Source organism: Xyrauchen texanus, chromosome 7, assembly GCF_025860055.1.
Source record: "Xyrauchen texanus isolate HMW12.3.18 chromosome 7, RBS_HiC_50CHRs, whole genome shotgun sequence".
Classification (NCBI taxonomy): Eukaryota; Metazoa; Chordata; class Actinopteri; order Cypriniformes; family Catostomidae; genus Xyrauchen; species Xyrauchen texanus.
In genome coordinates, this window is record NC_068282.1 from 38,657,457 (window position 1) to 38,718,404 (window position 60,948).

The 60,948-nt window shown below is 39.8% G+C and overlaps 2 protein-coding genes across 9 annotated transcripts; one reads left to right on the plus strand and one right to left on the minus strand.

Annotated features, from left to right (window-relative positions):
• The first annotated feature begins 4,619 nt into the window (after nt 1–4,619).
• Nucleotides 4,620–30,676, plus strand: ical1 (islet cell autoantigen 1-like). Of its 8 annotated transcripts, XM_052130565.1 has the most exons (17): nt 4,630–4,678; nt 5,467–5,528; nt 5,613–5,650; nt 5,744–5,915; nt 6,966–7,038; nt 7,223–7,346; nt 8,641–8,839; nt 8,925–9,050; nt 9,478–9,576; nt 9,658–9,743; nt 14,756–14,802; nt 15,452–15,520; nt 15,612–15,854; nt 16,776–17,042; nt 17,175–17,276; nt 17,403–17,519; nt 28,181–30,676. In XM_052130565.1, exons 3-16 carry the CDS (start codon nt 5,637–5,639, stop codon nt 17,516–17,518), a joined length of 1,737 nt encoding a protein of 578 aa, XP_051986525.1. In that variant the 5' UTR covers nt 4,630–4,678; nt 5,467–5,528; nt 5,613–5,636; the 3' UTR covers nt 17,519; nt 28,181–30,676. The 8 variants fall into 8 exon arrangements, with proteins under 8 accessions (XP_051986522.1, XP_051986525.1, XP_051986521.1 ...); XM_052130562.1 differs by lacking the exon at nt 5,467–5,528 and having other exon boundaries at nt 4,620–4,678; nt 5,565–5,650; XM_052130561.1 differs by lacking the exon at nt 5,467–5,528 and having other exon boundaries at nt 4,645–4,678; nt 5,561–5,650.
• Nucleotides 30,677–30,698: 22 nt separating this feature from the next.
• fam117ba (family with sequence similarity 117 member Ba) lies at nt 30,699–56,540 on the minus strand. Its single transcript, XM_052130569.1, has 8 exons — nt 56,393–56,540; nt 41,600–41,750; nt 40,229–40,312; nt 39,941–40,051; nt 35,720–35,863; nt 33,490–33,721; nt 32,954–33,074; nt 30,699–30,987 (listed from the first exon to the last, which is right to left on the minus strand). Exons 2-8 carry the CDS (start codon nt 41,618–41,620, stop codon nt 30,699–30,701), a joined length of 1,002 nt encoding a protein of 333 aa, XP_051986529.1. The 5' UTR covers nt 41,621–41,750; nt 56,393–56,540.
• Between the last annotated feature and the right edge of the window lie 4,408 nt (nt 56,541–60,948).

The following is a 60,948-nucleotide window of genomic DNA, read 5'->3' on the forward strand; positions in this document are numbered from 1 at the left end:
GCTCGACCTGAGTCCACCTTGGCGATTTATATACGAAACTACCGTCATGTTGTCCGTTCGGACCAGGACGTGTTCGTTTTGCAGGTACGGAAGCAGGGCTCTGAGAGCCAAGGCGACCGCTTTCATTTCCAGACAGTTTATGTGTAGGCGCTTTTCCGGGTTTGACCAAAAGCCGGAAACAGGCCTGTCCTCGTAAAGGGCCCCCCATCCTATTCTGGAGGCATCTGTCGTGATCATTTTTCTCCGTGTATTCATGTCCAGACTCACGCCGGTTTGATACCAGTTTATGGCTTTCCAGGGCGTCAGGGCTTTTATACAGCCGTGATTCGCTCTGATCAAAAAGTGGCCCGAGCGCCACGCATGAGTGGGGACACGGCTCTTGAGCCAGCGCTGGAGAGGACGCATGTGCAACAATCCTAGCTGGAGTACAGCTGATGCCGAGGCCATGAGACCGAGCATTCTCTGAAATTGTTTGACGGGGGCGTGCGCGCCCGTTCTGAACGATGTTGCAAGGCGTCGAATAGAGAGCGCGCTCTGATGAGAGGCGCTGTCATCTGCACTGAGTCTAGCACTATTCCCAGAAAAGAAATATTCTGGCTGGGGGATAGCACGCTCTTTGCAAAATTTATTCTCAGACCCAGGCATTGTAAATGGCTGATAGTCCAAGATCTGTGTGTCATTAACTGAACCTCTGATTGTGCTATGATTAGCCAATCGTCGAGGTAATTCAGTATCCGCACTCCCGCTGTCTCAGGGGAAAGTGCCGCGTCCATACATTTCGTGAATGTACGGGGGCCAATGATAGGCCGAATGGTAGTACTGTGTACTGGTATGACTGTCCCTCGAAGCTGAATCTCAGAAAGGGCCTGTGGTGAGGCGCTATCGGGATGTGAAAGTAAGCGTCTTTCAAATCCACTGATAGAAACCAATCCCCGGGGCGAACTTGCGCGAGGATATGTTTGGTTGTTAACATTCTGAATGAGCGAATCATTAACGCTTTGTTCAGATGTCTGAGATCCAGGATGGGGCGAAGAAACGACGGGACGAGAAAATAGTGGCTGTAAAAACCTGCCTCGCTCAAAGAGGGAGGAACAGTTTCTATAGCGCCCTTCTCTATCAGTTTGAGCACCTCGGTGCGTAGAACATGTGACACATCTTTCCTCACTTTCGTCTCGACCACCGCTGAAAAGCGGGGTGGTCTGCGAGCGAATTGAAGTGAGTATCCGTGTTTTATTATGTTCAAACCCCATTTCGGCATGTCGGAGATTTTTTCCCAGGCTTCTGCTCGTACAGATATGGGCTGAATGCCGGCTGGGGGCGTGTCGCAGTGACGTATGGGCCCCGCCGGCAAATCACTTTGTGCTAACACAGAATCTACGGCTCTCAGAGGCGCAGGTGCGCGCTGAGCAGCCGTATTGAGTGCCGAGTGCAGAGGTGCGTGTGAGAGTACAGGCACATGCGCTATTTCCGAAATGCTCACAGCATGAGTCGGAGAGGTGCTTGAAACTGTATGAACAGTGTTTTGAAGTGGGGGTGCATTCATCATTATGGGCACGCGCGCCACATTCATAAAGCTTTCCGCATTTAGCGGGGAGTTTCTTAGCTCGCGCATTGCATCTGTGATGTTTGCGGCATAGCTGTTTGAAACTGTGTGGGTAGCTGTGTGTAGGGGTGCGTGCAATACGGCAGGCACACGCGCTACACTTATAGCACTTCCCGTTGTTACGGGTGAAGTGTTTATATCTGTGGGAACAGCGCTTGTGTGTAGTGGTGCATACATGACAATAGGCACACAATCTACATTTTTGAGACATCCAGCCTGAGCTGGGGAGGTGTTTGGCACTGTTTGGACAGTATTGATATTTGGGAATGCGCACTTTAGTGTGGACATGTGAACCCTTAGTGACACAGGCAGAAAATGACTCTTTTGGTGATTTCTGTGTGTTGCCGTGAAAACGGCGTTGGATTGCAGGTGAGCGAGTTTTATGACTGGCCCATTGACTGCTGTATAGACATTTCCAGCCGCCTGTAAGGGGACTGGGTAATGTTTTAAATGTTTGCGAGGGAGCGGTCCGGCATTTGCGAGACGCGTACTCCCTCTCTTTCTTCCTGCTGCTAGGAAGACTTACGAGGCTCTGTGTTCAGGGTGATTCTGGGTCGAGGGCCTCGTTGCTCCTGCGGCTTTCTTTGGCCAGCGGAACGCGAGCGGCGTCGAGCGTCCTTTTCAGGTCTGCTCTTCGGCTGGGAGACGGGCGGCTCTGCCCTGACTCGCTGCTGCTGCTGGGGCGGTTTTTGAGATGAGCTGGAGCGCTTAGGCAGGAAGTGATGCATAGCTTGCGAATCCTTCCGCGCCTCAGTGAAGCGCTCCGTGAAATCTCTCACCGTAAGGTCCGAACAGGCCGCTCGGAGTGACATGTGCGTCAAGGAAGGGTGCCTTATCCGTGTCCTTCATCTCCGTTAGCGTTAGCCACAGATGGCGCTCAAGGACGATCAAATTAGCCATGGCCCGGCCAATGGATTGGGCGGTGGCTTTTGTGGCTCGCAGAGCTACGTCCGTAGCACTGCGCATGTCCTTAAAAGCGTCGGGTTCAGGTCCAGACTCGTCCATAGAGCGGAGAAGTTTGGCCTGAAACACTTGTAGAACCGCCATCGAATGCAGCGCTGACGCAGCTTGACCGGCAGCGGCGTATGCGTGACCGGTGAGAGCTGATGTGGTTCTGCACGGCTTCGATGGGTGAGAAGCTCTGGCCTTCCATCCAGCGGTGGAGGGTGGGCATAGATGGTTGGCCACAGTCTCCTCTAGGGGCGGAGTTGCCTCGTAGCCTCTTTCTCTCGCGCCGTCCACTGAGGAGAGCGAAGAAGAGAAAGAAGGCTTTAGGCGAGCCGAGTGCGGGGCTTTCCGCGACTTTGTGAGCTCGTCGTGCACCTCAGGGAAGAAAGGAGAGGGTCTCTGTCGGGGGGCCTGCCGGCGCCCCTGCAGGAACCACTCATCCAGCCGGCTGCGGGCGGGTTCTTCCGGAGAAGACCAGTCGAGCCCGAGGTCTTCCACGGCCTTAGACAGGATACGGACGATCTCCGAGTCCATGCTGGTGCCCACGCTCGTGTCCGCTGATTCCGATGGCGCGGGGTCGAATGAGCCCGGCCAGTCGTCGGATGCAGCATCAAGAGAGAGGCTGTCATCCTTTCCGTCGACGTCCCCTGATGTGCCGAACGAGACGAGACCCACCGCTTTGTTGGAGGGGTGCAGGTCCGGTCTCGCGAAATGGACCGGCGGTGGGGAGACATCTGGTAGCGGTGATGCCCGCGGGGACTGAGCCGGCGTGACATCACCGGAGTCTGGGTGCTCTGGCAGCCTCTGTGAGCGGCGCTTTTTCTTGCGCGGCTCGAACAGAGGTGGCAGCACGGGGGCAGCCGGCTCGCTTGCAGTGAAAACGGCAAAGCGAGTGCGCAGCTCGGCGAGGCCCAAGGAGTCACATTCAGGGCATCCGCCCTGAATGAGTGCAGCTTCTGCGTGGTCCAGACCCAGGCAGCGAGCCCAGACGGTGTGCCGATCTCCGTCAGAAAGAGGGCCTCTGCACGAGGCGCAGGCTGAAGGCATTTGAAACAACGCCTGGAAAATAACTCTTACTCTTAAAAGCGTCGCGGGGGCGAACGCTTGTTCAGTAAAGGATATGCGATGCGAGCCGGATGGCGTAGCAGAAGGCTTTGAAGGCGGCTGAAGATGCCGGCGTCCTCTCAGCAGTCCCGCTGTAAGCTTGTCCACGGCAGCGAAAGACTCCAAAAATCCGGAGGATCCAGCGAAGAGAAGGTCTTCGCTGAAGGAGATTAAATCTAAAGAACTGGCATGACGGGACGTTCATTATATAGCCCTCATATGCTAATTTCAGCAGGCTCTGAGCGTGCGAATGCGGGACGCGCCCCCATTGGTCGCGCGTTCTAAGTCGCCCCGTCACTGGTTCGAGCAGTTGCCGCAGCACAGCCAATGACCGAGCTGCCTCGCTCATCACTGTCTGCTGTGCAGCTGCAATGCGTTTTACATAAAGACTTCAATATTTCTCGAGAAACTGAGTTTTCCCATAGCGTAAGCTACTTACGCAATAGGAGAGACCTCTCGATAGGGAACACGTATATTTCGACCCATTTGGCTTTCAATAGCAGAGAATAGTGTGGGCCTCCACACTTGCTAGGTCTCCGCGGTAAAGCGCTCAACATACCACGTGAAAAGATACAAGGATTGATGAGGCAAAGGTTGTCCTCCGCTACCCTGATTGAGGCAGGTCACTACGCCACCATGAGGATTTAGAGCGCATTGCTAAATGGGCATTCCAAATTGGGGAGAAAAGGGGAGGGGAAAAAAAATTGGTTATGGATTTTAAATTTTGTGTAAGGATATGCTGTTTGGTTTTATAGCATTTGTGAAACAAAAGAGAATGAGTATGTGATAATCCATCACATGTGAATATAACTTTTTTTTAATTGATTTATTTTTACTTTCCTTCACTGGTATGTCTGTGTTTTTTTGTTTTAGTACCCTGGCAGTTAATTAAATAAATAAGCAAATAAATAAATCAGGTCTGGTTGGTCTGTGTTAGCGCATGCGCTCTCGCTCTCTCAGCTCACGGTAATGACGTACGTGAACGTTCCCAGCGCTGCTCACGGGCCACGGCAACGTCAGCGGGTAAGGAAATGCGATGCCCTCAAAACACTTTACTAAAATATACTCTGTCATTTAATCAGTCTAATTAGGGAAAATATCAACACCGGCCACACATTGTCCTAGGGAGCTGCAGACTGAAATCGTCATGTAAATATTCGCGGCGTAAGTTTGTGTTTTTAATAGATGAACAGCGCGAGCTCGGTGACTCATTATCTTGTTTGTTTGGGATCCGGTAAGTCTGCCTTTTGGATTCACATGTCTTTGTAAGGAGTCCTCTGTTCGGTATGAGTACATAATGCATTGCGTTCACTGTGGTATTCTATAAACAGAAATGCATGACAAATGCAAATAAAAAAAAGCGAGCAGATTGCTTGCAACCTTGTAACCAGAGACTGTTTATGTTGCGTTTTATGGGAGGAAGGTGCGATTAGAGCAGCGTCAGCTCTAAAAGAACATTGGGTTCTGTATAACAGTGTCTTCTTTTTGTGCTAATAATATCGTTTTCGGAGTTATGTTGTTTAGTGGTCAGAACAACATCACTTAAGATCGCCTGAAACACTAGTCATCATGTGAATGGTCACGACAGGTGCATGGTTTGTATTATAATTACCATATTTTAATAGTTTACTTGCACGAAACGTTTACATTTGCTTCATTTGTACCGATGTGTCACTGGTGACTGTAGGAAATGACAAAGTCTCTCATGACAATAAGAGTCATGAGAGCCATTGTAAGGCTAACAGCTGTTACCTTAAAAAGGACAAAAAGACATGGCAGTTTTTGCAAATTGATTTTTTCCCCCATTTTAGAACTTGAAATAGATGTCCAGTTATTTCAGTGTCTGTTGAATGCAACCACTGAATTTCACAGAGTAAGTATTGATGTTTCTGTATTTTTCACAAGGTAGATTTTGTGACTGGAGGCAGAATGATACACTGATATCTCCCATTTGCAGATCTAAGCAAGGCACACAAAGAAGATGGACAGCTATGGGTTTGTATCTTGAATTTGTACCTCTCTTTCTTTGGATAAAATCTTTCAAAATATAGATCTCTAAAGATCACTGTATGCTCCGTGTTCTCTCAGGTTCTCCAGTGATATGTTCAGCGGGAGAGCAGTTTTGGGGGAAGACAGCTCGGTCATGGCCCGAATGCAGAAGAAGTTCTGGAAGACCAAGCAGGTTTTGATCAAGGTCACTGGGAAAAAGGAAGATGAGCATGTGGTTGCATCTGATGCAGACCTGGATGCTAAACTTGAGGTATAAGTACCTTTCCATATCTCAAGCACATTAACTTACAGTGGCTGTGGATGACTCATGCTGTATTTTAATAATTGAAAGCAATAATTTTTTTTACCAACCCTCCTTTTATATGTGTGTGAGCGAAAGACAGAGTGAGGGAGGATAATGGAGCACTGACATAGGATGACAGGGAAGAGAGAGGAGATTAATTGAGCTCTGTAGCATCTGTAGGTGTGACCTGAAGCTCCACCAACTATATTTTTAAAATTTTTCAATCAGTATTCAAGATGAACACAACTACAATCCTCCATACGATTATCTAATTGGCGAATCGTGTGGCAGCAGTGCATAAAATCATGCATATACAGGTCAGGAGCTTCAGTTAATGTTCACATCAACCATCAGAATGGGGGATTTTTTTGATATCCTTTGGTGCCATATGGGCTGGTTTGAGTATTTCTGTAACTGCTGATCTCCTAGGATTTCCACACACAACAGTCTCTAGAATTTACAACGAATGGTGCCAAAAACAAAAAACATCCAGTGAGCGGCAGTTCTGTGGATGGAAATGCCTTGTTGATGAGAGAGGTCAACCGAGAATTGCCAGACTATTTTGAACTGGCAAAGTATACGGTAACAGCTCTGTACAATTGTGGTGAGCAGAACAGCATCTCGGAATGCTATTCCGAGATGCAGGTTGGCGCCGTTTTGTCGGCACGAGGGGGACCTACACAATAACAGGCAGGTGGTTTTAATGCTGTTGGCTGATCAGTGTATACCTGATCAAGATATCAGGTCAAGTTTGTTTGAGATCAAGGGTGCTGTAATCTCAGTGAAGGAGAAGCTTCTGTTTGCTTATATAGAGAATAATTTGGAAAAGCACTGCTGCAAAAATGCTTTATTTTGACTTGAGATTTGAAATCTCATGCATGGTGAGCTGAAGGTGTGAATGTGTTTGTGAAATGTAATAAAATCTAACAAAGTGTGTTTGAAGGGCTTTTAAGTGCATTTGTTACGAACGTATGAAAAATTAAAGTTATCTCATATATGTCTGTCTGTTCTCTCCAGTTTTTCCATTCAGTCCAGAGCACTTGCACAGAACTTCTGAAAGTGATTGAGAAATACCAGCGAAGAATCACACGTGAGTTAGGAACATGATCTCCTCAATCTTTGTGGACACAAACACAAAGAGTCTTGTTTAGATTGTTTTGAAAGCAGTGGCACACATTTTCTATTTTTCTGGGTATTGTTTCTGTAAAGTCAATCCACATATTGTTTCTAAAACTATGGCACTGTTTTTCCCCTTTCTGTTCATTTCTTTTTAGACCTCTCTCAGGATGAGAATGAGCTTGGGCTGTTTCTGCGCTTCCAAGCAGAGCATGATAAAACAAAGGCAGGCAGTATGATGGATGCCACTAGTAAGGCACTCTGCTGCTCTGCTAAGCAAAGGTAGACAGACATACACTTACAAATTTGCAAGAATTTACAGCCAATAAATAAAAATGTATTGTGATTAATCCAAACATGTGTTAACTACATTAGTTAACATAAACTTAAAATTAACAATACTTCTACAGCATTTATTAATCTTGGTTTATATTAATTTCAACAAACTAATACATCTTAAAATTAAAAGTTGTATATGGTAACATTAGTTAATGCATTATAACAGGAACTGAAAATGAACAATTGCATTTTCATCGATTTAAGTTGCTGTAAATGCTGTAAAAAATATAGTATATTCTTAGTTCATAATACCTAATGCATTATTGCATGATTCCTTATGCTATAAAAAAAATCAGTGTGAAATTTTGTTCGCAACCAATTTTACTTCCATAATCTGAGATATTTCTGAGTGAAATATATTTTTCAAACAATTATACCATGTATCAAGATGTTTCTTTGATGTAGGCTTCTTATTAAAATTAAAACCATTGATGGAGTGTTTCCCTTACCCAGAGGGCCCGCGTGCATTTAAACATCAGTCTGATCAAATAGTCATGTGTCATATGTTGTTGTGAAGCTCTAAAAGAGTAGAATGCAACCAGCCTATTTGTTCTACAGAAAAAAAATATAGCGAGTAATGGCTAAGCATATGCCTTTGACAAATATGTTGCTGTTCTTCACCAAATATAGTAAACAGAGTAACAGTGTAAAATGTCACATACCATTTTTAGAGGATGTGATTTTATTTCAAATGAGCCCACAAACAAGGTAATTGAATGCATAGATCATTAGATAATCCACACGAAGCACAATGTTAAATGACTACCAGGAGAGGGCGCTAAGTAAATAACGATGCAGACTCATTGAGGCAAATGGCACTCATTCTGTGAAGTCTCATTACTAAAATAATATCTCCATACCATGCAAACCTTTAGTCATTGTTGTGTTTGCATGTGTAATTAGTTATGTTTTATTTGTTTGGAGAAGTTTTTGCACATCTCAGATACAGTTGATATGACAAAAGGAATTTTCCAGAGCCACCTTATTTACACCCAGAGATTTTCATCAGTTTCTTAGGCTGAGAGTCTCAGAATGTATCTCATTCTATATAATTAAAACAATTGAAAAGTCTTCTTTACTTTGATACCAAACACTCAACCCTCCTTGTTATAAGCCTTTAATTTTGGGTATGCCCATGAAACAAAAAATCTTAAAAAAAAAACATTCAGACCTTAAAGGGTTAAGCAAACAACATCAGTCAATCCTGTCCTCTTTTCTGTCTTTATGTCATATCCAGGCTGGCTCTGTGTCCCCCTCTCCATCGAATGGAACAGGAAGTGGAGACGTTCCGGAGGAGAGCCATTGTTGACACTCTGCTGACAGTGAGCCGAATGGAAAAGGCCCGGACTGAGTACCGTGGAGCTCTGCTCTGGATGAAGGATGTCTCGCAAGAACTGGACCCAGACACCTACAAACAGCTGGAAAAATTTCGCAAGGTCAGATGACACAAGGCGAGTGAGGGAGGGACTTCTAAATACGTATATGTGTGTAAAGCTGTCTGTGTTGGGTGTATATGAACAGGTTCAGGCCCAGGTAAGAGGGACAAAAGTGCAGTTTGATAAGCTGAAGAATGACGTTTGTCAAAAAGTGGACATGCTGAGAGCCAGCCGCTGCAACATGCTGTCACATTCCTTATGCACATACCAGGTACTATTGTTGACATTTTCTTTTCCTAATTCACCTGTTTCGCTGTCAACATTAAATCAAAATGCCTTTATTACTGCGCATTTATGGTCTTATTGTGCTTGATTCAGTGTATGTTATTGTATCAAAGTGCATGATATTCCAGATAAAAACATGTCTTCATAATCTTTCATCTTAATGTAATAACTTGCTCTGCCTCTAAAATTACTTTCTTTTCGGCTGACATCGCCAATCAATCATATTTTTCAAATATAGAGATAACTTTTCATTATCCAATCGTCATGATGAATAAAACCAATTCCCATCCTAAATTTTTTGGTTGAATATCTTGGTTCCCTTAGAAATATGTCACATTATGGAAGTGAAATGGGTTGCTAATGTTTTTTCTTGTTGACTTCTACCTTTTTTGGTATGCATGGTATTTCTGTAGACAATGCACCTACAGTACTGGGAGAAGACTGCACACATGATGTCTGGCATCCATGATGCCTTCAAAGGATATGTACCATACCAGTTCACTACCCTTAAAGTATGTGTTTGTATGTGCACAATTGTCAAAAAATAAACCGCTGTGATATTAGATGTCATGTAACGGTATGGCTCATTACAGGAACTGAGAGATCCACTGGACCAGATTGCTTCCGAACAGCCAGCAGAGGACAGCAAAGACAAGGACAAGAAGACCCATCCAGACAAGTGAGGACACTATTTGACATGCCAATTTGTGACATCACATCATACCAATGTTTCTTGCACTGCTATTCAGGAGCAGGAAAAAAATATACAGTGGCCCCAAATGGATTTTTGGACACTTAATATATAAATTACTGTTATCTATTTCAGTGAAATTCATACATTCATAATTATGGCACAGGCATCCAAATGCTTTTTTGGAGCCACTGTCAGGGACACCTTCAGCTGTACGCACTGTGCGTACAATGAGCCCTTCGACTGACCTGAGAAATATTTACTCTCAGAATATTCATCAATCATGAAATGTGTCCCGTATTTCTGTTGGCTTTTTAAAAGAACTAGCGATGGCCAATTTGCAAATGAATTATTCTTTTGAGTTGGTTCTTTTCAGTGAAATGTCCAAACGTCTGGCAAAACTGTCTGAATAGATTCGTGATTCAGTTCGTTCAGAGCGCTCTCTCTCACTGAATCATTGGGAGCGGTTTCTCGCGCAGTAAAACAGTATCGGGATATTTACGAATACAGAGCTGGATACAGTGTAAATTGACCTATATGCAACTGAAACAAAAGGCTGTCTTTTTGTGAGGTAACTTTGAGACAGCTAGTGCTGTTCAAACTGAATGTGTTTTTGCGTCCGCTCGTGCTGTCTTCCATGTAAACATTCACTAGATGGGTGGCTTTTGACAACTGAATCACCTTTCACTGTGTTTTTAGTATCTATCACGGGAGTGCAACATTTTTAGACAGTGTATCATGTAACTTCTTCAACTGATTAAAACGTGTCTCGAGACTGCGTTCTGCTCTTTTCGTTGTGGTGAGTTTGAAAAAATGCTTTAGCCAATAGTTACATGAATGCTACTCATACTCGAGAAAATAAAAAAATGCTTATCTCAAAGTCACCAGAATAGATTTTTTTGGTGTTGTTTTTACACACAAAAAGGAGCATGCCCCTGGACCCCCATAGATATAAGGTTTATTAGGCAGATTTCTGTGCTTGCCCTCAGATTAAATCCTGCAGGTGCCCCTGGGCACTGTATTTATTTTATTGTTGTGAGCTTGTGAATTGTATGTGCTGAAAGTAAGTCAAGGCGGCATGAAATGTATTATATCGTAATATAAGTGAATATAATTCACTTACACTAATGTTATCAGGTGTGTAAATGACACTTCACCTTTTAAGTCTCCAAAGTTTTCAATCGGATTATTGTGTCATTTAACAATTTCCTTTCAAAAAACATCAAATAAATATGTCTTACTATGTCACTCTTCATTTTAGCCCATGCAAGAATATTATCAATTTAATTAATGAGAAAATGTATCCAAAAACCGCGCCGTACACGGCACTCTCCCATTCATTCCTATGGGTACGTGTTAAAAGCTTTTCAGAGCGAGCAACGTTAGCCAAGGGGGACGGAGCTTAGGAAAGGGTCAATAAGTCAAATCCAGGGGTGTAAATTAATTGAATAAAAATATGTATAAAAATAAAAAGTATTATTTTTTTGGGGGGCCTGGGTTGCTCAGCGAGTATTGACGCTGACTACCACCCCCCTGGAGTCGCGAGTTCGAATCCAGGGTGTACTGAGTGAATCCAGCCAGGTCTCTTAAGCAACCAAATTGGCCTAGTTGCTTGGGAGGGAAGAGTCACATGGGGTAACCTCCTTGTGAATTCTGATTCACAGTCTCCAAATTTTCAATCGGATTACTGTGTCATTTAACAATTTCCTTTCAAAAAACATCAAATAAATATGTCTTACTATGTCACTCTTCATTTTAGCCCACGTAAGAATATTATCAATTTAATTAATGAGAAAATGTATCCAAAAACCGCGGCGTACACGGCACTCTCCCATTCATTCCTATGGGAAGTGTTAAAAGCTTTTCAGAGCGAGCAACGTTAGCCAAGGGGGGCGGAGCTTAGGAAAGGGTCAATCCAGGGGTGTAAATTAATTGAATAAAAATACTCGTATAAAAATAAAAAGTATTATTTTTTGGGGGGCTTGGGTTGCTCAGCGAGTATTGACGCTGACTACCACCCCCTGGAGTCGCGAGTTCGAATCCAGGGTGTACTGAGTGAATCCAGCCAGGTCTCCTAAGCAACCAAATTGGCCTAGTTGCTTGGGAGGGTAGAGTCACATGGGGCAACCACCTCGTGGTTGCGATTTTAGGGGTTCTCACTCTCAATGGGGTGCATGGTAAGTTGTGCGTGTATTGCCTCCACATGCTGTGAGACTCCGCGATGTAAAACGAGCCACGTGATAAGATGCACGGAATGACAGTCTCAGAAGCGGAGGCAACTGGGACTTGTCCTCCACCACCCGGACTGAGGTGAGTAACCCTGCCACCACGAGGACCTACTAAGTAGTGGGAATTGGGCATTCCAAATTGGGGAGAAAAGGGAATGAAAAAAAGTTATGTTGTTAAGGTAAGTTATAATTGTTTTGGATTTGTACTTTATGGTAAATGGTCTGCACTTATATAGTGCCTTTTTTAACCTTGGAGGTTACCAAAGCTCTTTACACTGTGTCCCATTCACACACACACACACACACACACACACACACACACACACACACACACACACACACACACACACACACACACACACTCATACACCAATGGCGGCAGAGCTGTCATGCAAGGCTCTAGCCTGCCATTGGGGTCAACTTGGGGTTCAGTGTCTTGCACAAGGACACTTCGGCATGTGGGCCGGGAATCGAACTGCCAACACTGCGATTAGTGGCCGACCTGCTCTACCACCTGAGCCACAGCTGCAATGTTACTTGAGTACAATTTAAATAGAATACTTTTACTTAATTTAATTTCCAAAGCCTTACCATTTTATTTAAACTTGAAAAGTACTCATTACAATTTTGCAGATCATTTTTTATTTTGTCTTACTGTACTGAAGCCGCCTTTTCACTGCATCCGGAGTGTCGCACGGCGGCTGAGTGGAGTTCCGACCATCTGCAGAGGCAGAATTTCAGATCTGATTTGAGCTTTGCATACGTTTAAATATTTGTGCGACTTGATCGTATGTGACCGCCTGACTGAATGTGATGTATTCAATCAAAACTATGAGCATGTAGTGAGAAACACTTTGTCCTAAACTTTATTCTAAATGCCTGCTACTTCTACAGATTGGAAAGTTATGAAGTCAAAAATTATCATTCACTTTGCAAATATAACTTAATGAATTCATACATCTGTTCTACAGCAAGGTTGGGTAGCAAACCTCAGAAAACTATTCACAAAACCAACAACATTGCTATCTTTCTTCAAAGCTTCTATTGAATCTTTTTTTTATCTTTATTGATGTCTCAAGGGGCTGGGTGCTCCGACATTGCAATTCGTAAGTGCCTTTTCTCATGCAATGAACACTGCATGACTGGCAACGTTTTTGCTAAATAAAATGATGTGGTTCATTACACGTCTCCGGGCAGTTCTGAAGTGAAATATCCACTGTGTGGCACTAAAAGCAAGTGAAATGTTCTCCCTAACAGAACAGTTTTATTATCTCACTACCCTAAACCTTAAACATTCTTTGACACTTTGGCTTATATGTCATAAGATAAGTGTTGACTTATATAAAATAAGTGTTGACTTATATGTCATAAGAGAACATTGTATGAGAAACAGAGCTAAAAGTAAGTGTTTATGAACTGATAATCTGCTGGTTTACTCGTGATTTGAGTGAAAGGGGATAAAAGTTGTTGTTTTAGCCCCTCTAATTTTACATACAACAGGCCACATAAAATTATTTTGCAAAAATGCAGTTATTGTAACACAATTGCGAATGCCAATAGGGGAGAAATATGACAGTTGTCGGACGGAGACGAGACAGTAAAAAGGGGACTTAACAATCCTTTTGAATTTAACTACAGCCTCCAACACAATCTCCTCTCTTGATTTCATTATAGCTTGGAAAAAAGATACTTTTTCAGTACTTAAGTACAATTTAACGTGAACACTTTTTTACTTTCACTCAAGTATATTTTTGGCTAAATACTTGGACTTTAAAAATTTTCACTCCGTATCCATACATTCACTTAAGTATAATTTCTGAGTACTTTTTACACCCCTGGTCAAATGGATTGGCAAATCAGACTGAATTGAACACAGGAGTCATCAGTCTGAATTATGCTAAATGAAAAATACTAAATAAAAGGTGATAAACGTCCACACTGGACAGAAAGCATGGCCAAAATATTTGTTCGAATATATACATCAATGTTTTGATTGTGCCTCGGAGGTTCAGAGTTTATACTTTTGGGGGAGATAAACCCACGGATGGTTTACTTATAGTTGTCTGTGAACAATAAACTGGAATAATAGAACTTATTTTGACATCAAAAAAGTTACATACTTCACCTTTAAATCAGTCTACTTAATTAATTACTGACTGCTTGTTCATACTGTATAACATCATGTACTGTAGTTATTCGATGTATTCAGTAGATACTTCATACACATCCAATTGTCTTATTTCTCCTCACAAAATCAACAAAACAAAATGTCCCCTTTGAAGGCACATTGCTTGCCTGTTATTGTCATCTCTCTCATTCACTGTCTTTCCTCATTCCCTCAACCCCTTCGTCTCTCAGATCTGGTCTGTTCATGTGGGAAGCCTCTCTAAAGGCTCTGGTTACTGATCTGTGAGTGGAACATTTTAATTGTATTAGAAACTCCCTCTGTCTCAGTGAACAAGAAACACCGCTTTAAGTTCCTCTGTCATTTCCTGTTTTGGCAGTAGGAAATGAGATGGTTTATTTGTTTCTGTGCCAGCTGTGTTAGATTTTCTCATACCATGTAATAACTGAAAGAATCACACACACACACCCTTTTCCTAGAAATAACACTTTGGGTGATCCAATTTGTCATTTTAGATTTAATTGTACGTTTTAGTTCCTGTCTAGGTGTATGAACCATCTCTTCCCATCTCAGAAGTTATACATCCATTTAGTCATCCATCGGTGTGTCTGTTAAATTGATTTTGTGTTTGCATATTTGTATTTCAGTCTTGTGTCACTTGAAGATGAACAGCTGTGTGAATCATCCAAGACTGGTATGTTCAGTTCTTAATGCACAATTTGTAAAACACCCAGACCTACAGCATGATTACTCAGCCTAATGCTTATCTAAGGTCCTGTTTACACCTGGTATTGACATCCATGTCTAGTGATCCAGTCATATGTGGTCAGCCAACATGTGGTATTAACGTGTGTCATTATAATTGCATTGGCACATTCATTTCAGAAAAGAATGATACTGATGTGCATGTTTTATAAAATCTGTGTAACTGCATGTTTTTGTCAGGCAGAGCAAAGATGTTCCATGAAGCCTTGTCCATGTTCATGTAAGGGTTTTTTGAGATGGAAAAAATGTTGAGATCAGAGACAAGAGACACTGTTCTTTATACACAAACAGGTTTCAATGAAAAAACGTAGTTGTTTCTTACCAGAGGCATGTTATTGTGTCACGTGAATTTGTACGCCAGAAATGTAACCCTTAAATGACAGTCTAGAGCAGGGGTGCCAAACTCACAGTTTTTAGTTGTATTGGTGCCCGCACCACACAACACTGGTTGCGGACTGCATGTATCTACTACAAGACCACTGGAGATCGGATCACCCGAGGCAGATATAAATAAAGTTGTAAATGGGGCCCAAAAGCTTGTGTTTTAGAAAGATGTTCTGTTTTTTTATCGTTAACAGTTCCTTCTCATGCTGTAGATGGACAGAGTAGAGGATCTGACAGTTCTTTGTGTGCCAGCCTGGATTCTGGTAGGTTTGGTTTGTTTATGTGTGCAAGCATCTTATTTTTACAATTTGTTTGTTTGTTTCGCTCACGTTCACTTCTGCACCTGTACTGCAGCCTTGAATGAACAATTAGGCCCCTTTGGTGAAGCTAGCACAGATGATGACCTCCTATTCATGACCTGTGACTCTGCCCCGATCATGATCCCTTCCCTCACTCCAGCTTTGACCCCAACCCGAAACCCGGCCATGTCTGCTGTGCAGCCTCACATATTGCAGGAGGCCACTGTTCAGTGGGATTTAGGTGCCTCACATGAGGAAAAGCAGAAAGCCTTACTCAGCACTGTACAACCGGAAATAGGTATATATGCCTGTATAGGTCTCTTCCATTCACACAGCGCTCACTAAAGTCCTGTCCTTTCTCTCTAAAATCAATCTAAAACCTGCCTTGGATGTGTTCTTTTCATGCTTAAGGCTATGTTCACCTTCTGATTACCTTCTGAGTTGTAAATATACAACAGAAGTTTCAGACCTTCTCTCCTTAACACAACAACACTGTTTAATTTCTTGGAATTCTTGGAACTTGGAAAACCTGTCTTCAACAACTGCGTTCTTCAGTTTGCTTTTTTTCTGGTATTCTGGGATACCTTTGCTTATTTACATAAAATTGACCCTGTCTTGCTTTTTGTTAGTGCTGATTAACTGCATACACTAAATGGCCCAAAGTGTGCAGGCACCCCTTTGTAAATTAAAAGGTTTGCCTATTCCAGTAATTCCTGTGAAGACAAACCTTGGGGCATACAATGACATTTAAGAGAACTGTGTGCTTTGAAATTTGTGGCAACAGTTTAAGGAGGGCCCTTTTCTGCTTCAACATGCACAAACCATTGTCCATAAAGCTATGGTTTATTGAGTCTATTGGGGATAAAATTGACTGGCCTGCACAAAGTCCAGACCTGAACTCTCCCAGACCATTGAACACTTTGTGCTGAATTGGAATTGGCCCCATTGCCCAATATCAGTGCCTGACCTCACTAAAGTGTCTGAATGGGAAGCAAGCTGTTCGATGATCGACAATTGGTGTGGTGTTCGAGTGTTCTCATATTTTTGGCCATGTATTGTAATTTGTTGTTTATTGTTTAGAAGTATTGGTGCCTTTTGATAAGATTACTTGTCTGACCATGTACTGAACTTTTAAAAACTTTTCTGTTTTCTGTTATGTTACTGCCACTTATAGTGATAACACATTTTTGCGACTTTCTTTTCCTGTTTATTATGGTAGGCAGAGATCTGTTGTCTGAGGTTTTACACTCTGGTGAGGTGAAAGAAGAGGAAGGAGAGAGAGGAGATTGGACATTCCTGCAAGATCTGCTAAGTCCTGGTGCCACAGGTGGTGCTAGTGAGTTCAGTAAGGTGTGGCAGGATGCTTTCGGCTGTTTTGAGGCCCCTCCTGCTCCAGTTGTTCCCACCTCATCACAAGCAGAAACATCAAACACACCCACCGGCTTCCTGCCATCTCATCTCCTGGACCACAGCCTCAGCACCACAGGTTAAGTCTTAGACTTCCCTATAGTACTGGGAGGAATTATCCTTTTTGTGCCATTAGTGTGGCGTGCAAGCAATTAATTAAGGCCTTGCATGCAGATCACATCACTTTTGTTAATTTTTTGGTGTCATTCAGGATGGGCGACACCACCCATGTTTCAAGCCCCACCTCTCCAAACACCGCCTTGTGGAGGACAAACTCAGCCTGTCCAGAATAGTCCAAACTCTTTGGTTAATGGTGAGACATTTGTGTGCATTTTTCAATAGATTGAAATCAAGGGGTAAGGTCTTAGTCTTAGAAGGTCTTACCTCTCACATTTTCCTGAACTTTTCACTGTTTCTAATTGGTCTCTTTTCATTTCAGCTGCTAAAGGAAGTTCCAGGGACATGTCTGCGTGGTTCAACCTCTTTGCAGATCTGGACCCTCTGTCAAACCCAGATGCTATTGGACGCAGTGATCAGGAGCTCCTCAATGCCTGAGGTGTGTTTGTGTATGCGTGTCTGTCCATTCACTGCTTAATTTTTCAAAAGAAAACAAGACCATGTCCAAACCAGGCGTGATGTGAAGATATTATATGCACATTGAAAGCAAAAATGCTGGATGACATTATAAAATCATAGCCAGTGAGAACCAGACTTCTCACAGTCAAATTGGACTGACTTTTCGTTAGCTAAAATCATTCTGTGCTTATTGAAATACTAAGCACTGCACCAAGTGGCAATAGTGGTACCTGTTGTTGAGCGCATGGGTGAGCTCCATTTTACAGGTGAAATATACTCTGAGGGGCGCCAAAAGCAAGTTATGAAGAGAGTTGTTTTTGAGCTGTACAGGTGATATATATATATATATATATATAGAAAATACAGTATGGAGGATCCCCCCAAACCTAACTATCAGTGGAGCAAAAAAACCAACATCTGTACAGACTAATAACCAACAGTTGATCTAAGACAGCTGGATGGATCTCAAGACACATTTTAGATTTTTAGATTAGATTTAACAACACAGTGTCCCAAAAACTTTGTGTTTATGTTGAGAGACACTGAAAACCAGTGAAAAGGTACACAACCGTAGTCGCATGAATATAGATGGAATGCAAGAACACGTCCTGTGAAAACATCACTCTGAGCGATCAATGAACTAAAATGGATACTATGGACTGTAGGGCAGTGATAGACTTATGTTCAATGATGGAAAAATAAACCAAACAATAAATTGACTTTTGAAGTCACTTTTTGTATCGTCTAATCAGTGCTACTTTTGCTTTTACTTTGTGCGACTCCATGTGCGTGAACGTTGTATTTTGGCTTTGCTATACGCAAACTCATAATTTAATAATAATATACGTTTATTTTATATAGTGACTTTCTACAAACTCAAGGTCGCTTTACAAGTAGCAAGCAAATATACAAAAAAACAAACAAACTAAAAAACCCCCAGAAGGAATCAATTATGAGTCCAAATGACATAGGGCAAATAGATATGTTTTGAGGTCAGTTTTGAAATCATGTATGGTGTTGAGGTCACAGAGGGATTGTGGGATAGAGTTCCATAATGATGGAGCAGTAGTGCTAAAAGCCCTGTCACCCATTGATGTTGGCTTATAATATGGGATGAGTAGTTAACTGTGTCAGAAGACCTGAGTGAGCGAGATGGTGTGTAGGAATGACTAAGATCTGTGATGTAAGGAGTGATTGTGAGGAATAATTTATACTGAATGTGGTAAGAGACAGGTAGCCAGTGCATTCTACATAAAATGGGGATGATGTGAGATGATTTCTTGGAATAAGTGAGAATCCGAGCTGCAGAATTCTGTATGTATTGCGGTTTATTGATTGTATTAATGGGGAGACCAGAAAAGAGGGCATTACAGTAGTCGAGTCATGAAGTGATGAAAGTGTGAACAAGATTCTTTGCATCTTTTATATTGAGAAAGGGGCGTAGTCTGGCAACATTACAGATGTGAAAGAAAGCAGCTTTTGAGAGAGAAGAGATGTGTGCGAGGAAGGAGAGTGAAGAATCAAAAATAATGCTGAGATTTCTGAATGAGGGACTGACCAGGACACCATCAATATCAACAGACTGATCAGAGTTGCGAGATGTAAGATTTGTGGAACGAAATAAAAGTACATCAGTTTTGTCAGTGTTAAGTTTGAGAAAATGAATGGTCATTCAGGTATTGATGTCATTGATATATGCAGATAAGGAGCTTTGGGGTACTGGGGCAGCGGGTTTTTAACTGATATACAGCTGTGTGTCATCAGCATTATAGTGAAAGTTGAGTCTGTGCCGGTGGATGATGTGACCAGTGGAAGCATATTCAGTAAGTGATGAAGAGCAGTGGACCAAGAACAGAACCCTGAGTGATGCCTTGAGAAACAGGAGCTGTAGTATATTTAAACTGACAAATGGAGATGTATTGTTGACGGTCAGAGAGATAAGAATTGAGCCAGGATAGTACAGTAACAGAAATGCCAATAGCATAGAGGCGAAAAATTAGTATGCTGTGTGAGAGTGTCAAATGCAGAATCTAATGGGGCTTTTCCACTGCAGGGTACAACTCGACTCTGCTCTGTTTTTTGGGGGTTTTCCCACTGTGGATAGTACCTGGTACTTTTGTTTTTTTTAGTACCACCTCGGTTGAGGTTCCAAGCGAGCCGAGCCGATACTAAATGTGATGTAAAAATCCTGCAGATCACTGATTGGTCAGGAAGAAACGTTACTACCAGCGTCACTGGATTTCCAACACGCGACATCAACACGCTAGTTTTAAAGTTATAAACCGCAAAAACAGTATAATTTGTTCATGCGACTTTCAAACTATGAATAAAGAAATGGCTGTGAGCAAAACCACGCCTTGGTCAATAAAGGAGGTGCAGACGGTCCACTCGTTAACGATGAGCGAATTGAATAAGTCAGGAAGTGTCTCAGCTGTTGGCCACACACGGCTACCACCGGACCTTCCAACAGTGTAGGGAAAAGTATATATTTTTTTTTTCATAAAACTGACTACAGAACCATCAAGGAAAAGTGGAAATGGTTCGACCAAATGGACGCTATCTAAACCGGTGAGCAATGGGAGGGAGAGTGCCCTGGACTGGCGTTGAACCACGATGGAGGATGGTATGTTTTGTTATGTTAACTCTATACTCTGATTGAAAGCTTCACTTTATTTAGTTGACCAGCTACTGGAAGCTTGCTTCTAAAACAACCAGGCCAATTTAACTGTTACACTTGTGTAAAATCACCATGCAACAACTGCTTTATGCAGCACAATGAGTTGGTAGCTAACAGCTAGCGGTCGTGTTATTGTTTTGGTCAGTTTGTGTCGCGGTTAAGATGATGTCACGGTAGTAGAGGCGGCGCAACTATGACGAACAGCCTATAATCCCACCCATGTTGAAGTGGTACTAAACTGCAATGGAAATGCAAGCTCAGAAATGTAAAGCGAGTAGAGTTGAGGCGAGTCGAACCGTATCGTGCAGGGGAAAAGTGCCATAAGACAACAAGAATAGTGAGGGCACCAGAGTCTGTGGCCACTAGAAGATCATTAACAACTCAAATGAGTGCAGTCTCTGTACTATGAAGTGGACCAGATTGAAAACACTCTTGTGTGAGGGCAGATAGGATTGTAGCTGAGAGGCAACCACTTTTTCCATCATTTTGGACAGAAAAGGGAGATTTGAAATAGGATGGTAATTTTTAGTCACAAGAGTCCAGTCCAGGCTTTTTTAAAACAGTGGAAAAGAGGGTTTTGGGTCTGGAAGTGGCATAATTGATAAGGGAAGAAAAATATGCCATGCGTAAAGCATTTTCTTTATGCAGATTTGTATGTCTGCATATAGTCATTGTAGGCTAATGAGTGAACAGTTAAACCAGTTTTCTTAAAGAGATGTTCAAGGCAGCTTCCTCCAGCTTTCAGAGTGCAAAGTTCAGGTGGAAACCAGGGAGACGAGTTAGTGGAGGGGACAAGTCTACTCTTAAGAGGGCCATGTAAATAGGGCTGAAACGATTAGTCGATGTTATTGACAACGTCGGCAATAAAAAAATTGGCGATAAAAATTGTAATTGTCAAATAGTCGTTTGATCTCATTTAACATAACATGAGATCACATTAAACTCTAATGATGACTCGTGAGCGTATCACTGCAGCTCACGTCTGACTGCAGAGAGGAAGAATTACACCGATCACAGTCCAGATGCACTCTAAACCTTCCAAACAGCTTCATCTTATGTAGATCGCAAAGTACAAGGGAATTATACAAAAATAACAAATAAGTAAATACACAAGCACTCTTGTTGTGGAATAAGCGGAGCCGGAGCTCTTTAAAAGAAACACCCCGGTGTTACATCTAAAATGCAGTTATATTTAATGCGTTATAGCTTTATTAAAGTTCAAATAATTTGGAAGCAGGTCAAGAAATTAACTACAAACTCCGAAACTGGCATTTCTCTGTGTGGTCAGTGCATCTTCTATGAGTTGCGCGAATGTCCCGATCTAAGGGGTAGAGATAGAAACTGCACCTGGCTGATGCGCACTCTGTTGCGGGGCCGCTCATCCCTCGAGCGCGCACACTTAATGCAGTTAGATTATAACGCGATGGCTAACGACTTAATGAATCATAATATATGTCACTGTGCATTTCTTATCGTGAAGAGAATTGGCAATATGCAGCTTTATTAATTTGTTGGAGTTTGTTTTTTGTGAGTTAAAGATGGATTGAAGTGAACAGAAAGGTGAGAGACGAAGTCTTCGTCTCATTATACACTGCAGAAAAATACGTTTAGGATTTGTTTTGGCTTGTTTTCCAATAAAATATCTAAAACTCATTTTAAACAATGTACATTTTCTTTAACAGCTATACTGCAGAAGAAAAAACTGTTATCTGAGAATGTTGAATATAATATTTAAAATACAAATATTTTAAAATACCGGTATGTGAAATCCTTAAAAAAAAAGATGCATTCACCTGAGAAGCAGCATATAAGATATTTAGAATTGCTTTTAGAGAATAGATCTTTACTATAAGTATATTTTGTCTTTACTGCACTCGCAGAAGTATAACCAAGTAAAAAATACACTTGTATACAAAATACACTTATATTTAAGATGCATCCTCTTAAAGCAAGTCTAAATATCTTATATGTTGCTTCTCAAGTACATTTATCTTGTTTTAAGGATTTTTAGACAATTTTAAATGAAAAACAAGACAAAAACTCTTGATAACAATAGTTTTTATTTGCAGTGAATGTTTTTACTGATTTAAACTTAATAAAAAGTATTTTTTTCCCTTTAATTCAGTGAATGTCATTTAGAGGTATTTTTAAAAGATGATTTTGTCCTCTTTATTGTTAGTAAGCACGTTTAATACAACCACGTTTAGTCGGCTAAGTGCTAGTGATTAATTTTTGTAATAATCGTTGAATAACCGTTCTAATAATCGTTAGTTGCAGCCCTACATGTAAATAAAGGGAATTAGAAATGGATGTATTGTATCTACTGAGGATGTCAATGGGACAGGTAATTTCTGTAATACCTGTAAGATATGAGGTTTGTACTGATGCAGAAAAGGGTACAGGATCAATAGATTTAAAGTTGCGGTTGGTTAATGGATTTCAGACATGACCTGGGGAGAGGGGTTTCACAACTTAAGTTCAATAAATGAATGATCAGACAGTCCAGTCTGAGAGCCAAGCACAGAGAAATTACTTCAACCAGCAGTAGAGTCTAGGTCTAGAGTGTTGCCACGAGAATGTGTAGTGATGTCAACTTGTTGTACTAAATTGAAACGTTCAAACACAGACATGAGCTTATTGGCAGCAGCACAATCAGCATCTACATGTATGTTGAAATCACCAAGTAACAATACAGATGAAGATATGGCACAAGTTAGATTTAACAGCTCATTCATATCATTGAAGAAATCGGACAAAGATTTTGGTGGGCGATCTACAAGAAACACAAACCGTGGCGATGGACCAATGACTTAAAAAAAACAGGTATTCAAAGGTACTAAGCTCATGGAAGTCAATGGTTTTAGTATTTAAGCTGTTGTATTCAGGGGAAGTTAGCAGGTTCATGTGGAAATAGTCGCTGGGAATTTTCCATGTTTCAGTAAGCAGCAGTATATCTAGGTTTTTATCAGTTATTGTTGTGCAGAGCAGTGTGGCCTTTTCTGTAAGGGACCGACAGTTAAACAGAGCAATGGCTGTGCTGAATACAGTGTAATCAGACTTTAGCCAGTAATATGTTTTTAAGCAACTGAAAAAAGCACAAATGTCAAGGCATTTCAAAACTTCTCCAGGGCCCAAAATACCCTCAGACTCCAGAGGGTTAAGCCGTTTCCATTCAGAAATGTTTGTTTATCGCTAATTCGCCTCCCAGATGTCCCTAATTATTCCTCTCAAATTTGGGTAAAATGGGGAGATTATTGAGACAATTAATTGAAATTAGTCAGTTTACTGTCATTTTAATTAACAAATAAAAGCAATCAGAAGAGGAGGAATTGCAATCAAAAGGGAGCAGTTGCCCTTCTGATAGGATTGTAATATTGGTCCTGATGTTGCGCATATCTTAGTTGGCACCAGCTCTAACCCGAAAGTAGATCGTCATGGCCCTGTTCAAGCTGGGAACCTGCCGGCAAAAGTAGTGGGGAAACTTTCTCTCAGTCTAAAGTACGGTGGCTGACAGAGCTCAACGTGCTGCAACCTAAAGAAGACGCATGCAAATAGAAAAAAACGCATGCAAATAGAAAAAAAAACGCATGCAAATAAAAAAACACCCGCAAATTAAGAAAACATCTTCATCAGTTTCACAACACACATGTGCTCCAAATACTCACAACACAACAAAATACAGAAACGCGCTGCAAGTAATACAGACCACAATGGAAATGTTTCCGGGGGAACCAAATAAGTGACGAACCCGGCTGGGACGTGCTTATTGCATGTGAGCATCCCTATGCCCTACTCTCTTCGAAGAGTAGACGGCAGAGCTCTTCAAGTGGGACTTTGGAGTGAGCATGGCACTAGTGTGCCATTTATGTAGCCGTTTGGAACGCACTTGATGAAGGGAGCAATGAAAGACAACTTCCAACGTAATTATTTTCACCTGGGATGTTCCCATGACAACGCAGCACGTTGTCCATCAGCTGAATAGCTGTTCTGAGGACAGAAATATAATGCTGTTAACATAACGGTTGCAAATAAATTTATTTTTACTTTACAAAAAACTGTTAAAATATGCGTTTTATATATCCGTTATATATCTGTGTGTCAGTGTCTCAACTTTAAAACATTGGACCCTACATTACCTACACCTTCTTATGAAACTTTTCTTTATGAAAATTTAAACATAACATGAAACAATTTGTATAGTGTAACTCAGAGCCATGGAGAGAATGGCTCTGGTGTAACTGATGTAAAGATTAATATCTTTCCTTCATGTTCCTCTTCTCTATCTTTTTTATTTATTTTAGTTTTCAGCTCATTGTTCTTTTCTCATTTCTGATGACATTGAACATATTGTTAATACATTTTGTATATTGTATACAAGTTGTATGTCATAAATTAATCTCTGCATGTTTGGCGGAAAAAAAGTTAAAATAAATAAAATAAAATAAAGTAGAATTTTGAGCTGTAAGCAAAGAGTAGAAGAACTATAAAAAAGTATAATATTACAATATAATATTATAATATTATTTCTATATACAATATATTACAATATTATTTTAATATTATAGTTTATTTATAAAAAAAAATATAGGCTTTCACTTCTTGTCAATATCAGTTCTTTGCTGTAAGCACGTCCCAGCCGGGTTCGTCACTAATTTGGTTCCCCCGGAAACATTTCCGTTGTGGTCTGTGTTACTTGCAGCGCGTTTCTGTATTTGGTTGTGTTGTGAACTTTTACAGCGTGTTTCTGTATTTGGTTGTGTTGTGAGTATTTGGAGTACACGTGTGCTGTGAAACTGATGAAGATGTTTTCTTAATTTGCATGCGTTTTTTTTCTATTTGCATGCATCATCTTTAGGTTGCAGCACGTTGAGCTCTCTCGGCCACCGTACTAAAGACCATCAATCGATGTGCATATATGCTGTGTGCACAGTTATTAAAGAAAAAAAAATTATGCAGCGTTATATCAGGGTTTACATATATGATACATTCCTGATTATTCAATATTTTGAACAATCCTCTAATCAAAAGCATCCCCATCACAACTGCATTATGTCCCGCATATTTCTCCAGCAACTTTTAACGACCAACTGAACTTGATTATCATCTAAAATTTATTTTGGCTTCACAATGCAAATTGACATTTTCTGAAGAAGCAGTAAATACGATCCGAGGTAAAGATGGTTAGATTTAAAATATTTATACATTTTAAAATGTTCAAAAACTTGGTTTCTGAAAGTGAACTCGGCATTGGACAAATGGTTCTGATAGTTTTTATTCTTGCAGAACATTCTGAGAATGTCATTCAGCCGAAAGCTAATTTAAATTTGTGTATAAATTGGTCTATAAATATATAATTTCTTCAATTGGTAATTTTTTTTTATTTAAATAATTTTTCGTTTGGTAATTTATTTTATTTAATAGAGAATTTTGCTGGCAATTTTTCAAAAGTAAAACTAAACAATAATTTAAACTGAAAAATATTTTAAATGTTTCCATCAGCTTTATTTTGATGTGCTAACTTTTTCCGCCAAAAACCTTGGATGGAAACGTAGTTAATGGTAATCAGTACATACAGTTGATGTCAGAAGTTTACTTGGGTTAAAGTCATTAAAACTCATTTTTTAACCATTGTCAAAAGTTTTGGCTATTGTTTACAGACAGATTGTTTCACTTTTAATTAACTATATCACAATTCCATTGGGACAGAAATGTACATACACTAAGTTAACTGTGCTTTAAGCAGCTTGGAAAATTCCATAAAATGTCAAGCCTTTAGGCAATTAGCCAATTTGCTTCTGATAGGCTATTTGGAGTCAATTGGAGGTGTACCTGTGGATGTATTTTAAGATCTACCTTCAAACACAGTGCCTCTTCGCTTGACATCATGGGAAAATCAAAAGAAATCAGCCAAAACCTCAGAAAATAATTGTGGATCTCCACAAGTCTGGTTCATCCTTCGTAGCAATTTCCAAACGCCTGAAGGTACCACGTTCATCGTTACAAACAATAGTATGTAAGTATAAATGTCATGGGACCACGCAGACTCATAGCAAACCTCGTAGTTTGGTGCAAAAAGGGCAAATCAATCCTAAAACAACATCAAAGGACCTTGTGAAGATGCTGGAGGAAACGGTTTGACAAGGATCTATATCCACAGTAAAACGAGTCCTATATCGACTTGACCTAAATGGCTGCTCAGCAAGAAAGAAGGCACTGCTCCAAAAGTACCATTTAAAAAAGCCAGACTACAGTTTGCAAGTGCACATGGGGTTGAAGTTCTTACATTTTGTAGAAATTTCCTCTGGTCTGATGAAACAAAAATTTTACCGTTTGGCCATAATGACCATCGTTATGTTTGGAGGAAAAAAGGTGAAGCTTGCAAGCCGAAGAACACCATCTGAACCATGAAGCATTGGGGTGGCAGCATCATGTTGTGGGGGTGCATTGCTGCAGGAGGGACTGGTGCACTTCACAAAATAGATTGCATTATAACGAAGGAAAATGATGTGGATATACTGAAGCAACATCTTAAGACATCAACCAGGAAGTTAAAGATTGATCGAAAATTGGTCTTCCAAATGGACAATGACCCCAAGAATACCTCCATATTTGAGGCCAAATGGAGTAAGGACAATAAAGTCAAGGTTTCGGAATGGCCATCACAAAGTCATGACCTCAATCCGATTTGTGGGCAGAACTGAAGTGTGTGTCAGCAAGCAGGCCTACAAACATGACTCCGCAACACCAGTTCTGTTTGAAGGAATGGGCTAAAATTCCAGCAACTTATTGTGAGAAGCTTGTGGAAGGCTACATAAAACGTTTGACTCAAGTTAAGCAATTTAAAGGCAATGGTACCAAATACTATCAAAGTGTAAGAAAACTTGGGGATGTGATGAAAGAAATAAAGGCTGAAATAAATAATTCTCTCTACTATTATTCTGACATTATCACTTAAAATAAAGTAGTGATCCTAACTGACCTAAGACAGGGAATGTTTTCTACAATTAAATGTTAGGAATTGTGAAAAACTGAGTTTAAATGTATTTGGCTAAGGTGTATGTAAACTTCTGACTTCAACTGTAGATTCAGAATTTATAATGCATACAATTTTATTTTAACATGGTTGGCAGTGATTGGATGATGCTGGCTATTACTTTGAATCAGAATAAATTATTCTTATTGCTATTGTAATTTCTTTAAAGTATCAAAACATGAATAACCAATATAATTTGGAAAGAAATCTGAATTTCTGTAGTTTGGTATTATTTAAAATGTCACAACTTAGTCCTGGTGTCCAAATATGTGTACATATATTTTTTAAATATATTTATTGCTTGTTTATTAGGTGCTACTAATTGCAAATCAAAAAGGGCAATGGAAAATGCAGTCACGCTCTGGTCTCTGGTGGATAATGTAATGTCCTTAAATTATCTGATTGTATTCTTTTTATATTATAAATAAATATATAAATGTATTATTAAATATTTAATTATCTTTATTTTTATTACCTTTTTCAGCCAATAATATATGTGATTAATTTTATAAATTTATCTTCGTATGAAATTAATGTAATTTTAATCGATTGACTAAAAACACCTACCTTTTATTTTCATGATATCTGTGCTGCATCTCAACTTCCACAATCAGTCTCTCCTTGTCCATGTACATGAGAAACACTTTGTTCCAATTAAATTTCAGTGTGGGTGGGGCTACCCAGCAAGGCGCAGCAAAAATATAAACCCAAGTGACCAACAAAATGTCTTTTTGCTTGTCACTTGTCCCTATCACAGCTGGTTTGGACTGAAACTTTGATTAGCACAGAAGGGATTGCTTTGATCACGTGTTGCATTGCTGTATCGTGCCTGGTAAGGATACGCTTTAAGGCTTTACTTGAATCGCTGTATTGCAAGGCTTGTAGTGTGCATTAATTAACCTTGTTCTCTATCTGCCATGTCTTCCTTTAGTGAGTGAAGGTTTGAAGCTGGATATCATCCAAATTATTCTCTCTACCCATGAGAGATCCTTGATTTGGAGCTTGAACATTACCTTTTCCTTAAACGATTCAACCTGAGCCAAGGAAGGATATACTGTAGAATACTGTCCATATTAATTATGGGAATGTCGCTTTACATCTTTCAAAGTGTGTGTGAATGTGTGCATCTACTGTATGTTCAGACAATGAAGGGTAAAATGTTAGACTTCTCTATATCACTAAAAAGTGTTGTTACATGGGTAGGGATAAACCTATACGAGTCTGTAAATACAAAATATCTCAAATGGGGGTTTTGCTAGAAGACAGGGGTCATGAGTTTTAAATATCCAGAAACAGGGTTACAGATTTATTACACCTATTATAGATTACAGACTGTATTTTACAGATTATATACAGATAGTTACGCATGCGTCACAAATTTTTATTTTTGGACTCCCTTTCACTTGATTAGTTTAATGGTGAACAATAAAACCAATAAATGAAATTATTTATTGATACCATAAAAGAGTGTTACTGTAAACTACATATGCAAGTCATGTGCTGTGCCATTAGTTAAATGAAAATAAGATGGTATAATGGAGCTAATAATATGCGAAGCATTCACAGTGACAAAAATGCTATAATACACTCAAAGAGAATTATGTTTTTCACTGTTACACTGTGCTGCAAAACACTGGAAATAATTCTCTGTTTGTTTGTGATATTTTTTTTGTATGTTATTTTGAGCGCCAGAAAACCTGGCAACCCCTTCCCCTAATCAAAAGAAACATGACACTTTTCAGATTACTCCAGATAACTGTAATCTTGACTCATCAGGAGTAAGTTTATCTGTAACTATGACCAATCTTTATATTGTATAAAAACAAATCTAATTATTGCTTGCACTAAACTGTCTCCGAGGGCCATCTCGGATGGTTCCAGAATGTATCTTGTCTGTTTTGATAACTTGTTTGTTTACACTCAATAGCTTATGTAGGTATCTAACCATGAGACATTTCAAATGGATATGTCTCCATATTTGACAAGCACATATTTCTCTCTTTTTGTGCAGTTTAATGTTTTGAGGTGTCACTTTCTGTACTAGAAATCATTTCCATGCGTTTGGAGCTATATGTTGCAACATTATTGTAACATTTTGTTCCTTGTCTTTTTTAAAACTTTGTATGAAAAGAATGTACACTGCACCATTCACAGCTGCTTTCATATGTTTATTTTATGCAACTATGCCTTTTGTTTCAGTTACATAAACAATGTACTTGTAGAATTTCATTGAAGGAAACTGGAATGGAAGAGATTTAATAGTCCATTTGAGAGTAAATAAATTTGAGTGAAATTCTGTCATTTTTAGTACTCTCGTTATTTGTTAATCTATAAACAAGTGGATTAAATTATCATATGCCAAATGTTTGAATTATGACACTCATGAAACCAGAGTTAAATAGAATTGAAAATGTATTCAAAGGGGGGGAAAATATCTAACATATTACTGGTAACATACTAGAAACAAAATCAATTAATTTCCCTAACAATTAATAACAGCCATCTAATTTACACACTTATCTATTATTCTTTAATATTAAGGCAATTACAGACATTTGTCCCATGATTGCCTGTTTTCTTTCTTGTCTGATCTCTTATCGATTTTATTTTAAGGAAGAAAGGAAGCTTTACAGGATGTTTAATGGAGTATTTCACAGTATAAAGATGCTACAGTCCAAATCAGTACATTTTCTGTTCACTATTTGCTAAAGCCATGCCTCCCTCTTTTTTAAGTATCAATACATGTCATTAAAACTATTTTTTTTTCCATTATGACATCATATAATGTTCAATATAGTTCCAGGACCAATACTGAAGACATCCCTATTGTCTCCTCTTTCTCCTAATCCATGTCCAGCCTCTCATCAGCATTATGCACATATAGGTTTACATATATGTGGGAAAGCTCTATACATTTAAGGGGAGAGACAAATGTAGATAGACAATTATAGAAAAATGACAGTAAGCAAATGTAATCCTATAGACAGGTGGTGGAATTCAGGCATATTTGTAATCCTCAAATTTGCTACAGCATTTCTGTGTGTTCCATCAACATTATTCAAACTGCATGTAATAGTCCATATCCACTTCGTCAGTAAATCAAATCACTTACATTTAGGTTAAAGGATGCATCTATGCATAAGAAAATCCAAAAGGCTTCATGGTAAATAAATCAATAAATGCAATAAATCGTAGAGAAAAAGCAGTGCAATACTGAAAATGTTTTGTCTATATACATACACCATTGTGAAAAAGTCCTTTTGATCCCTCTGATGCAAGGAGACATGTAATACCATTACCCTTTAAAAACAAAACAATGTTTCATGTTCAAGTTTCAGATCAATTTCTATCAAATTATACTGGAGTATGGGAAATACACCATCTCTGATCACCAGTTGAGGTTCCTCTGTTGGGTTAAGACCAAAAAATGAGCTTTTACACTCTTCACTCTAACCCTCTGGCTCCTCAAGGTGTCGTGGGAGACATGGTGACTGACGTCCACGGGAGAGGACAGGACCCATGGCCGGGGACAGGCTTCTGACCCCAACCCCACCTAGAGGCACCAAGGAGGGGGAGATGCTGCGGAATCCCATCCCGCTACGGAAGTTCAGCTCCTGTGTGGGCAGCAGGGGCTTCAAGATGCTTACCAGGCAGAAAGCAGAGCCGCTTTTGGGAATGAAGTTCACCTTGTTCCTGTCTGGGCAGAGATATGGAGGAATCTTTTGGAGAGGCCTTGGCCTGGTGCAGAAGAGGGAAAAAAATACCTTGATTTAAACAAATAGGTTGATTTCAGACTCATGAAGCAATTTGATTTTTCACGGAAATCTAATCTTTCTTATTGTTAAGAGTATGAATGTTCATGGCATTAGTGAGTCAGCTCAAAAGGATTTTGTGTGGAGAAACAAAATAACCCCAAGTCTTATTTCCATGAATAAGGTACCAGTGTTGTATGAAGTACCAAATCATCATAAGTAAAACAACTTACTGAAGTTAAAAGTAAAGACACCTTTATAGAAATTGACTGAAGTAAAAGTAGGTAATGAGAAAAATTACATAAAGCTATAAAAAAATAACCGATAATAAATGTACTTGGGCATCAATGGTATGAAAGTTAATTCACTAAATAAGCAATTAACAGCTAATTATACCCATGGCAACCTAGTTACGAGTCTACTTAGGATATGTAGGATTTAATTTAAAGGGATATTTCACCCAAGAATAAAACAATTCTCTCATCATTTACTCACCCTCATGCCATCCCAGATGTCTTTGACTTTCTTCCATTGAATCTTTTTTTTTTTATATTTAGAAGAATATTAGCTCTGTAGGTCCTCACAATGCAAGTGAATGGGTACCAAAATGTTGAAGCTCCAAAAGGACAAAGACAGCATAAAAGTAATCCAGAAGACTCCAGTGATTAAATCCATATCTTCAGAAGTGATATGATTGGTGTGGGTAAGAAAATTATCATTATTTAAATCTTTTTTTACTATCAATATTCACATTCAATTTCACATACTTCTACTTTTGGCGATTTACATTCTTCATGCAAATTGCCACCTACTGGGCAGGAAGAACAATATATGACTTAAATATTGATCTGTTTCTTATCCACACCTACCATAGCGCTTCTAAAGACATGGATTTAACCACTGGAGGCTTATGTATTACTTTTATGCTGCCTTTATGTGCATTGAGCTTTAAAACTTTGGTACCCATTCACTTCAATAGAGGACCTACATCGCTGAAATATTCTTACAAAAACCTTAATTTGTGTTCAGCAGAAGAAACAAAGTCATACACATCTGGGATGGCATAAGAGTGAGTAAATGAGGGAATTTTAATTTTTGGGTGAACGGTCCCTTTAAGAAATGTTCTGACCGATTCTGACAAAATAGACCTCATAGATGCACCATTATGAAATCATTAAATTGTTTTGTCAAAATGGGGCTTATAGGATAATGGGGTCTTTTAGATGTCATAATGGGGCCTCTATGACAAAGGCGTAGCAAGGAAATTACTTTTAGGTGGGCCTCAATTAATATGGATGGGCCAAATGTTCGCCAAAATGTTTTTAAACCAAATTTTCCTTAACAACAGTGAAATAGTTCTTTCGCACTTTCAGAAATCATATATTTAGATTTTTTTAAAACTGTTTTATGAATAATAAATTTGAAGTCATAAACTAATATTCTGGGTGGGCCTTGGTCTAATTGCCCACCCTTGGCTATGCCACTGATCTATGATATCATAACAGTGATTCTATGATGTCATTATGGTGTCATGTTGGGGCTAACACATAATAATCGGGCCTCAATGATGTCCTAATAATTGATTTATGATGTCATAATGGGGGCTTCTATGATGTCGTAATACAATCTTTATGATGTCATATGGTGTTTTTTATGATGCCAAAATGGGACCTATGTGATGTCATAATGGTGGAACTATTCAATAATTTTTTTAAGCAATTAATGCACAAATCCCATGTTCTTCACTGAGAAAAAATGTTGGATAAACTATTATCTAACATAAAATAAAAATTAACCTGAAAAAGCTAAAAACACATAAATAATTGTTTTTGTTTTAAGCCCTATTTTGTACCCTATTTGTGGGAAACGACCTTGTAAATATAAATTATAAAAACATATTTTAAAAGTATACCAACATACAGACAAAACATGTCTATAGAATTGTTACTCACTGGTTTTCCTCAAAGACTTTAATTTTTTCACAGCCCTCTGGAGGCTCACGTTTGAACATATAGCTGTTGTTGGGCTTTGGAGAAGAAGCATATTTGGGAAGAGGAGACCAAGGTCCAATGTCTAAGAAACAGAATTAGGAGTGTTTAGGAATCAAATCAGTCATTTGAGTTTTATGCATCTGTGTGATGGTGGTGGTGTGTGTGTGTGTGTGTACATATTGTGTGGACCAAATGTCCCCACAAGGATAGTAAAACCTGAGATCAACTACCTTGTGGGGCCCAGCCAGTGGTCCCCATCAGGGAAAAGGCTTATTACATTTACATTTATTCATTTGGCAGACGCTTTTATACAAAGCAACTTACAAAACATACCAAGCAATGTTTTTTTGAAAATGTAAAAATGCAAAAAGGTTTCTGTGAGGGTTAGGTTTAGGGGAAATATATTATCATTGGATCTGTATAAAATACATAAATACATAAAGTTTATGGAGATTTCCCACAATTATATAAAAACAATTTGTGTGTGTGTGTGTCACCTCTTTCTTTGATCTCATTGAGCGCGTCATCGTTTAGGAGAGGGCTGTTTCCAACTGTGTCGTTAAGGATGCTAAGGTATGAGGGTGAGACAGAGTCAGCTCGGCTGCTGCTGTTGCTACGGTTACTGCCAAGCCCACCATTTGAGGGCGTCTGTGTGTCAATGCTGCGGGTGCTGCTGCTGCGCTGGGGGAGGGGAGGGGGCGCACGGTGCCCATCAGGAACATCCTGTGGCTAATACACACATATGCTGATGGTAAATTACATTGTTAGAGAATTCTAGACTAAAAGGGACATACTGTATATCAAGGACATGTAACACATTGCTATCCATATTGGCGGAGGGGACTATTTCACTATACATCACATTACTACTGATTGTGCATGTGCACCGAAAAGTCCTATATCACAAAAATGTTTTCAATGCCAAATCCATCTTGGCATCAGTCTTAAAAAAGCATCCTTGTTTTCCTAAAGCTCTCAAAGTCTTTGCATTGAACACTCTTAAAAATGAAGGTTCCAAATAAAACTAAAAAGGGTTTTACAGCCTCATGCCTTTGTAGAAACTTTTGAAATTCTGCATAGAACATATTACTCTAGTAAGATCTAGACCAGTGCTACTCAACACGTGGCCCCCGAGACATTTTTAATGCCCGTATTGACATTATCAAAAACATATTTGTGAGGTGCCCATTTTCTAGAATATTTACGGTTATTTTCTGTAACCCTAGTGCAAAAGGTAGTGCAAAAAAATAAAAAATAAAACAAAATAACTTTGTTGTAACGAATAAATAAAAACAAAGAATATTTGAGGATAGATGATGTAACAAGAGAGTGGCGGTCAGCATGCTTGCAGCCGTGCACTTTTGCGTTCTGTCATTCAAACATGCGCATGCTCGAGTCACTTTTCGTACAAATCTGTCAAACCTGTTTGAATACACCTTTTTCACAGACTGTGATGACGCGTTTCTGCCTTATTTATCAGCTTAAATCTCACAGTTTTTTTAGATGATACATTTTTTAAATATTGAGTGTAAATGTATAACTTTATTCTTTGTGTTATATTACCCTGGAATTAGTTTAAAAAAAATATATATCCACAGCTGCGAGCAGGGTTATATTACAGCTGCTGAGAGAGTGACAGTATATCTGGCATCTTCTCCCATTTTAAGTCGTAATCCACTGATCTCCATTTTTTTCCTCTTCTGGAAAGTCATTCAAATGTAATAGTGGATTTCTTTCCTTTTGCTCTTGGAGCAAATGGGTAAGTGAAAATAAAATTTGCTGTGATTTTCCATTCACTGCTGTAAAAGTTTACCCTGCAAATGTTTACTTCCATGCTCCAAAACACTGAGTGTGAAAAAGGTCTATAGCTCACCATATATGCATCATCATCATCATCATCATCATCGTCACAATAACAATAATAACAGAAAAGTCATCATTTATTCTGCAATAATGGCATTGAGAATTGGCACTGAACACTCTTTGTCTATTGGTTGACAGTGTCTATTCTAAGGAAAATTAACCATGGTGTTATTATAGTAACCACAATTTAACAATGGTGTTTGTAGATAAACCATAGTAAAACAAACAAAAAAACATTGCATTACAATAGTCATGGTTACTACAAAATTACTATAGTAAATTCATGGTTTCTGCCAAAAGACCATGGTTATTACAATCATGGTATCTATAATATTTATATAGTAAACCATGTTTCAGTTAAGTAATAACTGATCATGTCTGTTTTCTATATTGCAATGAATGTAGTAGAAAATGGCTCTTAAAACTATACCATGATAAAATGTAACTGTTACACCCCTCATTTATATTTTATACTATATATTAAATTAACTCACAATAAAATTCTTACTATAAAATTCATAAATAAATATTATATGAGAATTACTAAAATCAAGAGTGCGGCTATCAAGACTTTAGGGGTCCTGCTTTGTGGCCCCTGAGCTTTCCAAAGTTGAGTAGCCCTGAACTAGACTATACATACTGATGCTTTAAAACACCCAGAAACCAATACACTAATATGAAGGATAATACTTAAAAAATGTACAATCATGAATATGTGAACTAATTTCCAAAAAACCATTTAGCAATTCAAAAACTATTTACGGCAAAAATAGCTCTTGAATAGAGGAGATTTCTTTGCTTAATAACCTAATTGTGAAACAAACTGTAGTTGGATGTGAAAGCGTTTTATTAAGAAGCACTCACTATTATGATCTCGTCTCGTTCGACTGTGTCCCGAATGATGATGCGTTCAATCTCCTGGTTGAGGCACTCTATGCTGTTCCGGAAACGGGGGGGCGTGGACTTGGAGATGGGGATGGGAATCAGGATGGTTTTAGGCATCTGAGACTAAGAGACCGCAAGAGTAGAAAAAACAAAAAGGTAAAACACTGAAAAAAATGACTAGTAAAATGTACTTAATTTTATACAAAACAATTCTATTAAATTAAGGAAAATCTTCTTACATTTATGACATAACATTGATAAAAATGAGTGAGTAAATATAACTTAAACATTTCAGTTAATACAGCAACTTTTACTTACAAATCTGATGTAACTTTAGTCACATTTAAATGAATTGTTTTATAGAACATTTCACATTTTGAACTTTCCTTATAAACCCATGTTTAATCATGTACCAAATAACATACAAAAGCCTCCCATGGGAAAGCTTATTGCATGCTATGTAGGGATGGGCGGATCGATACTAAAGTATTGATACTTCCGATACTGATGTGGTATCAAGAATATCGATCCTCACATAAAAATATCATTTCTGAAGTTTTTTTTTAAACTAGTGATCTTATTATTTATATAAAATGCATATTAATGCATCTCACAAGAAAGGAAAAGAATAATTTAATGAGCAAATTGTTGCATGGCACCTGAACAATTTTTTCTCCGCTCATCTTGACGCACAGAAATGCTAAAATGCACCAGCAGACAGACAGCACTCACCCTTTCAGTCATAGCGTTTGTTCAAAGAGGGAGCAGTGCTTTCCTGACATAATGACATCTGGAGTTATTCACACCAAGTAATGATAAGCCTAGACGTGACATGTATTATAATTGGCTTGCTTGACCATTTTTACAGGCTTATTTAAATTCAGGTGTTAAAACATTGATAATGATATTTAATCCTCGTTAATAAATAATACCCTTATGAAAACTTACCATGTATTTACTGTAGTAATATTGTATTAACCATGACAAGTAACCACGACTGTAGAACCATGTTTTTTTTTTTTTTTTTTTTGGCAGTAACCAAGGTTTTTATACAATTAACCATGGTTTTGCTACAGCATTACTGTAGTATTCATACTGTAACTTGGTTTTAGTAATAGTAACCATATAATAATATCTATGGTTAATGTTAATATAACTATGTTGCTTATACTTACAAATTTTTAAAAGGTAAAAAAGCAGCCTACACTCAACACTTAGACCAACAGATATTTTCTTTTAATCTTGAAAAGGTAATTTTGAGTAGAAAATGAAATTCAGACTTCAAACACTATAAAAACTGTGTAATTAAACATACAAACAATGAAACCATGCAAACTCATTAATTATTCAAGCTTGGTGCATGCTGGGAACTAGTGCTGCATGATTAATCATATCGTAATCGTGATGTCAGCCTGTGCGATTATATGACGGCAAATGCTGCGATTTTATTGAATAAATAATTGTATGTGTGGACGTGACAGCCCATTTTCTACATCGCTAATAAAGATGACCAGTCAGTCTCAGTTCAGGGAGTGGCACGTGTGGTCATGTCATGTGAGTTTCCGGTATTCAGCATGGAAATCCGGTTAAGATGGATGCCGAGCAGACTGACACTGAACTGGGGGTCAGAAAAAAAATAACACAGCAACACAGATCACAGCTTGGCGATATGTCTTTATTTCAATAATAATTAAAGTTAATATAATACGGGAGCGTGACATGCAAATACTCCAAAACTGTCACGGAAGAGACCCAATCTGAGCTGGAGTCGAGACCGGGAGAGATTTAAAGTTCTGCCGGCTGATGAGCACTCTAACACGATACGCTCATCTCTCACCCCCGCTGTCTCATCTTGCATCAGATGAGATCATCTTAAGATCAATCTTATGTGAAAAATAACAATAAAATGCACGTACAATCTTATGTGAAATCTTAAGTGCGTGCGTGCATTTTATTGTTATTTTTCACATAAGATTGATGCGTATCGCACGCACACACACACACACACACACACGATTGAGTGAACCACACTTTTATATCCAGTGTCCTTTTCAAAAGAGTTTATACAAAGTACATCTTACATCCTGCTTAAATGTCCCTGTTTGTTTGGACAATCTTATTTTAGTGAAAATTTGTATGTTCTTAATTATTGTTCTATTTTATTTAGGTGTAATATTGAGAAAATAACAAGTTTGCAGTAATGCAAAGATATTATTTAATATTTAAAAGTCTGCATTTATGGTTGTTGTTGTTGCTAGTTTGTATGTTAGAGTTGAAAAATACACATTTCAGCATTATCAGTTATCTATTTGTGCATTTTCCTTGATAACCAAGCAAGTTGGCTCATGATACCATTTGTTTATTATATCAAAATCGCATATTGAAATATTAACATCAATAATCGCAATATGATATTTCCCCAAATTGTGCATCCCTACTGGGAACACCAGTTTTGAAGTCAAGTTAAATTTACTTATTTTATTTACCAATGAAATTTACTCAAATTAGCAAATAAATATGACATGGTTTTCTACTTTTAATTTGATACATGATGCATTGTAAAGATATATAAGGAAAATCATGAATAATATTTACTTATAAGTTCCAGCATTTATTTTAACATGTTTAAATTTAAGTACAAATGTAGAATGTATTTAATATTTTCAAGTTCAGGCTTAAACTAATTTATTTAATTTAGAAAGTACTCTTTTTTTGTTATAATTACTTTAACATAAAATCCCTATTTTTCAGTGAATACTCCTTAAGTACTTAATATTTTCAAATTACAATACATAAATTTGGATCTACGTTCTATGTAATCCTGTTAAAACAATTTCCACACACGGCAAGTCCACACATATACAAAACTGTACAATCCCTCTATTGCCAGAAATCAAACATTGTGTTATGCTAAGCCCCATCATATACACAAACTACTGACTACTCTCTGTAGTCAATAGTGTGTATACTGCATTAAGTACTTGTTAGGTACCTATTTTGAGTATTAAGTGCTCATTGTCTTTTCTCTGTTTTTCATTCTCTCATTATCGTCTACATTTATGTTTTGTTTAGAAAAATATATAGATGTTTATGTTTTTAGTGTTTTTTTGCCTGTCCAAACTTTTGCCTTCCTCACACTTTGTCTCTTCTCTTAAAAATGTGTTATCTTGTATTTTTTTATCTGTTATCTGAAGTAACTTTCCTATTCATTTTCTCCATGGAGAATTCAAAGAACTATTCATTAGAGTTCTAAGCCATGAACCCAATCAAACAGCTCTGAGATGAATTACAAACTTTGACTTGAAGCAAAACCGTATGTGTAAAAAAAGAAAGAAAAAAAGACAAAGGGACAAAAGACAAAGGGACAAGATTAAGAAGTTATAAACTACACATCGCATGAAGCATTGCAAATGAAGTAAACGAATAAAAGAAAATGACGATACAATATAAAACTATTCTAAAACGACAACATGAAATTACTATTCAACTATTGATATGGTTAATGTTTATAAAAATAAAAACAATATGCTTTAGTTTATATATATTAAATATATATTGTGGCAGGGCGGAGGGCGGGGCCGGGTTGTGATCCTACACACCCGGTCCCGTATTAGGCTAATCAAGCCTCCGAGAGGGATAAAGGTCGACTGCAGAGGATCATGCCGGAGAGAGAGATCGTTTACGGACATGTCCGTCATGTGTGTGTTTGTGTGTCTGTTTAAGTTTACTATTAAAATATTATTTACATCGTCAATCCAGTTCTTGCCTCCTCCTTTCCAGTGCTCTCAGACCATATTCAAGATGTTTAAATTAAAACAATAATACAATGTCCACAACTCTAATTTGCATTCTAGGTCATAATACTAATGTGTTATATATAATTAATTACATCAATGTGATAAAAATACACACACATGGAAACAGAATGTGTTGAATGCTGTGAGGGTACACTTTATAATCTACTGTAATACAAGTCACTGTCCTTAGGGATAATCCTGCCTCCCAGTCTCTGAGGTGCAAGAGAAGCCTCAAAATTGAAACAGACATGCAGGAAAGTGGGGCGCTTTCAAATTCTCCAGACGTTTGGCCTACTTCAGTGCTGCAGTGTGAACTAGTCCTTGTTATGGGAGTCCTCTTACAAATGTATATGCACACAACTTTCTGAATTGACTGTGGCTGCTGGAATGTGATGATGCCCACCTGTGATTGGATGATGGCATGGTTGCCATTAAATGGGGACTTGCGGTCTTTGTCCCGGCGATGACGACTGCTGCGTTTGCTGCGCTGGAGCTGCTGCCGCAATTTTACAATCTAAAAGAAGTCAAAATGGAGATGCTAAATAGCAGCACGATAAAGAAAAATAGGAGGATCACAGGATCAGTCTTGATTAAGACTATTTTTGGTCTATGGTACAAGAGTTCAGTAACAGTACCAGTCCAAATGGACCTGATCTATGTACATTTTATAAAAGCTCTTTCTCTCTCTCACCTCTTTCAGCTGATCAGTGCTACCGCAAGAAGCCGATCGCTTATGAGAGCCTCTCCTCCGCTCATCTACCCAGGCCCTAGGGGTCTGACAGGAAAACAGAGAGAATTAAAAAAATACACAGAGAGGAGTAAGAACTGTGTTCGAAATAATTCCCTAAGCTTCTGACAGTAGTAAATAGACATGGAACAAACTTTCTCACCCTGTAACGCACAAACAAGAAAACTTGTAAAGATAAGCATCCATATAAGTGTGTTGGTGTACAAACAAAAGTTTGTACATTGAAAAAAGTGGTATCCTGCAAATGTTGATCTAATTCAACCTTATGTAACTTATAAAAATTTGTTTTCTAGGTGCAACCTAATTTTTCAGGTTGATTTAGTAATTTTTTGAATTGAACAAAAATATTTAATAACAATAAAACAATTAAAAATATTGAATGACAATAAAATAATCCAATACCTTTTTTGTCAAAAACATTACATCTGTCTATATTTGTGAGCCTGTACTAAAAAATGTTAACCAAAAAAAATTCAATAATTACTTCATGCGATAACATCTAAATTAAAACTGAATTATGTAACTTTTCAGTGTAAAAATACTTTCTCCTATCATAGCTTAATATGTAGAGACAGCTATAAGTAAGCCATTCATACAGTTAATTTTCTCAAACTGTAAACACCGTTTTTGTTCAGAACATCTGTTTTGAAAACAAAGTTTTATTTTTGCAATTCCATTTGGTGGTGATAGTGGGTTACATACTTCAGATTTAACTGATTTTATTTAATGATAAACTACTTAACTTTGTGCTTCGTAATCTGTCTGACACTACACTCAAAGCACTTTTAAATAGAGAACAGGGGACACTCCTCAGCCACCACCAGTATATCTTAATTAGGACTGTAAAAGTTTTTAATCAAATTAATTACATGGCGTCCCGATTAATTAATCATTATTAATCGCACATACAAATATTTGCTGAGAAAGCCCCTCATATAACAATAATTCAATATATAATGATGAAATAATTATAAATAGTTATGTTTAAAAATAAAAAAATTATATATATATAAAATAGAAGCTGAAGAGTTGTTAATGTTTTTTTTTTGTATAGGCTTACTGTAGTGAATCGGGGGAGGTAAGGGCATTGTTTGAAGCCAGATTGTGTATATACTCAATCAATAATGGCAATTTGTCAATTTTTAACCAAACAAATCTTAGAAAAAAAAAATGCTTTAATATCACTGAATCAACACCAACAAAACCACATACATTTCAAGATACTTTTTGCAAAGGTATGATTTTAATGTCCATTTATCATATTTATTTGACATGTAAGGGTACGAATTACAGTAAACAGCACAAATGACTCACCTGAGTGGCCTTGTCCCTCATTTAGAGGGTGTAGGGGGTGGAGTCGCCGTGCCACTGCCAGTGCCTTGATAGGCCAGAACTTAAAAGTGAGTACAAGGGAGGATGATTCCTCAGTTTCAGCTGGAAAAAGGGCACTCTGAGTGAGGAGTGACTAATTGAAAATGAAATTAATGGGAAAGGAGAGAAAATAAAGGTCAGATGTTGTTTTTTTTCTTCTTCTTTTTTTTTTTTTTACAAATATATATATATATATATATATACACATACACACACACACTAGGGCTGTCAATCGATTACAAATTTTAATCGAATTAATTACATGGTGTCACGATTAATTAATCGCATATACAAATATTTGCTGAGAAAGCCCCTCATATAAATATAATTCAATATATTATGAAGAAATTATGATCAATCATATATATATATATATAATAAACAAATATTCAGGTAATTAAAATGGATTACATTCTTGTAGCAGAAGAGTTAATCATTGATAAAACAATATAAAAGTGGCTTTAGAATACAATGTATCGTTTACTACCATATTATTGAACACAAGCCAATCATTGGCATACAGTTCTCAGCAATCCATTTCACAAGTGAATTTGTCAATCAGTTCGAGATTTATTATGAGGGCTTGTTTAAGGACCTGTCAATGTACACCTGCATCAGACATGCTTGTGTAGCGTCATAAACATAAAATTTTTAGGTCACTGCATCAAGTTAAATATAGTTTAATACTTAGAACACATATTGAGATCCCTTAGTTCGGATTTGCGCTCCATCAAGTGTTTTGAACGCAAGAACGGAATATGTTTGTGTTGTTCTGCTGCTCAAGGGTGTTTTTCTTCACTGTATAAAGGGAGCATTGCCACACAGCTGGTTTCACTTACTGCAATATATTTGATCTGTAAACAGGTGGTACTACAAGCTTGTATTTCTCAGGAATCTTCCATATGACGGTCCGAGGGCATTGCGATTAAAGGCGTAAATAATTTTAACGCGTTGTTTTTAGTCAAATTAATCGCATTGAATTAATGCGTTAAATCGACAGCCCTAAAATATACATATACACCGGTGGCCAAAGGTTTTAATTAATGTACAGATTTTGCTCTTATGGAAAGAAATTGGAAATTGGCTTTTATTCACCAAAGTTGCATTCAACAGATCACAATGTATAGTCAGGACATTAATAACTTGAAAAATGACTACTACAATTTGAAAAAAATTCAGAACTTCTTAAAGTTCTCATCAAAAAATCCTCCACGTGCAGCAATCACAGCTTTGCAGATCCTTGGCATTCTAGCTGTCAGTTTGTCTAGATACTCAGGTGACATTTCACCCCACACTTCCATAGATGTAACTGTCTTGTCAGGCACTTCTCACGCACCTTACTGTCTAACTGATCCCACAAAAGATCAATGGGGTTAAGATCCATAACACTCTTTTCCAATTATCTGTTGTCCAATGTCTGTGTTTCTTTGCCTACTCTGACCTTTTCTTTTTCAAAAGTGTCTTTTTCTTTGCAATTCTTCACATAAGGCCTGTACCCCTCAGTCTTCTCTTTACTGCTGTACATGAAACTGGTGTTGAACAAGTAGAATTCAATGAAGCTATCAGCAGAGGACATGTGAGGCGTCTATTTCTCACACTAGAGACACTGATGTACTTAGCCTCTTGTTTAGTTGTACATCTGGCCTTCCACATCTATTTCTGTCCTTGTTAGAGCCAGTTGTCCTTCATTTTTGAAGACTGTAGTGTATACCCTTGTATGAAATCTTCAGTCTTTTGGCAATTTCAAGCATTGTATAGACTTCATTCCTCAAAACAATGATTGACTGATGAGTTTCTAGAGAAAGCAGTTTCTCTTTTGCCTTTGTTGACCTAATACTGACCTTAAGACATGCCAGTCTATTGCATACTGTGGCAACTCAAAAACAAACAAAAACAAAGTTAATCTTCATTTAATGAACCAAATAGCTTTCAACTGTGTTTGAAACACTGGCAAGTGATTTTCTAGAACCAAATTAACAATTTAGCATGATTGCTCAAGGATAAGGTGTTTGAGTGATGGCTGCTGGAAATGGGGCCTGTCTAGAATTGATTAAACAAAAGATTACATCAGTAACATCCTGAATATACTTTGTGATCAGCTGAATGACACTTTGGTGAATTAAAGTACAAATTTCCTTCCGAAAAAGCAAAATCTGTACATTATTCCAAACTTTTGTCTTATATACACACACATACATGATTTGGACAAAAAGTCATATTGCGATTATTTCGAAAAATATTGCGATTTGAAATGCGATTATGATGGTAATGTTTTACACATGTTCAACTGCAAAAAGGCTTCTGGGGTTTTCACATTTGAGCCCTCTTAAAAAGAACCAAACTGAGACCTTTTTTCAGTTCACCCACAAACAAATAAATATATAAACAGTGAAACAATGTCTTCACATCCAAATGTTACCATCCACCGTGTACGTGTTTTTGTCAATTTTGTGATAGGGTCTCAGCCACTAATCATCAACATTAGTTTTTGAAACAGTCAACTTGAATATTAGGGATGCTCCAATCAGGATTTTAACATCCGACACCGATCTCCAATTTTCATCTCATCAATCGATGCTGATCATTTAACTTTTTATCAGCAGCTCTGTCAAAACTGGTTATATGTAAGCTTTCTGCTCAATGTCACTGTTAACTACATTTCCCTGTTGGTAAAACCATAGTTGTTGCCTTGTTTTTGCTGTCACAAAATGTTGATTGATTGAATAATTCCGTATACATAAAATATAAATATTAATCTTTATTCTAGGCCTTAAAAACTAGTCGGCTTATACATACTATTATTTACTGTATATAAGATAGTCCTAAAGAATGAGGCTTAATGTCAAACTGAAGTTGATACTGATAACCCATTGGTGTAATCATAATTTTTTTGGATGTTTTTTTGTTGGTAATATTAGTTCTGATTTCACTTGTTTCCGCGGGGAGTGTAATAAGGGCGACACGCTCTCTCGTGAGGTAAACAAATGTCAGGAGAAGAGGACTCTAAAGGTGTAACTGTTAATGCAGTTTGCTCTGCAATCATTTAATAAAGATGTTTGAATTATATACCATCTTGTTTTCTGCGATATTATGATACCTGTGCCTTGGAGAGACTGAGATGCTGCTACCGCTGATAATAATAAAAAACGATTCACGCAGTACGCTCCAGTTTAGTGTAAATAAAGAGTTTAGCGCACGTAAGCAAACGGAACCTAACTCAGAGCACTTCTGTTACTCTAAGCATGAGTGTGTGTCTTGTGGAGCAACGAACTGCTCTGAAAACGACTCGGTTACTAACGTAACCTCGGTTCCCTGAGAGGAGGGAACGACTATTGCGTAAGTAGCTTACGCTATGGGAAAACTCCGTTTCTCGAGAAATATTGAAGTCTTTATGTAAAACGCATTGCAGCTGCACAGCAGACAGTGATGAGCGAGGCAGCTCGGTCATTGGCTGTGCTGCGGCAACTGCTCGAACCAGTGATGGGGCGACTTAGAACGCGCGACCAATGAGGGCGCGTCCTGCATTCAGCGGCTCAGAGCCTGCTGAAATTAGCATATGAGGGCTATATAATGAGCGTCCCGTCACGCCAGTTCTTTTAGGTTCAATCGACTGAAGCGAACTGACCAAGCACAGACACGGCAGCTTACGCAATAGTCGTTCCCTCCTCTCAGGGAACCGAGGTTACGTTAGTAACCGAGTCGTTCCCTATCGAGAGGTCTCTCCTATTGCGTAAGTAGCTTACGCTATGGGAACACCATGTAAAACGCCGTGTGTGCTGACTTCGCTCTATAAAGCCAGAGGCAGGTGCCTGAGCCTTAAAGCAAAGTGATATTCCACGAGCCGCCAGCGCGAGCTATATAGTGGGGTATGACAGGAGCCCTTCAAGGTGGGAGCTCCTTGTACAAACACAAGCACATATCTCATGTACTGAGCTTTTGTGTACTGGTACGCATAATAAACCCTCTAAGTCGGTCAGAGACGGACCTTATAAGGGAGGAGATGATGCCCAGCATATACATACTCCAGTTCATTCCAGTCAGACTGATAGAATGTTGGAATGCAGTGAGGGGACCTGTAGGTTATAAAACCTGATAAATGTCGAAGCGAGGCCCAGCCTGCCGCCGCTGAAATATCTTCAATGGGTATCCCACTCGACCATGCCCACGAGGAGGCCATGCTCCTCGTAGAGTGAGCTCTGATGCCTAAGGGGCATTGAAGGCTCTTGGCTCCATAAGCTAGCGCTATAGCATCCACTATCCAGCGCGATATTCATTGCTTTGAGACAGCGAGACCCTTAGTTCGGCCGCCAAAGCATCACGAATAATTGTTCCGTCTGTCTGAACAGGGCAGAATGTTCCAAATATACTCTGACGCCCTGACCGGGCAGAGTAAATTTGCATCACCTTCGTCTGCTGAGGACGATAAGCTGCCAGAGATATCACCTGTGCTCTGAAGGGTGTAGAGAGCACCTTAGGAATATACCCGTGCTTTGGCCTAAGGACAACTCTGCAGTCGTTAGGTCCAAATTCCAGGCAAGCAGCTTGATGACAGCGCGTGCAGGTCAGCCCACTCTTTTAACTGAAGCGAGTGCCAGCAAGAGCGTGGTTTTGAGCGAGCTGCTTGAGGTGCACGGTTCGGAGAGGTTCGAGCGGGGCACCTTTGAGTGCGTCCAGGACCGTGGCCAGGTCCCAGATCGGCACTGAAGGTGGGCGAGGAGGGTTCATCCTCCTAAGCCTCTTAGGAAGCGAGCGATCAGATAATTTTTTCCTAATGAATGTCCTTTATCAGGATTGTGTGGCGCGCTATGGCAGCCACATAGACTTTGAGCGTGGAGGGTGTGCGGCCCGCCTCCAGCAGCTCCTGCAAAAGGCGAGTACACTTGGTATCTCGCACGTTTTGGGGTTCAAGCTCTTGGTATCACACCAGTCACTGAACACTTTCCACTTTTGGGCATACAAGCCTCGTAGAGGGGCTCGCGCCTCAGTAATGGTTTTCAGAACTCCACTGGGGAGGTTCTCGGGAACCTGTTGAGGGGCCATGCATGGAGGGCCCACAGAATGGGGCGGGGATGAAGAATCATCCCGCTGGCCTGTCCGAGGAGGTCTTGCCTCAGCGGAATCGGCCATGGGGCAGATTGCATCATCTGTACCAGCTCTGGAAACCACGTCTGGTTTTTCCAGAGTGGGGCTACCAGGAGCACTGCACATTTCACCTCCCTGATCCGACTGATGACCTGAGGCAGCATCGCGATCGGAGAACTGCTACTAAGAGGCGGCTCGGCCAAACTTGGGCGGCGCGTCCGTGCTTTGAGAAGAAGAGAGGGCAGTCTTGGCGTTTTCCTTGGAGGCAAAGAGGTCGACCTCTGCCTCGCCAAAGGTTCGCCATAACCACTGAAACATCAGAGGGTGGAGAGACCATTCTCCTGGGAGAACTTTGTCTCTGGATAGCATGTCCGCTCCTTGGTTCAGGGCGCCTGGCACGTCGCGCTGCCCTTAGCGGCGCAGGTGGTGTTGTGACCATAGGATGAGCTCCTGGCCATAGAGTGCAGGGAGCTCGACCTGAGTCCACCTTGGCGATTTATATACTGAAACTACCGTCATGTTGTCCGTTCGGACCAGGGCGTGTTCGTTTTGCAGGTACGGAAGCAGGGCTCTGAGAGCCAAGGCGACCGCTTTCATTTCCAGACAGTTTATGTGTAGAAGCTTTTCGGGTTTGACCAAAAGCCGGAAACAGGCCTGCCCTCGTAAAGGGCCCCCATCCTATTTTGGAGGCATCTGTCGTGATCATTTTCCTCCGCGTATTCACGCCCAGACTCACGCCGGTTTGATACCAGTTTATGGCTTTCCAGGGCGTCAGGGTTTTTATACAGCCGTGATTCGCTCTGATCAAAAAGTGGCCCGAGCGCCACACGTGAGTGGGGACACGGCTCTTTAGCCAGCGCTGGAGAGGACGCATGTGCAACAATCCTAGCTGGAGTACAGCTGATGCCGAGGCCATGAGACCGAGCATTCTCTGAAATCGTTTGACGGGTGCGTGCGTGCCGTTCTGAGCGATGTTGCAAGGCGTCGAATAGAGAGCGCGCTCTGATGAGAGCGCTGTCATCTGCACTGAGTCTAGCACTATTCCCAGAAAATAAATATTCTGGCTGGGGATAGCACGCTCTTTGCAAAATTTATTCTCAGACCCAGGCATTGTAAATGGCTGATAGTCCAAGATCTGTGTGTCATTAACTGAACCTCTGATTGTTCTATGATTAGTCAATCGTCGAGGTAATTCAGTATCCGCACTCCCGCTGTCTCAGGGGAAAGTGCCACGTCCATACATTTCGTGAATGTATGGGGAGCCAATGATAGGCGAATGGTAGTACTGTGTACTGGTATGACTGTCCCTCAGCGAATCTCAGAAAGGGCCTGTGGTGAGCGCTATCGGGATGTGAAAGTAAGCGTCTTTCAAATCCACTGATAGAAACCAATCCCGAGGCGAACTTGCGCGAGGATATGTTTGGTTGTTAACATTCTGAGCGAGCGAATCATTAGCGCTTTGTTCAGATGTCTGAGATCCAGGATGGGGCGAAGGCCACCGTCCTTTTCGGGACGAAAATAACGGCTGTAAAAACCACGCCTAGCTCAAAGAGGAGGAACAGTTTCTATAAGCCCTTCTCTATCAGTTTGAGCACCTCGGTGCGTAGAACATGTGACACATCTTTCCTCACTTTCGTCTCGACCACCGCTGAAAAGCGGGGTGGTCTGCGGCGAATTGAAGTGAGTATCCGTGTTTTATTATATTCAAAACCCATTTCGGCATGTCGGGGATTTTTCCCAGGCTTCTGCTTGCACAGATATGGGCTGAATGCCGGCTGGAGGCGTGTCGCAGTGACGTATGGGCCCCGCCGGCAAATCGCTTTGTGCTAACATAGAATCTACGGCTCTCAGAGGCGCAGGTGCGCGCTGAGCAGCCGTATTGAGTGCCGAGTGCAGAGGTGCGTGTGAGAGTACAGGCACATGCACTATTTCCGAAATGCTCACAGCATGAGTCGGAGAGGTGCTTGAAACTGTCTGAACAGTGTTTTGAATTGGGGGTGCATTCATCATTATGGGCACGTGCGCCACATTCATAAAGCTTTCCGCATTTAGCGGGGAGTTTCTTAGCTCGCGCATTGCATCTGTGATGTTTGCGGCATAGCTGTTTGAAACTGTGTGGGTAGCTGTGTGTAGGGGTGCATGCAATACGGCAGGCACACGCGCTACACTTATAGCACTTCCCGTTTTTACTGGGGAAGTGTTTATAACTGTGGGAACAGTGCTTGTGTGTAGTGGTGCATACATGACAATAGGCACACGAACTACATTTTTGAGACATCCAGCCTGAGCTGGGGAGGTGTTTGGCACTGTTTGGACAGTACTGATATGTGGGAATGTGCACTTTAGTGTGGACATGTGAACCCTTAGTGACACAGGCAGAAAATGACTCTTTTGGTGATTTCTGTGTGTCGCCGTGAAACGGCGTTTGATTGCAGGTGAGCGAGTTTTATGACTGGCCCATTGACTGCTGTATAGACATTTCCAGCCGCCTGTAAGGGGACTGGGTAATGTTTTAAATGTTCTTGAGGAGCGGTCCGGCATTTGCGAGGCGCGTACTCCTCTCTTTCTTCCTGCTGCTAGGAAGACTTACGAGGCTCTGTGTTCAGGGTGATTCTGGGTCGAGGGCCTCGTTGCTCCTGCGGCTTTCTTCGACCAGCGGACGCAGCGGCGTCGGCGTCCTTTTCAGGTCTGCTCTTCGGCTGGGAGGCGGGCGGCTCTGCCCTGGCTCGCTGCTGCTGCTGGGGCGGTTTTTGAGATGAGCTGGAGCGCTTAGGCAGGAAGTGATGCATAGCTTGCGAATCCTTCCGCGCCTCAGTGAAGTGTTCCGTGAAATCTCTCACTGTAGGTCCGAACAGGCCGCTCGGAGTGACAGGTGCGTCAAGGAAGGGTGCCTTATCCGCGTCCTTCATCTCCGTTAGCGTTAGCCACAGGTGGCGCTCAAGGACGATCAAATTAGCCATGGTACGTCCGTAGCACAGCGCAGGTCCTTAAAAGCGTCGGGTTCAGGTCCAGACTCGTCCACAGAGCGGAGAAGTTTGGCCTGAAACACTTGTAGTACCGCCATCGAATGCAGCGCTGACGCAGCTTGACCGGCGGCGGCGTATGCGCGACCAGTGAGAGCTGATGTGGTTCTGCACGGCTTCGATGGGTGAGAAGCTCTGGCCTTCCATCCAGCAGTGGAGGGTGGGCATAGATGGTTGGCCACAGTCTCCTCTAGGGGCGGAGTTGCCTCGTAGCCTCTTTCTCTCGCGCCGTCCACTGAGGAGAGCGAAGAAGAGAAAGAAGGCTTTAGGCGAGCTGAGTCGTGGGGCTTTCCACGACTTCGTGAGCTCGTCGTGCACCTCAGGGAAGAAAGGAGAGGGTCTCTGTCGGGAGGCCTGCCGGCGCCCTGCAGGAACCACTCATCCAGCCGGCTGCTGGGCGGGTTCTTCGGAGAAGACCAGTCGAGCCCGAGGTCTTCCACGGCCTTAGACAGGATCACGGACGATCTCCGAGTCCATGCTGGTGCCCGCTCGTGTCGCTGATGCCGATGGCTGGTCGACGAGCCTGGCCAGTCGTCGGATGCAGCATCAAGAGAGAGCTGTCATCCTTTCCGTCGTCGTCCCTGATGTGCCGAGCGAGGCGAGACCCACCGCTTTGTTGGAGGGGTGCAGGTCCGTTCTCGCGAAATGGACCGGCGGCGGGAGACATCTGGTAGTGGTGATGCCCGCGGGGACTGAGCGGCGTGACATCACCAGAGTCGGGTGCTCTGGCAGCCTCTGTGGCGGCGCTTTTCTTGCACGGCTCGAACAGAGGTGGCAGCACGGGGCAGCCGGCTCAGCTGCGGTGAAAGCGGCAAAGCGAGTCGCGCTTCGGCGAGGCCCAGGAGTCGCATTCAGGGCATCCGCCCTGAATGAGTGCAGCTTCTGCGTGGTCCAGACCCAGGCAGCGAGTGCAGATGATGTGCCGATCTCCGTCGGAAGAGGGCCTCTGCACGAGGCGCAGGCTGAAGGCATTTGAAACAACGCCTGGAAAATAACTCTTTTACTTTCTTAAAAAGCGTCACGAGGCGAGCAGCTTGTTCAGTAAAAGGATATGCGATCGCGTGCCGGATGAGCGTAGCAGAAGGCTTTGAAGGCGGCTGAAGATGCCGGCGTCCTCTCAGCACGGCGCGAAAGACTCCAAAAATCCGGAGGATCCAGCGAGAGAAGGTCTTCGCTGAAGGAGATTAAATCTAAAAGAACTGGCGTGACGGGGCGCTCATTATATAGCCCTCATATGCTAATTTCAGCAGGCTCTGAGCGCGCGATTGGTCGCGCGTTCTAAGTCGCCCGTCACTGGTTCGAGCAGTTGCCGCAGCACAGCCAATGACCGAGCTGCCTCGCTCATCACTGTCTGCTGTGCAGCTGCAATGCGTTTTACATAAAGACTTCAATATTTCTCAAGAAATGGAGTTTTCCCATAGCATAAGCTACTTACGCAATAGGAGAGACCTCTCGATAGGGAACACAGAATGCGCTAATCTAATATAGACTGGACTGAACAGTGCAAATCAACTTTGAAGGGAGCAGACTATTTAATTAAATCGCAGCCTTTGCAATTTAATAATCGCAAAAGGTCATATCGCGGTTTCGATTTCATTTCAATTAATTGTGCAGCCCTAATATATATATCTATTTATTTATTTTTTATAAAAAACATTTTAAAGGCTAGTTTGTATTATTTTAATCTTCAAGATGTGATCCACAGCACAAAAAACATGCTGATCACCATACTCCCCAATCTTGCTGTAAAATAATCATTATCGCTTAGCCTCTATACATAATCTCTTAATCCATGTGTGACCCAGTACTTGAATTGAATCAAGTCTTAAGGGAGTCCCCACCATTAGACTTTTTTTTTTTTTTTTGGTGGGGGATCATAATATGCATAACTATATACACTCTTTATAACAGGCTTACAGAAAAGAACAGGCTTTTGTGTTGATTAAGAATAAAAATATATACATTCAGTCCAATGTTATATAATAAAGAGAGATAAGCTACTATTCTACTTTAAATGGCTTCAAGTAATACTGGATTTAGAGGGTGACAAAGCAGCAGACCCAAATGGGCAACTATACCAGGGGACAACATAGAAGGTACTTGAAGACCCGTAAAAGCACGTGACTTCAAAATACATTGAAAGGTTTCAAAAACCGTAGAAAATAATCAGATGGCTTCCAGACTCACTGGATGGTTTCACTGTCAGTTTCAGCAGTGGCACAGGAATAATTATTTCATAATGTCTCAGAATGCAGTGAAAAAGGAGCATTTATTAAACCGCTCCTTTGAAGTTACTAGGACTTTTTTTTTTTTGTATTACGTAGCAGAAGGATGGCAAAATACTATCAGGCTGTAATTATACTATAGAGCGCAGATTAGGTTTGAACCCTGGTGCTGCAGCTTTATTCAAAGAGTGCATGAAAACTGGGCAAACAGGAACAGTCTTTAGAACAGTTCATAAGTTTCGCAGGCTGAAGGCATTTGAAACAACGCCTGGAAAATAACTCTTTTACTTTCTTAAAAAGCGTCACGGGGCGAACGCTTGTTCAGTAAAAGGATATGCGATGCGTGCCGGATGGCGTAGCAGAAGGCTTTGAAGGCGGCTGAAGATGCCGGCGTCCTCTCAGCACGGCGGCGAAAGACTCCAAAAATCCGGAGGATCCAGCGAAGAGAAGGTCTTCGCTGAAGGAGATTAAATCTAAAAGAACTGGCGTGACGGGACGCTCATTATATAGCCCTCATATGCTAATTTCAGCAGGCTCTGAGCGCGCGATTGGTCGCGCGTTCTAAGTCGCCCGTCACTGGTTCGAGCAGTTGCCGCAGCACAGCCAATGACCGAGCTGCCTCGCTCATCACTGTCTGCTGTGCAGCTGCAATGCGTTTTACATAAAGACTTCAATATTTCTCAAGAAATGGAGTTTTCCCATAGCATAAGCTACTTACGCAATAGGAGAGACCTCTCGATAGGGAACACAGAATGCGCTAATCTAATATAGACTGGACTGAACAGTGCAAATCAACTTTGAAGGGAGCAGACTATTTAATTAAATCGCAGCCTTTGCAATTTAATAATCGCAAAAGGTCATATCGCGGTTTCGATTTCATTTCAATTAATTGTGCAGCCCTAATATATATATCTATTTATTTATTTTTTATAAAAAACATTTTAAAGGCTAGTTTGTATTATTTTAATCTTCAAGATGTGATCCACAGCACAAAAAACATGCTGATCACCATACTCCCCAATCTTGCTGTAAAATAATCATTATCGCTTGGCCTCTATACATAATCTCTTAATCCATGTGTGACCCAGTACTTGAATTGAATCAAGTCTTAAGGGGAGTCCCCACCATTAGACTTTTTTTTTTTTTGGTGGGGGGATCATAATATGCATAACTATATACACTCTTTATAACAGGCTTACAGAAAAGAACAGGCTTTTGTGTTGATTAAGAATAAAAATATATACATTCAGTCCAATGTTATATAATAAAGAGAGATAAGCTACTATTCTACTTTAAATGGCTTCAAGTAATACTGGATTTAGAGGGTGACAAAGCAGCAGACCCAAATGGGCAACTATACCAGGGGACAACATAGAAGGTACTTGAAGACCCGTAAAAGCACGTGACTTCAAAATACATTGAAAGGTTTCAAAAACCGTAGAAAATAATCAGATGGCTTCCAGACTCACTGGATGGTTTCACTGTCAGTTTCAGCAGTGGCACAGGAATAATTATTTCATAATGTCTCAGAATGCAGTGAAAAAGGAGCATTTATTAAACCGCTCCTTTGAAGTTACTAGGACTTTTTTTTTTTTGTATTACGTAGCAGAAGGATGGCAAAATACTATCAGGCTGTAATTATACTATAGAGCGCAGATTAGGTTTGAACCCTGGTGCTGCAGCTTTATTCAAAGAGTGCATGAAAACTGGGCAAACAGGAACAGTCTTTAGAACAGTTCATAAGTTTTGCACAGGCTTGTCCACAGGAGATACTCAAAAGTCAACTCAGCTTTCATCCATAACAGCAGTCAAGGTAATTTCAGGAACCAGTCGGTGAAGACATAAACCAGAACTCATGACAGCCAAGTATTCACTGGCTAGTATCATCAACATCTCCTTGGATTAGTACAGAACTCAGGACAGGTAATTATCACTGGGAAGCATAACATTTCTCCAGAAGCAGAGATAACAAAAATCTCAAATGAGGAATGAAACTCAAACAGAAATGCATTCTCAGGCTAGGTATAAACTCAGTATCTTTGCCCACAACTGAAATGGAGAACTGAACAGAACATGTTTCTCAATGCAAGTAGGAATAAACATAGTAGTTGCAAAATATAACTTTGAAGTAGCTGAGTGAAGGAATCAAACAAAGAAAGTCTCTTTAAAAATAAAATAAAATAAAATATATATATATATATATATATATATATATATATATATATATATATATATATATATATATATATATATATATATATATATATATATATATATATATATATATAAACAGCACTCATAGAAAACACTTATCTGAAGTCCAATCTGAGACACAAATTACATCCAGGAAAACATAAAAGGAAGAGTACTTCCATGAGTGCACAGAGCGCAAGTATTACAACACTCAAGGCCAGACAAATGGCACTTTTCCACTGCACGTTACGGTTAGGCTAGCCTCAACTCTACTCCCTTTACGTTTCTGAGCTTGCATTTCCACTGTAGTTTAGTGCCATCTCAACATGGGTGGGATTATAGGCTGATCATCATAGTTGCGCTGCCTCTACTGCCATGACATCATATTAAACTTGACAAACAATAACACAACCGCTAGTTGTTAGCTTTTAGCTCATTGTGCTGCATAAAGCAGTTGTTGCATGGTGATCGTAAACAAGAGTAACAGTTAAATTGGCCTGGTTGTTTTAGAAGCAAGCGTCCAGTAGCTAGTCAACTAAAAGTGAAGCTTTCAAGTGGAGTATGGAGTTGACATAACAAAACATACCATCCTCCATAGTGCATTCCAGGGCACTCTCCCTCCTATTGCTCGCCGGTTTAGATAGCATCCATTTAGTAGAACCATTTCCAGTTCTCCTTGATGGTTCTGTAGTCAGTTTTATAAAAAAACATTTTTTACTTTTCCCTACACTGTTGGAATGTCCGGTGGTAGCCGTGTGCGGCCAATGGCTGAGACACTTCCTGAGAGACTTTGTTTCGCTCATCACTAACGAGAGGAATGTCTGCACCTTGTTTATTGACAATGGCGTGGTTTTGTGCACAGCCATTTCTTTTTTCACAATTCGAAAGTGGCATGAACAAATGACACTGTTATCGCTGTTACTAACTTTAAAACTAGCGGGTTGATGTTGCGTGTTGGAAATCCAGTGACGCTGGTAGTGACGATTCTCCCTGACCTATCAGTGATCTGCATCAGTGACGTCACATTTAGTATCGGTTCGGCTTGCTTGGAACCTTGACCAAGGTGGTACAAAAAAAGTACCAGGTACTGTCCACAGTGGAAACCCCCCCAAAAAGCGAGCAGAGTCGAAGTTATACCTTGCAGTGGAAAAGCCCCAAAAGACTGATTGTTACAGCAGTGTTTTTAAAGCACACCAAATGCTTCACTAACGAGCATCTGGTGTGGTTCTTTAATGCTCTGGGAAGCGCAAGCACGTAAACAAGGTAGATGTGTAAGCCTAAATGTTTCTAGACTGTAAACAAACGTAATATAAATTATTTTAAATAATTAATTCATGAAATTTAACGTATCCACAGCATGAATTTAATCAGATTTGTCATTATTATAATTTTTTTTTACTAAAATATATGTATCTAATGCCTTATGGGGGATCCCCCGGCTCTCCCCACTCTCTTTATTTTTCACACTACTCCATCGTTTTTTCTTTGGGTAACATTTTCACATGCATTAAACACATTCATTCCATCACACTTTGTGCACTCGTTTGTGTTAAATAAACGTTCTCCAAATGAACATGGAATATTTTTATGCTCTAATGCAAGAATGTATATAGCCTACTATAGACTGTCGGCTAACTTACCCACACAGTGCCCCCTAAAGCCTGATTTCATCCGTGGTTTTTGCCATAGCAACCAATCTTGATAACCATTATATTAATGCAATACAAAGCACGCTACCAGACCAAATCAATGCAGGTTTTCAAGAAATACAATCAAGATCGAAATGCTTGAAAACTAACAACATGTAAAATCACGTTATAGCGTACAATAGGCTAACCAACGAACAATGAAATAAAATGTCCCGAATAAAAAACGTCTTAATTTTAAATGTGCAAAATGTTAAATATACCCTCACAATTCTGTAAATGGTTGCAAATGCACAATCGCATTCAACCAGCCTCAGCATACGGCTCAGTGTGATTTCTGCAGCACCGCACCCCGCATGAAGAGGCGCTCAGGAATAACGAAAACAAAAAGACGAACCGCATGCATCTCAGTCTGTGCCAAACATTTATATATTGCACTGTCACCACTCTTTATAATCTACATCGGTTGCAGGCATTTACTCAGTAAGGATTCAAAACAATATTCATAATATAATAATGAGGATGCATTGATAAGCCCTCGTTATTTCAACCGGGTAGGCTACGCACCTTTGGCTGATGAGAGAATGACTGCACACAGCACATTCATGTTCCTTGTTAGAATTAAAAATAAAAACACAGTGATATGTGATGGATCCAGCGCAAAAAACGTTAAGATTGTGATGGTGGTTGGTGGTGGCCGGTGTTGCTGGGTCAGAGAAACAGAGTGAGGATGCGCAGAAGCGTTGCTATGGGGCGTTGCTCTGCTGCTGGTGGTCGATGGGCTGACGCTGCGTAAAGGTGATACTAGAGCTGTGCTATGATACTGAGTGCGAGCTGTGTGAGTATGAACAATTTGTTATTTGTTGAAGGATAAAAAGTACAAACCTGAAAGCAGGTGGTCTGAGAGATTGGGTTTGGGTGTTCTGGTGTGATTTTTGCGGTTGCAGACATGCCTTTGGGGAGGGAAAAGGATGGCCTTCTTCCCCACAAGGAAGGCTGGCGTTGGGTATGCGCGCTCCCTCAGCCATCTAGCCTCAGCCGTTTCGTGCTCGTGCCCGCGCAGACGAGGCGACGTTACTGTTGCTGAGGCGCGTGGTGTTGTTTCCCTCCATGAATACTGATGTGCTTGTGAATCACATCACCATAGAGAATCACAAATCACAGGTAAATGAAAGTAGCATTTAGAAGGCCTGTTCAGTTACATGTATATTTTTGTATAATGAAAGCAAGTTGTTAAAATGGGTACCCACCACATACGGTATTTGCCCCTGCTTACAGGTTAATGAGTCGAAATACATAAATACATAAAATAAAAAATTATAATAATTGTTGCTATTATTTGCTTATATAGGAAAATGAGTAACAAACACTTTTTGGACAAGCTACTAGTTCTTAACTACAAGTTAAGGCTTGTTTTATTTTTAGATTTTGTATTATATGTTATATTACATATAGGCTGGATGAATATGGATATATTCATCCAAACAATTGCAAACACAACACAAGTTTTATCAAAAAATCTAATATTTTCTCAAATATATGTGTGGAACGATTATTGGCACCCTTTTATTCAATTATTTGTGCAACCTCCCTTTGCCAAGATAGCAGCTCTGAGTCTTCTCCTTTAATGCCTAATTTCATTTATTTATGTATTCTCTTTTCATGGTAATGCAACACGAAATGCCACAACAGCAATTTAACAAATCCAACAAACACAACAAAAATACATTCCATGACAAAAAGAACAGGAGTAGGAAGAAGAAAAAAAAAATCTTATAAACTCCTGCCCATTCTTATAATAAAAAAATGTACAAATTAGATGACCTCACCAACATGACAAAAGATAACAACAACAAAAAAATAACAAAATAGCCCAGACCAGATAATCTACTTTCAATTTTAACAATTTTCCTTTTTTTTTTTTTTTATTATTAATTCTGCTTACACAACACTAAACAAACAAAAACAACAATGATGGAATGATGACAACGAGACCATTGTTGTTGTAATTTTATCAATTTTCACAATCATCTTTATATAAATTAAGTATGAAGGTTGGAGAACACATGTCAAGGGACCTGAGACCATTCCAGCATACAACATCTCTCCAGATCCTTCAAATTCCAAGGTCCACGTTGGTGGACTCTCCTCTTCAGTTCACACCACAGTTTTTTGGTCAGTGAACCATTTTTGTGTTGATTTTGATGTGTGTTTTGGATCACTGTCCTGCTGGAAGATCCAACCACATAACATTTGAAGCTTTCTGGTAGAAACAGTCAGGTTTTGATTTAGTATCTGTTGGTATTTGATAGAGTCCATGATGCCATGTATCCAAACAAGACGTCTAAGACCTCTGGCATAAAAACAGCCCCACAACGTTAAAGATCATCAACCATATTTAACCGTGGGCATGTTTTATCATATGGATGTTTTCTGTCCCCAATACCCAACTAAGTTCTGCAGTTCTCCAGCTGTGATCCTTGGAGAATTTTTGGCCACTTGAACCTTCCTCACTCTGTGTGGAGACAATAAAGACACACATCCTCTTCCAGGCCGATTCTTAACATCTCCAGTTGATTGGAACTTATTATTATTATTGCCGTGATGATGAAAAGGGGTATGTTGTGATGGGGGCGTGGTCATGTGTCTGTCTGCGGGAGAGAGAGAGTGGTGTGGCCAAGTGGTCAAACTGGTTGATTTTTAACAGCTGTTTCTCACTATAGAGATAGTGGACAGAAGCCTTAAAACAGCTGAACAAGCCAGAGAGGGTAGAGAGAGAGAATGACGAAGTCTGCAATGTTGACGTGTCTTATGTGTGTCTCTGAGTTTTGAGAACTTTATTATTTTAAAAAGTTTATGTTCATTGAAAGTGTTGCATACTGAATTGAGTGAATTAAGAAAATACTGCATATGGTGCTGAAGGCAGAAAAATAAAAGCCTTACCTGCAGCATGTCACTGCGCCCCGGCTCCTCCTTTTCTATACCCGAACCTGATGTTCTGTTACTGGATATTTTCAGTGCTTTAGCTATTTTCTTGTAGCCACTTCCCATTTTGTGAATCTCAACAACCTTTTGCCGGACATCATAACAATATTCATTGGTCTTACACATTGTGATGGATAACTAAGGGAATTTGGATTGGGTGTAACCTAATATATACCCCTGTGAAACAAGAAGTCTTGGCTGAACAATTTCATGTTCCTAGTCACCCATTTGTACTAAATGTTTTAAATATGAATGGGAATATACTTCAGATATATTTTACACATAAGAATGTCTAGCGGTGCCAATAATTGTGGCAAACATGTTTTGGAGAAAAATTCTTTTTTAATTATGAGATTTTCCTTCATGAGGTTCAATTTTTGTGAATATTTTGAATGAAATATCAAAAGGATAAACAATAAAGACATATTTTCACAGACTTCTTTGCTCATATTTACCAAGGATGCCAATATTTTTGTCCACAACTGTATAGGGAAGCCCTGCAGAGCTATATCACAAAATTGAATTTTGGTTAATTCGATCCCAAATAAAAATTACAACATCATCATATTTTTAGCAGCTGGGTAAGCAAATAAACACAGTAAATCCACAGCACACAATCAGGCAAGGGTCAACTATACTAGATTTTAACCAAAAGATTGAACAATGTTCTTAAGACAATGGTGTGTTTTTCATAAATATCAGGTCAGGGCAAGTTGTCACATTTTAATATTTATTATATATACTATTTGATTGCCAAAATAATGGTTTGATATTTTTGTAAGTTATATTTTACAATTATGATGTTTCATGAATTATTTTGTGTTTTTTATTATAATTTTATACTGTTTTAATTTAGCTGAAGTACCTAGAAAAGGCAGTTTATTGGCATGCTCCATTATGACCCCATATACCTTAAATGACTCTAGTGTGTGTTCAATTAACTTTATGTTTTCTCCTCGGCAAAGCTTTTTTGTAGCCATGACTTAAAGGTATGTGGATGTATATATAAAAATATATCTACTGTGAGAAATATTGTCTGTTGTGACTAACAACTAGACCCTGTGTTCCCCATTTCTCAGGTTCGGTTAATTTGTAAAAGTCCACATACATGCCCTGAGAACATTCGGTTAAAATCAACATTCTTTATCTAGTTGACCATTGTCTGAATGTATGCCAGTGTGTTTTAATTGTGTTCACTTGTTTACCAAACAGCTATTACAAAAATATGATGATATTGAAATTTTAGTTTGAAGGATAAAATTCACAAAAATGAAGGGTTCAACTAGATAATTGAAGCCAACATACAAACCAACTGTTTGAGAAAACTCAATTGCACGAGATTAGATAGCCTTTGTGACAACTTCCCAGTGTGACAACCAGCCCGTTCTCCCCTATTTTATTATTAAATGTAAACTGGCTGTGCAGGTAATCTTGAAACAGGAAGTATGTCATTTAAAGTACTTTAAGATCAGTGTGTGTTTATCAGCATTGAACAAGTACTTCTCACTGCGCACTGTAGCACGTGGATCTAATCCATGCGTATTGGATTTTAGTGACATGATGGAACTAATCCATGTGTATTGGATTTTAGTGACGTAGTGGATGTTTTAATGCACATGTGTGTTCACATTTTAATGTTTTGTTTTATCACTGTTGTGTACTTAACGTCATTAATACAGTTATGACACACAAACACACACACACACACACACATTTATAGGGCTGCACAATCATTTAAATGAAATCGCGGTTATTTAACCGCAAAGGGCTACGATGATTGAATTTTATAGATAAATCAAGTTGTTCCCTTCAAAGTCTATGCACATTTATCTGTCCTATCTGTATTGTGTATAGCTATTATTACAGTGTATTCAGAGCGTTTCTGTGCTCCACAACTCAATCTCTTGCTCCGTGTGCTGAGCCCCTCATTTTTAAAGTACTTCAAAGTATGCTGGACCACTACATGTTAATATACAAATAATACACCCCATGGCATTTATGTACAGCTTAGTTGATGTTAAAATGAGGAGCACATTATATTGAGGCTATATTGCTTAAATTATTTATTTGTTTTCTTTGGGTGAAGAGGAAAAACAAGGAAAATTAATTTATGAAATCCATGGTTATGATTATTTTTA

What these genes read in the sequence shown, in the direction of transcription:
- ical1 (XM_052130562.1), top strand. An exon ending in ATACCAGCGAAGAATCACAC is followed by an intron (nt 7,039 to 7,222) that starts GTGAGTTAGGAA and finishes ATTTCTTTTTAG; the next exon opens with ACCTCTCTCAGGATGAGAAT. An exon ending in AAGAAGACCCATCCAGACAA is followed by an intron (nt 9,744 to 14,755) that starts GTGAGGACACTA and finishes TTTGTATTTCAG; the next exon opens with TCTTGTGTCACTTGAAGATG.
- fam117ba (XM_052130569.1), bottom strand. Translation starts at nt 41,620, where the DNA reads ATGAGGGACAAGGCCACTCAG. An exon ending in GCACTGATCAGCTGAAAGAG is followed by an intron (nt 40,052 to 40,228) that starts GTGAGAGAGAGA and finishes GACTTCTTTTAG; the next exon opens with ATTGTAAAATTGCGGCAGCA. An exon ending in ATGCCATCATCCAATCACAG is followed by an intron (nt 35,864 to 39,940) that starts GTGGGCATCATC and finishes GCGGTCTCTTAG; the next exon opens with TCTCAGATGCCTAAAACCAT.